Source organism: Heliconius melpomene, chromosome 13 (genome assembly GCF_056956725.1).
Source record: "Heliconius melpomene rosina isolate 202511_hmr_F chromosome 13, ASM5695672v1, whole genome shotgun sequence".
NCBI lineage: Eukaryota > Metazoa > Arthropoda > Insecta > Lepidoptera > Nymphalidae > Heliconius > Heliconius melpomene.
The window spans coordinates 15,599,696-15,656,718 of record NC_140401.1 but is presented as its reverse complement, the minus strand read 5'-3'; the positions used below and the strand labels follow the sequence as shown (position 1 = coordinate 15,656,718).

General features: G+C 32.2%; 8 protein-coding genes and 2 non-coding genes across 10 annotated transcripts; 5 read left to right on the top strand and 5 right to left on the bottom strand.

Annotated features, from left to right (window-relative positions):
- Positions 1–2,674: 2,674 nt before the first annotated feature.
- On the top strand, positions 2,675–13,541 carry Capa (cardio acceleratory peptide capability). The gene is made up of 5 exons (XM_085196365.1): positions 2,675–2,801; positions 4,972–5,046; positions 7,021–7,128; positions 9,731–9,934; positions 12,781–13,541. The coding sequence occupies exons 2-5, from the start codon at positions 4,980–4,982 to the stop codon at positions 12,870–12,872; spliced, it is 471 nt and encodes a 156-aa protein (XP_085052491.1). The 5' UTR covers positions 2,675–2,801; positions 4,972–4,979; the 3' UTR covers positions 12,873–13,541.
- On the top strand, positions 8,642–8,712 carry TRNAS-GCU (transfer RNA serine (anticodon GCU)). Its single transcript has one exon. It is a non-coding gene; the product is annotated as a tRNA-Ser (tRNA).
- A 4,015-nt stretch (positions 13,542–17,556) lies between the features above and the next one.
- Positions 17,557–19,525, bottom strand: LOC146533131 (uncharacterized). Its single transcript, XM_085196486.1, has 4 exons — positions 19,438–19,525; positions 18,984–19,046; positions 18,387–18,557; positions 17,557–17,852 (listed from the first exon to the last, which is right to left on the bottom strand). The coding sequence occupies exons 2-4, from the start codon at positions 19,042–19,044 to the stop codon at positions 17,635–17,637; spliced, it is 450 nt and encodes a 149-aa protein (XP_085052612.1). The 5' UTR covers positions 19,045–19,046; positions 19,438–19,525; the 3' UTR covers positions 17,557–17,634.
- Positions 19,526–20,926: 1,401 nt separating this feature from the next.
- On the bottom strand, positions 20,927–21,000 carry TRNAT-AGU (transfer RNA threonine (anticodon AGU)). The gene has a single exon. It is a non-coding gene; the product is annotated as a tRNA-Thr (tRNA).
- A 3,546-nt stretch (positions 21,001–24,546) lies between these two features.
- On the top strand, positions 24,547–29,545 carry LOC146533129 (pickpocket protein 28-like). Its single transcript, XM_085196665.1, has 9 exons — positions 24,547–24,741; positions 25,314–25,434; positions 25,710–25,882; positions 26,196–26,421; positions 26,613–26,880; positions 27,851–27,916; positions 28,425–28,620; positions 29,045–29,136; positions 29,333–29,545. The coding sequence occupies exons 1-9, from the start codon at positions 24,581–24,583 to the stop codon at positions 29,473–29,475; spliced, it is 1,446 nt and encodes a 481-aa protein (XP_085052791.1). The 5' UTR covers positions 24,547–24,580; the 3' UTR covers positions 29,476–29,545.
- Positions 29,546–30,251: 706 nt separating this feature from the next.
- LOC146533128 (uncharacterized) lies at positions 30,252–34,372 on the top strand. Its single transcript, XM_085196858.1, has 7 exons — positions 30,252–30,475; positions 31,016–31,223; positions 31,376–31,575; positions 31,787–31,880; positions 32,357–32,485; positions 32,909–33,132; positions 33,281–34,372. Exons 1-7 carry the CDS (start codon positions 30,297–30,299, stop codon positions 33,507–33,509), a joined length of 1,263 nt encoding a protein of 420 aa, XP_085052984.1. The 5' UTR covers positions 30,252–30,296; the 3' UTR covers positions 33,510–34,372.
- A 17-nt stretch (positions 34,373–34,389) lies between these two features.
- Positions 34,390–36,017, bottom strand: LOC146533127 (uncharacterized). The gene has a single exon (XM_085196860.1). The coding sequence runs from the start codon at positions 35,894–35,896 to the stop codon at positions 35,150–35,152; it is 747 nt and encodes a 248-aa protein (XP_085052986.1). The 5' UTR covers positions 35,897–36,017; the 3' UTR covers positions 34,390–35,149.
- Positions 36,018–36,667: 650 nt separating this feature from the next.
- On the bottom strand, positions 36,668–38,055 carry LOC146533126 (uncharacterized). The gene has a single exon (XM_085196861.1). The coding sequence runs from the start codon at positions 37,714–37,716 to the stop codon at positions 36,976–36,978; it is 741 nt and encodes a 246-aa protein (XP_085052987.1). The 5' UTR covers positions 37,717–38,055; the 3' UTR covers positions 36,668–36,975.
- A 467-nt stretch (positions 38,056–38,522) lies between these two features.
- On the top strand, positions 38,523–50,991 carry LOC146533125 (tetratricopeptide repeat protein 5-like). The gene is made up of 8 exons (XM_085196857.1): positions 38,523–38,703; positions 38,842–38,974; positions 39,554–39,777; positions 40,043–40,342; positions 41,253–41,438; positions 41,883–42,061; positions 42,330–42,474; positions 47,379–50,991. The coding sequence occupies exons 1-8, from the start codon at positions 38,635–38,637 to the stop codon at positions 47,496–47,498; spliced, it is 1,356 nt and encodes a 451-aa protein (XP_085052983.1). The 5' UTR covers positions 38,523–38,634; the 3' UTR covers positions 47,499–50,991.
- Positions 50,992–51,279: 288 nt separating this feature from the next.
- LOC146533124 (torso-like protein) lies at positions 51,280–55,581 on the bottom strand. Its single transcript, XM_085196859.1, has 5 exons — positions 55,283–55,581; positions 53,745–53,960; positions 52,615–52,909; positions 52,319–52,453; positions 51,280–51,940 (listed from the first exon to the last, which is right to left on the bottom strand). Exons 1-5 carry the CDS (start codon positions 55,387–55,389, stop codon positions 51,680–51,682), a joined length of 1,014 nt encoding a protein of 337 aa, XP_085052985.1. The 5' UTR covers positions 55,390–55,581; the 3' UTR covers positions 51,280–51,679.
- Positions 55,582–57,023: the final 1,442 nt, after the last annotated feature.

The following is a 57,023-nucleotide window of genomic DNA, read 5'->3' as shown; positions in this document are numbered from 1 at the left end:
CGCCTAAATATGTATAAATAATTTGGTGGAAAATAGACATTTGTAAACAAATTATCCTATCGGCACAAAGCAGTGAAAGGCTTTCATAGACAACCAGTACTAAGGATGTTATTTTTAAATTATAATAAAATATATAAACTTATACTTTTATGTGTTTCATTCCGGGAGCTGGAACGTAACGGAACGACATTAAAAACCCATGGTCGCCTGGAAGAGATCATTTTATGCATTGTATGTCTTAAAAATTATATGTAATGAAATATTAATTTTTCAGGGCTAAAGTAAAATTTCTGGAGTGGGCACGGACCAGCAACTTAATGAGAACATTAACATGTCTTAACACTGGGCCTCCTTTTGCTTATCCTACCATGTGACATGTGAAAAAAATACTTTTTTAGGGAATTCTGGAAATTCCTATGGGAACAAATTATTCCCAAACAACGTTGTGGGCAACGATTAAGAAGCAGTAGTAATAAATAAAATAGTAGTATAACCAAGAAGTACCTAAAAAAATGAATAAAAATTTATTCCAATAATACTAGTAGGGGTAAGAATACATCTTCCGTTTTTTTTATTTTTTTTTTATTTTAAAAACTACATCCACGGACGCATAGTTGCCCGTGCCTTTTTTTATTTTATGAAAGTTCTTTTAATGTGGCGTACTTAATTTTGGGACAATTTAAACTGTACTTATATCTAGAGCTTATACTAGAGGGGTTGGATGAGACCCCTACCGACAATTTTTTTTTTTTTTTTACATATATTATTATAGTACATTTCATATATAATTGTCTTTTGTATAATTATTTTATACATGTATATAGGTGTGGAATTTTAGATTTGGCCTGGCTTATGCAGAACGCCTTCCTTAAGTTTTTGGATCAGTGCCTCTATCACCCTATCGTCTCTTTGTACATCTTCCGTTAAGCGAACGGAAATATGCACTAATTAAGTTACGTAACTCTGCAAGATAAATCATTTGATATTTGATACAGGTAAAGTCATGTGACAAATATACATTGCTTATTTTTTTTTATTTCCGATCGGGAAATATGTTATTTTCATTTCTTAGCATTGTTAACAAGATGAAGCGCGACGTTGAGATCCGCCACTTAACACGTAACGTCTGTGGCTGGATAGAGCACATCAAAAAAAATACAAAAAACAACATTATACAAAAATATAAAATCTAAGTCTACAAGATAAGTAGACACACATGTTTGTTATGAAACAGGCAATCACGAAAATTTTCGTCATAATTAAAGGGCGATGTCTCGTCACGTAACAATCAGAAAATTTTCAACGAAATCATAAATAGTAAGAAATTCTATGAGATGTGACGGGCTAAAGACTAAAATAAATTAAAAGCAAAAAATCTTTTTTAGAAAAAGCTTTAATTTAAACGCTCTAAAAAGGAGAAAATAAAGCTTTTCTTTTCAATTTAAACTCATAACTCATATAGGTATGATCATAAAAACTTGTCGCGCTAATCAATATTTAATTAATTTGAAACATTAAAAATTAAATTAGTACTGGTTTATTTACACCAGTAACTCGTGCGACAGACGGCAGGCAACTGTCTTAATGGGAACGGACTGTCTTAACTAGGTTCCCTCTGGCTACTCTGCTATGTGTAAAAATACTAAATTTACATGTAAAGTGAACTCGAGCGGAGTGTCTTGACACTTACCTTACTATTAGTGGGATAAAGGTTTAAGCTGAAAAAGGATGTAACGTGAGAATAAAGTGATGTCTATATTCTACTCCATAAAATGTAAGAGATATAGAGATATTACACCTATCAAAAATATAATATGTATTTTTAAAATGTTTTTTTTATTAACAGCTAGAATTACGGAACTCAACCTTGCACCTTTGTCTATCTGAGTGATTAAAATAATTAATTCCAAATCGAACCTACAATTATTAAATTAATTGAATGAGCTAGTATTTAACATTAACTAATATATTTAAGTATTGAGTTTGGCGAGGCGAAAAAGATTGGCAAGACTTGGAACGAAATTAAACGAGAAGCTCAAGATCGTGCAAAATGGCGAAACTCTGTGGATGCCCTCTGCCCCAACTCGGGGACATAGGAATATAAGTCAATATATTTAAGTGATTGCAGCAAATTGGCTGTTAGGTCAACATCGGTCAGGTCCTGAAAACTGTGGATGTAAATGAATTATCTCTAAGCACAAGGACGTGATTCTCCACAGCACTATCCAGTGACTGTCAAGTCTTTTGTTAATGGACAAATATTAAAAAAGTTCATAGGAGCATAAATTACTCATCAGTTTTAACATAATATGTTAAAAGTGAAGAGGATATATTAATGACGAATGAAGGTTCATTTCTAATCTTGAGTACAAATTAATATTTATTTCTTACTCGTACGTACTTTGCAACTTTTTTAGAAACGTATAAAAACTTAAACGTAGCGGGAATTAAATTTGTTATACGTCCGTCTTGAACAGTTTCCAGAAAAGTGAAAAAATGTGGAATAACATTTAAAAATACATTATTTAATGTATTAAGGAAATCTCTTTAGTTTTTCAGTTTTTTTTAGATTACTAAAATCTGTACGAAAAACTAAAAAGACAAGAAAAGACAGAAACTAAAAAGAAAATTACTTATTGTTGTTGTAAGTATCTTCAAATAAATGGTAATAAGTTCAATATAATTTTTAGGGGATTTTTTGTCAAAACTTTGGGAAGCGCTAGGGCGCGGGCGTCACTTGCTATATAAAGTGAGGGTGCGAGGGAATTCCAGCATTCAGGCAACAGGTGGTGAACGCAAAGGTAAGCCTCACTGTATTCCTGTAAAAATATTATTTAAACAAAAACCAAAGAACTCTTATTTTTATTATATCGCGCAAATTCAATATTTTTTAACGTATTTTAAGGTTATTTAAAAAAAATAGTGTTCATTGTCTTACTATATCTAGAATCATTACAAGATTATTGTTTTATTTTTATTTGTTTATATAATTATTTTATCAAATGTTATTTTATCCATATATTAATAGTTTTTGTAGAAAGTAACAGTTTTTTTCTTAGTTTACGTAAAAATATCTAAAACATTTCAAATAGGAATTACTAATTAAATAAAATACATATTAATATATGTTTATACACTTAAAGTAAATTTCAAAATAAATGAGCGTATTGCATCAAAATAATATGTTATTACTATCCCGTTGTGTTATTATTTTATTTTATGTTGTATTCAAAATAAATGCTTAAATATTTAATATTAAATTTAACTTAACAATTGCATAATTTTAAAAATGAAAAAAAATTCGTACTAAAATTATTAAAAATAATGATTTAAAATTCGAAAATTGGCATTGATATCATGCCCATAAAATATATCTTCTGATTGCCGACTCATACATGGTCTAAACAAGCTAGGAAAAAAAATGTAATAATCAAACCCACAATATAAATTTATACCTAAAATCTACTGGGGCTCAGCGGATTTAAACAAAAATCTGTCTTTGCAAATATATTTCATTATACATTGGACGTTATCTCGGATTTTTCTCCATTTAATTTAACTAGTAGTCCCCGGGGCAAGTATTACCTTCCCGTCATATTAGCAATTCAGAAAAACAGACCATATTTAATCTGTCTGGACTCTTTATATAGAAAATTTAAAATGCACATTCATAAATAATTATATATTTATTTCAGATAAATTTTATGTTAATTAGGTTACTTTTATTATCTTAAAATATATTTATTTTTCATTTTCATGCAGTATCCCTCACATATTAGGGTAAGCAGAGAGTATTTAGTGTTAAGAATGTACTTGGACTTGAAGTGTACATGGAAACGGAACCCACAATTTTCAATGTTTTCAATGTTTTTTTCATACTTTTATTAAAAAATAATCTTCATACTTTTATATAGACACATATTTGTAATAATAAATATGTAAATTATATCATTCTGCTCCCTACTTTTTGTCCATTGTTTTTTTAAATAGATAAGGAAAATAGGTAATTGAATTTGTGTATGTCACGATCATGGTGCTAGCTAAGTGTGTAATCTTTACTATGAAAGCTGGTGAACGAATTCTTCTAGAAGATATTTAAAACGTAGTATAAAAATAAATAATATATAAAAAACATTTAGGTACCCACGTTTATTTACAGCAATTAGAGAATCTAATTCGTAAGTTCTATAGAAAATATAAACGTAAGTTAGTTGTCACAGATTAATTTAAGTTTATAACCGGAGGCCTAGTGCCACCCCACTTTCCCGCTGAACTCTTAAGGCGTTACGTGTTTAGTGGCGGAAGTTAACGCCACGCTTTAACTTGTTACTAGATCAAGATAATGAACTTATTAAGTGTTGCATTTCCATGGGTGAATAAAAAAATTATTTAGAAATGTTTAAGAAAAGCCTATGCCCTTACAGATTCTTATGTTTCTCATTCAACTTTTAATATTTTTTCTTTTCATAGTGTTTAATTGAAAAATGTTAAAATATAGAAATCAGCTTTAAGTAGAAAAGTAGGGGCAGTAGTTAAATATATAAACTGCTTCCTTAAGGGAGGATGTGGGGGGATTGCGGGGGTTGATAATTTCAATTATTGTCGGTTCAACAACTCAGTTCGTTCACAAAAATACCATTGAAATAAATATGGAATGAGACAAATTATATAATTTAAAACTGTTATATTTTTAATAAGGCTGACTTTTCGGTAGGTATTATTTTTATTTTTAGCGATGTGCCTAAGTCTTTTTGATTTTTAAATGTTACGAAATAAAAACACAATTAAAGTTTTTGTTTTTAGTTTTAAATATAAGTGATATTTAACATACAAATATTATTTTTTATGGTTTTTTTTTTAAATTTTGTAGACTCTACGTTATATAATAATACACGGTAACTTTATATGAACACAAATGACAAAAATCAAAAATAAATATATTAGGATCATTGAAAAATATTTTTTATTTAGCAGGTACAATGCAGTCGACAAACAGGCTTGTTCTCTCCATCTTATTGGTGTCTTCAGTCGCCGCTACAACGTATCGTGAGTTTATTTTACTTAATATTTATTACAATTAAAATTTAATTAATATTTTAAGTTACAATTGGAATAGTCTCTGTTTTTATTTTGTATATACTTATTTATTGAATTCTTCGTAAATATGACAACTCTAGATATAGGCGCCAAGACCGTCATAGTGCAATGACTCAAGTTAGATTGCAAACGCAACGGTTGTAGGATCGATTTCCACTCAGGGGAATGAATTATTATGTATCAATATTTTCTTCTCTAACTCTTCTTTAAGTTGAGCGGAAAATGGGAAACAGAGTGTCTTAACACTAGGTACTCAGGTTCCCTTTCCCTACGCTGCTATATGTGGGACTACCTCGTGTGACGAAACAAAGAACAAAGAAAACGGAATAAATAATCCCTAAATTGTTCCTAGAATATAACAGTAACATATTTTTTTGATATCTTAAAAATATTTCACGTTATTAGTATGAAGATAATGAAATCCGGGGATTATTTAAATTAACTAAAAATAAATAGCCATAGCTCTTAGCTGCAAACGCAATATTATCATATCATTACAGTTTTAGTTAAAGTTAACTTAAGCTGGATTCCTTGTGGATTATCATTTTTAAAGCTTTACGTCTTCTCTAATTTAAAGGTGGAAATATTGTGAATTTATTCTCTATTCTTTGTTTTTCTTTAGAAAATGTATCTATGTATTTTAGTATTAGATATATGAGCAAGACTAGGTATAAAGTAAATTAACTAAAACGAGATGTAAGAAAGTTTTGACTTTCTTATCTGTTTTTGTCTTTTTACCTCTGGGTAGCAGGGTACATAGAGGTAACCTAGTGTTAGTCTTGTATGCGGGTCCAGAAAATAGGAGAAGACATTAAAGATTTGATTTTTACTAAACTTAAAAACTGTTAATGAAAGTCTGTAATTTTCTCAAAAAATATATATGAATTTCTTTTTGATTAGAGGTTATAATTATAAATTCAAAGGGACTATAAGATATTTAACAAATGAATAAAGTTCGTCCAACTTAATAATTGACAACACTTCGCGCCAAAACTTTGTTTATTGAAGTGGTTGAAACTTTGCCATTTATAATGTTTAATGTTCTGCTCATACATGGAATATTAAATTGTTTTTGACTTTGTAAAATGTTTAATTTTACCGGTGATAGTTTTATTCAATTTTAAATACGGTGTATCTCATATTAGGTTCCCAGGTTCCCTCTGCCTACCCTGCTGTCTGCGGGATACAGCGTGAAGTTGATTTTTTAACTAAATATTATGGTCACAAAAACATCAATAATTTATAAAACTCTTAATAAAAACACTGTCTCCTTTAAACAACAAAATCGTAACAAACTTTTTCTTACATCTTATAACTTTTCAAAAACAAAAAAGTTACGGAAAAAATCAAACACAGCACTAACTTATATTGATATGGATAGGGTGTCGCATTCGTCTATTTGAGACTGTCGCCCCTTGACTGATTTGCATGCTGCTAGTGTATTCTTAGAAACTTGCTTTCTTTATTTGCGGGACAATATTATTGAGATTTTTACTATGAAAATAGAATAATATGTACTTGACCCTGTTCTAGTGAAATCGAAGGGTTTTTAGTTGTTTATGACGATTGTGGATATAGTTTAAAGTGTATGTCAAATTAACACTATCATGTAAATCTATTTTTACCATAAATAGTGTTATTTCTTATTTCCTTAACGGATTTACTGGCAGAAGAGCTTTGTTTCTCAGTCACTTATATAGCTTATCTCTTCCAAAATGTTTTCATAAAAAAATCAAATCAATTGAGGTAAAGCGCGGCGTTGAGTTCCCCGACTGTGTCTAAAGACTAAGTTCCCTCTGCCTATCTTATATATTTTTCTATATCTGTATATCTCATATATTTTTATGTGATAACTTAAAATATATTTAATTATAACATAAATCACCTAAGTAACAAATAATCTTATAATATTTTTTATTACAGACAGCGGCACAAAACTTCGACGCGACGGTGTTTTGAACCTGTACCCATTTCCGAGGGTAGGTCGCGCGTCACACCGTACTTGGCAAGTGCCGGTAAATGAATTATTAGGTAAGATTTTAATATTTATGCATTTATTATACACACTTTTACCTGTATTCCAAGATAGTGCCAAAGTACTGTATTCTCCATTCCCTGCCTGAATTCGAGCTGTTACCCATTGAGTCTTACCAGAGCAGAGAAGTAAAAGTAATTTAAATTTAATCATTTTCCAATGAGTAAGTATCGAACCTAAAACCATCATCTATGATATCTACGTCTCGAGATGTCACCTTGTTGTTTAAATTATATGAACTAACTGAAAATAAAGGTCCTTAAGTTAACAAATATTAAATTTTCTCAACTTCTCAGATGGATGTGATAATTCTTACTATCAAAAAATTGTTTTTGGGTTCGATAACCACTAGAGGAAGAGAAATATTTATTTACGTTTATAGTTCTATATCTTCGCTCTGGGGTCGAGGCAAAACGCGGCGTTGAGGCCAGCCACTCAACACGCAATTCCTTCAGAATTCGGCAGAAACTGGGGCACGGAGTATCTTAACACTAGGTTCCCTCTACCTATCCTGCTGTGTGCGGGATACAGCGTGAAGCTGATTTAATTTAATTTGATTTTTTTAAATATTGTAAGATATTATAAGGACATCTCTACAAATGTCATTTGAAGTTACAGCAAATATCTCGAAAACGAGATGAGACACTGTAAGAGTAACAGATGGTTATACAATTCTTCCCTATAACAATTTTTATTTCAATACTTTCATAATAATGATGGCATGTTTACGTAATGCTAATGATATACTACAAGCCTTGGAGGCTTACTTAACTCATATTATTTTTCCTTATTTCTTACCCCAATGATAGATAGACCGACTAATTTGAATATCCTATCCTATATCTTATAAAACAAGTTAAAAACTTAAGTCGAGTGTTTTTCGTAGAAGGTTTATATATAGTTTATTATTTGTAAATTCTTATATAAATTAACATAAATACGATAAATGTGTATAAAGTCCTACCCGTTGAGACACTTTGGCGCATGCGCTGCTTTAATGGTAAGTACTACATGAAAAAATGTACTGGAGTATTGTTCCTCTTAATAAGATCTACAAAAAAGTCCGCGAAAGCATATTCGTATCTTTTAAGAATAACGTGTAGTGATCATTTTTCTGTCTAAAAATAATAATTTCAATATATTTTTCCATAATGGTATTAATCCTTATCCTTTAAAATACTTTATTAATTTTCTACGTTAAACGAAGATAAAATTTGCTTTTTACAATATTTCGAAATTGCGAATAGTTTTACAGAAGAACGCATTTAATTGTTGACACATCCCGCCGTTGACACATCAGCTGTATGTTACTCAAGTTTTACTTATCCCTTACTCTCAGCATATAAATAAGTTTATTAGTTACGTTGGCCATTTAATGTAGACCAAAACTGTCTTTTACTGTTTTTCATTTTAATAAGTACTTTAGAAGTTGTTACAATATCAAAAAAATCCTTGCTGCGAAACGGCTCGCCACTCGCCATGCGTCCGCCGCGCCCGCCTACCTTACACGCATCGGTAGTTCAGTGGTAGAATGCCCGCCTGCTACGCGGGCGGCCCGGGTTCGATTCCCGGCCCATGCATTCTATTTAATTTTCCTCACAGACAGCCATCCATGCCAGCCATGCTTTTCATCAGGGACAGAATACCCCCTTTTCAGCATTAACCACAAGCTCGAAAAAAAAAAACCCGGCTGCCTCTATAGCAATGAAGATTTAGTTAGATGCGTTTGCATGTATTGGATAATTGGAGTTGAATGTATTATTTCAGCGCGATATATTTGGTTTCACATTTTTGTAGTAGTTATTAGTAGGTAGGTTTTTGTTTATAATTTCTTCCGTTTAAAAATAGTCATTTAACTATCTAAAATTAGTCATTTAAATATATTTTAATAAGTACTTGAAAAGATTAGTAGCACAGATTTAAAATTACGGTACCTACTAAAAAATCCTTGCTGTGTAAAACAATTGGAAAATCCTTATTGAAACTACAAAAATGCGGGTTGCATTAGGATTTCATTAATTTTCACATTATCTTAAGTGCTTTGCAAACATTACATTACATGAATAATCCAGTAGTTAAAGCGGGCGAAGCCGCAAGAGGGTCGCTAGTTTGATATATATCTAAATTCTATTTTATTGCTATTTTTTTATCTACCAATTATTAAAGTCGTTGACTAAGATGAATAAGAATACGAAATAAATTTACGAAAGAAAAATATACTTCTAAAAGATATAGTTGACAAAATTTTATTATTATGGAACCAAATAAAAAGAAATACTAGATAATATGGGTTGTTTATATATTTCTAATATAAATTTTATACTTTAGATATTCTTTTCCTACATATAAAAGATACACATCCTAATATATAGAGGTAGATCTCTATATATATAACTTTCCCTTCAGGCACTCACTGACAGACAACGAAACTACTGGACTTAGAGAATTAAAATTCGTAATTTTAAAATTTCATAGCATCTATAGCACATTAGGGGCTAGGTACGGAAGCACTAAGAGAGAAATTTCTTAAAATTCCTACTTTATAAAATCCACACTAACAAGTTTAACTAAAATTTTGATATAATATCTTTTAAACAGAGGAACCAATGAAGCGACAACTCTACGCTTTCCCGCGGGTCGGTAGAAGTGATTTACGATCTGAGCTTCAGCTCCAAGAGCTTTTGTTTGGGCGGCGTAACCCTTACGTGAAAAGAGAAGCGTATGACCCCCGGGCAGAGGCAGACACATTGGGAATGTGGTTTGGGCCAAGACTAGGCAGGGGCTTCAGGAGTGAAGAGGATGGTAAGAATTTAGATTAGTAAATATGTTATAGTCTCAAAATTCTATGTAAGTCTTATATGTATATCATGTTTTTCAATTCAATTAATACGTGTATATTGGAACATATTCGTCACTATAAAGATTTAGAATTTTATAATTTAATGAATTTCGTTTTGGTCCTGTTGACATTACTATATAAAAATCCTGTATATTTTTATCGACAAACTACCAACCACATATAAAAATATTGTCGCCATCTAATAGAGTATTCGTGTAACAACCTAATGAGTGCAAGTGGGCGTAAAAAATAAGATATATTCAATATCAAATTCTTGTATAGAGTAGTATTAGAAAATAGGAAAGGGTTTTTAATATAATTGGACATATTTTGCACGTTCGTGATAACAGTCTCGTTTAGTACAAGATAGCAATAATTTTCGAAACAATGCTTGCTAGATGCGGATCTAAATGCCTCAATTAGTCTTGTTACCAGAATGAAGGCAATGGGAATCGAACACGCAACTCTCGAATCGAACAATCGAACTCGAACGCAACAACAATCGGAAGTAGTGTATGTTTATAAAATACTTGAAACATAATTTTATATTTATAAATTTAAAGCATTCAGTAGCGGTCTATCAAATTAGTCTCCACTTCCGGCTGCAAAGGGAAAGCTCGGGCCTATGAAAGCTTCATAAATGCTAACAGGAAATTGTTTTCACTTCGTTAACTGCATTTTGATCGTACTATAGTATTATTTAAACATTATAAATATATTTTAAAATTAATATTGTTTAAGCAATTAAAGAGACCCATACTAAGAACCTTTCCTTCCGTTCCTCATTTTCCGCCGAATTCTCGAGGCATTGCGTGTTGAGTGCAGTTCGTTCCGCTAGTTTGTTACCAAAGCGAAGAAATAAAAATATTAAAAATTTCATTTCCTCGGGTGGGAATCGAACCTACAACCGTCGAGCTTAAAGTCACACGCTTATACCCCTGCGCTACAAAGGCGTCATGACAAATAAATGAAATAAAATCAAATAAAAATATAAAATTAGAAGTGACGGTCGTGCATTCATTCCTGAGTGGTGTAAATTGAAATGTGCATAGAAATAACTACTAAGCGTCAAACATGCATAGACTATAAACCAAAGGAATTAAAATTCATTGCGAAGACGTTACGACCTCCACCCTGTCTAAAGCTAGCAAAATAAATAATAAGGAGAGCTCGACTCGATTTATTATTTATTATCTTATTAACGTTTATTTCCGTTTAAGAATTAACAATATTATTTTTTATTTTTGCAAGTTAGTGTAATTCCAGTTTGTTTTGGACTATTAGGTTATATTTAGTTTGGTGGTAAAAATACCCAAGTCAAATTTAGCACTAGAATTTTATCCCGAGTGAACACAGAACTCGGCACCCATACAAATCTCCCGTTCTTTTGTCGTTTCATATATAATTTCATATTTTTTGTAGGATTATTTTTACTAACGTAAATATAGTACCTAAATTAAATTATTATATAAGCTAAATTCTAATTGGTTCTAAGGTGCCTACATTTTAATAATAATGACTTTGAGCCCTCTTGCTTTGATATAGTGTACTATTGTTGGCTTCACTTCGTTATCTAGCAAGAAGCCCACGTGGTATTAAATATGAATTTTAAGGACCTAGTGGCATGTAATAACCAACGCTACCTTGAATTTGTATACGATATATACGATTTATTTGTATAATTACCAAATTTTAATAGATTTAATAATTATACCTTATCTTTTAGTCTTTTTTCTTTATAGTTATAATATAATATGTTATGAGGTATGTTAAGAAATATGTTATAGAACGTATTATTTATTAAATTATATAAATTAGGCATCTAGATATGAACTGCAATACAAATTAAAAAAAAAATTTATAAAATATCATAAAAAAACAGCAATCCATCATATTTACTCCAAAAGAATTAAATAGGCAGAGAGAAAGTAATGTCAAAACACTCTGATCCCAAGTTCAAGTGAATAAACTCAACGCCGCCTACCAGGACACGAAAATGGAAATATTCTATTCTTGTGAATGGAAATCGAACCCACAATTATCACTCACATTCACGCTATCCCACGCTAAGATAGCTTCCAAAGTAAAAGCATCTAACAACAGTATATATTTTTTAAATATATCTTTATAATTCATTTTATACCAAATAATAATATTGAATCTACACCCCATAAAGCAGACAGGCGAGACAGCGTCAGTCAAAACGAAATTTACTGTAGAAAATTTGACAGCATTTACGCAGCCATTAAAACGTCATTTGAAACGGTGCTCTATAGGGAAATGCAAATTTTTGTATATTGATATAATGTGAAATATTATTGGAAATTACTTATTCTTTATTGAAATTTTTTTTTTATTGTTTAATGGAATTATTATTCTTTTAGTTTATTTTAAACTAGTTCTGCTCTACCTTGGTCTGCTTGGTCTACATCTTTAAGTTCAGAGATACGTGAAATTTATCCATATCAGCCAGAACAAAAATAATTTATGTATTAATTGAATGTATAAAATATATTATACAGGCTACGATTGTTCTCAATAATAATTAAGACCAGTCATGGGACTAAGCGCGATAGGTTCTGGGTTCGATTTTCATTGGAGAAAATTAAATATCTAATATTTTCAATTTCACAACACGTTTTTTGCAACACGTAATAACTCCAAAATTCGGCGGAAAGTGGGGAACAGAAGTGTCTTAAGACTAGGTTCCCAGGTTCCTTCCTCCTACTCTACTATGGATATAACGTGAAGCTAACAAAAATACCGTTTGGATGGTTAATTTAATATACTTATATGAATTTTTTTACAGATATTTCACAAAACGATAACGAAAGGAGCGAACCCGAGCAGCTAGACATCACGCAAGCAGAACGTGAAAAGAGGCAAGCCAAGGAAACATAATTATTCACCCCACCTTACCCATACCCACTATGGACCCTCAAATACATTAACTTTATAAAAAAAACCAAACATTGTGACAAAAATGATAAAACTTTAATATTAAGTTACTATAAATGATTCCTCGTAAGACCCTCGGACAGGTGATTGATTGGCTTTTACTTAGAAGTCAACCTTGTAATTGATTGCTGAAATATTGTTGTTAGTATTGTACGTTATATAGATACACCCGCCCAAATACTTGTTAAATTTATTGTATAAAGTAAAAAATTATGACATAGCCTTGAAATGAAATAAAAAAACCACAGATTAAATAAAAATTATATAAAACTTCTATTATAATTAAATCGGCAAATATATTTAAAATCGACTTATCAACTTGTACCTTAATGTAATTTAAAATTTATTAACACAAAGTAATTTCCAAAATTTTTAAGTCAATTTAGTGTAGATTAAAAAAAATATTTTCTTGTAATTGAATACCGCCGTTAAATATTTACTAATAGTATTATTATATAATAAGTTGTTTTAATGTGAGATTTATTTCTAGGCTGGGTGGGTTCTAGAATCCATGGAATAGTTCTCACATTAATTTATTATTAAATGCTACAATTCTATCGACTGTTTATTGTATACTGAGTAGCCTAATAAAGCTATGCAACGACATATTAATTTAGTGTTTTATTTCTAAAAAAGCTTTCCATGGTAGGTTCCATTTACATAATTAATGGAAAACATCAACTGTACTTTTAACTTATGTTTATTACATAAAAACAAAGGTTCCTCAAACCTTCTAAGTAATTATCTTTGGGTAGCGGAAATTTAAAAAAAAATCCCTACAGAAATGCTGAACAAAAATAAGTTGCACCAAGCATAAAAAAATTTCGACGTAACCCAATGAGAACGTATGGCTCAGTCGGTCAGAGCGCTTCGACGGTTTCCAAAGAAGCAGAGGTTCAAATCCCGCTACGTTCAAATTTTTATGTGTTTTGTAAAAATATAAATCTTTCTTAAGTGTGTAATAACACAATATATAATGTATAATTACACAATATATAATTTTAAATGAGCAATGTTAATGCATTGATGGATTTGAATGGATTACTGAGTATATTAAAAATATTATTAAAAAAAAATACACTATTAATTATATACTGTTAGATTTTTTTAGCTTCACGTTAAAGCCCGCATATAGCAGGGTAGGCAGAGAAAGCGTAGTGTCAAACACTCCATCCTCCACTCATCGTCCAATTTTCGAGACATTGCGTGTATGTTTTGTTTTTATACTAGAGACAATTGGTTCATTCCCTTCGAGTGGGATCAAATCCACAATCGTCGTGTTTACTGCGTCCACATTTGTAAGTTATAAATTAAATAACTATATTTGTTTAAATAACATAATAATACTAAATTATAACTTCGGGCTAGGTTATGCTACGTTGCTACATTCCATAGTTTATACAAAACAGCGTTCCCGCCGGAGTCCCCAAGCATTTACTGACCAGAACAACTTTAACTAAATTATTCTATGCTAAATTTGAATCAGGATGAAATTCCGTCAACTTCTAACTGCATTATATATTGTGTTATGGGAGGGAATGTTTGCCATGGCCTGAAGTGAGTAGTTTCCTTTCATGTTATAATAGTTGAGCATTATTTAGAAAAATCAATAGGACTATTTTTCGGAAGCTTAAATAAAAATAAGAAATAAATAATATTTTTTATAATAATAAAAGTAATAATATAAATTATAAGCAAAAAATCATTTTTAGAAAAAGCTTTTATTTAATCGCTTTAAAAAGGAGAAATTAAAATTTGTCTTTTAAATTTTAACTATCAACTCATAACCTCAGTGTACACAATTTATATGATCATAAAAGCTTGTCGCGCGATTTACTTGTGTAACTAAACTAGTGCTAATTTAATTATGTAAAATCTGCTAAGTTTAAATTTTTAGTTTCAATTTAATTAAATATTGATTAACGCGACAAGCTTTTATGATCATATAAATTGTGTACAATGAGGTTATGAGTTGATAGTTAAAATTTAAAAGACAAATTTTAATTTCTCCCTTTTAAAGCGTTTAAATAAAATCTTTTTCTAAAAATGATTTTTTGCTTATAATTTATTTTTTACTTTTTAGTTACCACTGGCTAGGTTTCTCACACTAGAGACATGTACCACGATTCCGCTTCTATGGTTAGGAATGCTGTTGGCGACACTAGACCCTTCCCGATTACAGTGGGGGTTCACCAGGGCTCGACTCTTAGTCCGTTCTTATTCAATGTAGTGCAGCCTCCATGGCTGATGATGTATGCCGACGACATAGCACTCATTGACGAGAACCGACTGAGGCTGGAACGTAAAGTGAACCTCTGGAAGGGTACGCTTGAGAACGGCGGTCTTAAACTAAATGTGTCGAAGACCAAGTACATGGCCTGCGGGAGCCCGGCCCGTTAAGTCAGAAAAGTTCAGGTACCTTGGATCCGTTATGCACGAGTCTGGAGGCATCGATCACGATGTCCATGGCCGGATAAGTGCTGCCTGGGCCAAATGGCGGTCTGTGACCGAAGAAAACTGCCAAGCTCAAGGGACTGATATACAAGAGCATCATATGACCGGTTCTTTTATACGGCAGCGAATGTTGGCCAGCACTATCTCGGCACACTCAGGAGCTTCACGTCACGGAAATGAAGATGCTGAGGTGGATGTGCGGCGTAACGCGGTCTGACCGCATACGCAACACATTCGTTCGAGGTAGTCTTGGGGTCCGTGATGAAGCGGATAAGCTCCAAGAGCGCCGCCTGAGATGGTTTGGCCACGTTACGCGCCGGTCTAAGAACTATGTCGGATGCAAGTGCCTTGTTATATCAGTTCCTGGAGTGAGACCTCCTGGACGCCCAAGGAAGCGCTGGTTGGATGTTGTGATGCCGGATATGAGAGCCAATGGTCTAACCACCGAGGACGCAAAAGACCGCGCAAAGTGGAGTAGGTTGAATAGGAAGGCAGACCCTGGCAATAGCCGGGATTAATGCCAGGAGGAAGAAGGTTTCTCACACTAGATGTCATATTATTTTTCTAATTATTCTCGGCAAGCCCTTTCATTTGATACCCGTATTGCAGATGTGCATAAATAATAACTATTCCGCCACCTTAGATGTTCCGCCATATTGGATTTAGAAAAACGTCACATTTTTCGAGTTACTCTCAACGAGCCCTTTCAATAGATATCTATATTGTAGAAGTAGACTAAAATTAACAATTCGGCTATCTTGGATAGTCCGCCATATTGGATTTAGAATGACGTCACATTATTTCCCAAGTTGCTTTCAAGAAGCCCTTTCATTTGATACCCGTAATGTACAAGTGCATCAAAAATAACTATTCTGTTACTTTGGATGGTTCGCCATATTGGATTTAGAATGACGTTACACTATTTTTCCAGTTACTCTCAACAAGCCCATTCATTTGATACCCATATTATAGAAGTTCATGAAATATAACTATTCCGCCATCCTGGATGGTCCGCCATACTGTATTTAGAATGAAGTCACAAACCTTATCGTGCATTTTCATCCAAACCAAACGTGTATACAAAATTTCAGCTCAATCGTACGAACATACCTTTCATTATATGAAAGCACAAAAAACTTGAATCGTGTCAATTCTATTGGATTTCAAGTGATGTCACATTATTTTTCTAATTGTTCTCGGCAAGATCTTTCATTTGATACCCATATTGCAGAAGTGCATAAATAATAACTATTCCGCCATCTTAGATGTTCCGCCATATTGGATTTAGTATAACGTCACATTATTTTTAGAGTTACGGTCAACGACCCATTTCATTTAATATCTATATTGTAGAAGTAGACCAAATAGATACTCGGCTATCTTCAATTTCCTCCATATGGGATTTAGAGTGACATCACATTATTTTTCGAGTTGCTCTCAACGAGTCCTTTCATTTGATACCCATATTGTAGAAGTACATTAAAAATAACAATTCCGCCATCTTGCATGGTCCGCCATATTACATTTAGAGTGACGTCACATATTTTATCGTGCATTGTCATCCAAAGTAAACGTGTATATAATAAAAATCAGCGTAACACCGTATCCTGCATTTTAAAAATAAATATTTTCCTAACCGATACTTGTTCCTTTTTTATCACTATTATCATAGTCATTAAATATTTATTATTTTCACGCAATGCTTCAAGGATTCGGCGGAAAATTGGGAACTGGAATATTTTATAGGTTCCCAAGTTCCCTTTACCTACCCTGCTATATGTGAGGTGAAAAAGCTCTTTTCCGCTTTAAATATTACCATACCAACAACTTGTTTAAATAAACAAAATGTAAACATAGAGCCGTGTGCGCGGACCCCAAAAAGAGATTTCCTGACCGCTGATATTGCTAGCAATTTGAAGGCTTACCCCACAGACCTAGTTCAAACAAGTTACTGAAATGTTTACAATTTACACTGTAATACCTGGTACCTGATCATTTCCCGCAATACGGGATATTTAACGGGATTAAACGAAGTTCCGTGTAGGCGACGTCACGCTTATACGCGGTAACGGTCGAATAAAAAAATATGTTTTTCTCACAAACGTGGGTGAAGTGTCAATACACTCTAATAATGTCGATCGGTCATATATTGGTATATAAATAAAAAATAGAATTATAACAATTACATATCTATATTATTAGAAAAGTTTTTATTATTACATAGCTTAAGCATATAAAGTAAAAACAAAAGTTAGCGCCAGTAATAGAGGCATAGAGCTAAAGCTAGAAAGAGGACCGTGGCAGTCGAGGGGTCAACAGTGTCCCCGCTGTTGCAGAGGTCGTTGAAGCATTGACAGACAGTGCCCAGGTGGTCGCTGTTATCATCTTTGTAGCAATCTGCTTTCTCGCTGCGCACCCAGCCGCAACCACGTGTCACCCTCACTTCGGACTCTCGGTGGGGATGAAATACTGAAAGGGTATAAATAATATATGTAATGACTTTTTAGCTTTACTTGATTTTTATGTATTAAAAGAATCATGTCAATCAAATGGCATTTGCAATTTTGGATTGAGAGAAAAGAACTGTCAAGAAATATCGACATATAAGTCTCATATTCTATGCTCTCTCCTTATGTTTACAAGATAAAAATGATCTTCACGTGTTTACACAAAAGTATTACTTTTTTCTTATTTTTGTATTGGTTGGTAGTCTTGTATATGGAAAATATGAAAATAAATATTCCACGGGAATTTTTTCAATCCATTTGATCGACTGCGACAAAGCTCAAAAGGAGGGTTATGTTTGTAGCGCGTATGTATGTATGTCCGTTCCTTTGTTTCCTCGTAACTATTAAACTAGTCAATCGATTTTAATAAAATATATGTCGTTGGATTTGTATTGATGACGCAAGTAATACTTTAATTTAGTTTATACAACCAAATTTCCTGTTGTTGTCACATAATTAGACTTTATATTATGTAATTAAGTTATATTAAACTCACTTGTCTGTACAATTTTCCTGCAGAAGAAATTGTATGAAATGGCATTAGGTATAGCAGTATTGCAATCCACTATCGGTATGATGCGCGAGCGCACCTCCTCATCGTATACATTGACGTCCAGGCAGGCACTGTTGTTAGCACTGTTGCAGTAGTAGCAGTTTATACTGGTAGCTGAAAATTGTGAAGCAATTATTAAATTTGTTTTTGTTTGGTTAAACGCGAAAATCTCGGAAACTACAGGTTCAAATTGAAAAGTTCTAGTTGTATTGTATTGAAGATCAATTTATAGAGGTGTAGGCTATTACGTTACGTTTCCTTGTGACCCACTATACTTATCAGTAAGTGGTGATATCTAATTTTCATAATACTTTTAATATTTTTAACTAAATATGTTTTTGAGTAATTTGATTGCAGTAAAGTAACAAACTGCTATATTACTATACTACTATTATGACTCTATAATATCTGATATCTATCTTTCTAATATAAGATTAATTTCTTTAAATTTATTTATTGCAAAACACCTCGAAAAAACTAAATACAACACATATATAGACATATTATGTATTTGAGAACAAAAACTATTCAAATACTCACATTTGTATACCAGTGAGAGAAATATTGCTAGGCAGCAGAATATTTGATTTAGCGAAGTCATATCTGAAAAAGATAATAAAAGAAAAAAAAGGAAATTAAAAAAAAAGATCTCTTAATTATTCCTTATTAATCCTTGCACGTTTATAATATCTCTTAACTACTTAGTACATTATTCTTAGATAATAATTTATACACATTAATCTCATAGGATATTTATTTAATTTGAATTTAAAACAAAAAATAAAAGTATACTAAAGATTAATTATTATCGTAACAATTATTATGTAACACATTTAATATCTATTGAAGTAGAAGAAGTATTAGAAACTTAACAAAATGTATATATTTTTTTATTATTTTCAAAATATTGTTGAAACACTTAAACGTTACATCCAATTATGTTTTACTAATATATATTTAATTTTCACTAAATTAAGTTAAAAATAAACTTTACCAATAATTAAATTGTAAGGACAATCGCTCTGAACGGCGTAATTTGTATCTACTGGTCAGCAGTACATGAGTGATATCGTAAGTTATGCTGTTAGAATATACTGGCACGGTGAGGTCTTGATACTTGGTGTTTTCTTATAAACTACTTTTGTAGTTATTTTAATTTTTCTATGTTAAACTAAACTACTTTTAACACGAATTCCAAGTGTTAAGATGCACTTGGAATTCATGATCCCATACTCCAATTTAAAAATTATTAGAAAGCCACATTGAGGTTTAGGTGCGATTTTTCAAAAGGAAATCTTAAAAAGAGGCCAGTCGTGAAAGTGTACTGTAAACGCGACTGCTTTTGGATACGATTCCCACTCGAGGAAATGAAATATTTATTGACATTTATATTTTAATTTCTACGTTCTAGTATCGAATCGAAGCGTGGCGTTGAGCTCCACCACTCAACAAGCAATGTCTCTACATTGCATTCGGCGGAAAATAGAGAAAGGAGTGTTTTAACACTAGGTTCCCTCTGATTACACTGCTGTGTGCGGGATACAGCATGATAAATTAAATTAAAAAAACTGATAGAACAATACTAATGTCAAGACACTAAATCTACCAGACAGGAGAAATGATAATAATTCAGTCTTCCGAGTGAGAATCGAATCCGAACGCTTACATGAAGACGAAATACAAGAAAAAATTGGTTATACATATAAATTTTATTAATTATTATCAATTATTAATTAGTTTTAATAAACCATATAGTACAAATCTCAAGAGACCTAAATTACCAATAGAACTCCCTTATCAGTTGTTTGCGACCTATAACGACCTCACTTCGATTGAATATACATAATTATGTATCTTAATAAAATTACATACATTTACATAACTATATTATACTAATTATTTTAGTTTAACTAACTTATTTACTACTATATTACAAATTTGTAAAATTTATTGATATTGGTTTTTACGCAATTTTAGCTTTTTTTTATGAACTAAAAGCAGATAATGTGTTTCCCGCAATTACCCTAAGATATAAAGAAAAACTTATACTTCGAATAGATAATTGGTATTTCAAATCACACAATCATCATGATTCTCTTTTTGTTCAAATTGTTAAAAATTCTTGAAATTTCTCATTTTCATATTGTCTATTAAACATGCATTTTTTTATGCCTTATTTTTTTATTTTGATTATATTATAAAATGTAAATAGATTAACAAATTAGCAACAGCAAGTGTGCTCTTAATATGCTGCTATCTAAAGATAATAATCCAGTTCCTGCAACACGATCGCTTTCACTTCATACGGCTTCGGAATTGTATAGAACTTGCAAATTTTGATACTTTGTACTATTATTGGGTAAAAAAAACTAAAAAAAAAAGCATACACAAAAACGACAACCATTTTAAAGATTTTATTAATGTCATCTAGGCATAGGCTTATTGAATAAAAATGAAAATATATTTATTCAAAAAACAACTCAAGGCCCCGGCGAGATTCGAACTCGCGATCTCCTGTTTACTAGACAGGCGCTTTAACCAACTAAGCCACGGCGCCGATGGTCATATTGTGTGAAAAATTGACTCTTAACCATGTTTGCTGGTCACTTACTTATATGGTTACTATTGCTACGCTAGCGGATTCGCCCGCGTGGACAACGCGATTATGGATCTCCCGTTATTTCCCGTTTTGGGGGGTAATAGCACAAAAATACAATTTTTAATAATTAAATTTGTTTTTAAATGCTTTATATTCTCAATTTCAATTTAAAATATGCAAATATTAAAGCAGTCGTGGAACAGCGACATCTCATATATGGACCGTTTATTTTGAGAGTGGTGTAAGTCCATTTTCTTTTGTGTCGAGAAAATTAAAGGTTAGCATATTTGTTGATTTAAAAATATAGGCAAATCATATGAGGTCTGGCATTGTTTCTATTGTTTTATCAACATTTAATTTGTTTATATAAATTTGTTTTTGGCTAATTAGACTACGATAACACATATTTATGTGCTGTAAATGGACTTACACCACTTTCAAAATTAGACAATTGTAAAAATCGTTTAATTTCAATTTTGAAAAATCAAATATCGCGAAAAATATACTTCATTTTAATATAATTTTGTTTACAAATACGCATAACAACACATAAAATTTTATTTTAGACGTAAATTACATTGTCATTCAAAGAATTTACTTATTCTCTGCATGTGGTAGTGTTTCAAAATATGCATGATGCACCGGAGGTATATAGGATAGGTGCTGCTTCATGTCTTTATATTTTTCGTACGTAATGGGTCTGGCATTTTAGAATTATTCACATAATATCACACGTAATCCTATAAATATTATAAGTCTGAAAGTTTGTAAGTTTTTTTTTTGGGTAAAGGTATCGCCAAAAGTACGTAATACATTGGCTTCAAATTTAATAGAGCTAGAGTATGAATTGGAATAGTACATAAGCTACATTGTATTTAAAAATTCAACTCCTAAATAATATAAAACTAGGAAAATATTAATAAGATTGCGGATTTTTCTGCAAAAACATGGCACTACTGTTGTTTTTGTTGTTTTTTTAATTCGGCAAAATACGGGCAAAGATACAGAGTCATACAGCCTTGTCGTATTTATTTTCTTCTCACAGGTTATGCGCTGTACATTTTCTAACACATTTCTCTATTTTTTTAATATCTATCTTTTAACTTACGTGTAGTGGAAACACGGAGGGGAAACAATGCAAATCGTCCACGGGTGAAATCGCGGGACACAGCTAGTATAAAATAAATGAAAAATAAAAAAAAAAACACTGCTCGGCATCCATCTCCTATGCCACCTACCTCTGTCAATTGGACTTACACCACTTTCATAATCGATGATTATGCAATTTCATTTACCGACCGATTTTAAGTTGTACAAAACATGGGATTTTTTTAATAAATTAAACACGGACTAGTTATATATAAAAAAATTACATTAAATTAAGCATGAATAACGTGATAACTCAATTTTCTTAAAAAATGGACTTACACCACTTTCAAAATAAACGGTCCATATGTGTGATCTGACTATAAGCGAGATAATTGTGGGTTCGACTTCCACTCAGGAGAATGAATAATTATTCATGAAGACAAAGAGCGGCAGTATTTTCCGCTAGTTAAAACGCAAGTGAGTGGATAACAGAGTGTCTTAACACTAGGTTCTATCTGTCTAACCTGCTATATGAGGAAACAGCGTAAAGCTACAAAATCATAAAGTAGATTTGTTGATTGTGTATTATTCCTATTATAGATATGAGACTACCCAATTTAAAATACCTAAACCAGCCGTCGAATCCCCAACAATATTCGACTAATACATTTCCAGATAACTGCATCGCTTCGATCGTTATGGTCAGTAGTCAGCAGTTAGTACAAAAACACTCCCCATAGACTAATTCTATAGAATAATTACTCTTGTTGGTCATTTACAGTCAACACTGCTGGTGTCTAATGACGTTAATAACTACACGGTGCTAAGTAACCACAATACTTTTAAGTGCATTCAACAAATGTAAAACGAATTGCTCATAAATAAGGAAACGTATAGTATTTTAGTTTGGTTTTCCTTGCGGTCTTAAAAAAGATAATTTTTTTTCGTCACGCTCAAACCATAACTTTAAATAGTGCTTGATATACTAAGATATATAAGACGTTATTCTAAAAATAAAATATAACTTTATTTTGTCCACGTATGAAATAAGTCAAAAAAATTAGTCATACCAATTAATTTATTTTCATATTCATTCATTCATTCGTAGATCAGGGACTAATGTAATATTAAAAATGCTACTAATAATTACATATTTTTCTGATCTGATTAAACAAAGTCTAATAACCATTAGAAAAAATTCTAATTTAGCTGAAATCGAAAAGCAGTAGTCTTCCATTATATAAATCTATTATTATAAATATCTACTAATTATCAATATTTTTTATATATAATATATTTTTCTAAACAAACAAACTTACAAGCTATACTCACATCTTTACGGTGTATTTGTATGTTTATTACATTCGCTCCTCTTAGTATCACTTCGAACTTAACATTCAGTTACAAAGCTCAAGCAGTCAACGTTGTACGCCAACGAAATAACTTTCACTAAAAGAAACTAAAACTTTGACAATGTCGAAATTGAGAAACAAAAACAAAAGGAAAATCCATTTCATTGGTAAAAGTAAAAATAATTTTCAGGATCAATATTTTCGAGATTACTATTTGAAAGATTTCAAATATATCGGTCCAGAAGTTTTGGGCGAGAAAAAGAACAACGACTCATTTAGATCTAAGGGTTGTACATTGTTCGTGAAGATGTGGTTACGGGAAGTATTGAAGGGATTCAAACAATTCCTCTACGAAGGTTCCCTGCACGGTGTGAAGTGAGTTAGATTCATTAAACGCGACCGAGCGTTAATGTTCACGCGTGACGTACTTGATTGGGAACAATCGTTTGATACTATTTATGTAATCGAAGCAACTATGTATATTAATATTAGTAAATTCTTGTCTAATTTCCGAAATTTGTTTTAAAGTGACTATTATTATTTGTATATAAGGGGGGACCAAAATAGTATTTGAATGGGAGGGATGACCTAGCTTATAATTTTGTTTAGTTTCAATTATGCCTAACTTAATTTATGTAGGAGGTCCAAATCTACATCATACGTCAATCTAGTTTAACAATGCCCAACATTTGATCGACGACTTTGCGTCTCATGTGTCTCGTTTCTGACTAGAAACACAGAAAAAAAAGAAAAGTTTTAAAGCATGTCATATATAAAGTTAACCCATGTATACTACTAGCGACCTATACGCGGCTTTGCCTGCTTATATTTATTGTTATATTATACAAAATCTTTACATATTATTCTAATGTATAACTTATATTATTGAAGTTTTCATCTTAATCTGCTATGTAGTTCTTGTATGAAAGTAGAACAAACTTCCATGGTGACAAAACTTCACATTTATAATATTAGTAAGATATTATTTAAATTAAACATTATTGGAATAATTCTAGTACATCTTCGAGCCGACCTTCAGTCACAAGGAACGTATAACCTGGATTATCATCGTGGTAATCAGCATCAGCATCTGTGCTATGAACATCATTCAGCTATTTTGCAAATGGACCTCCACACCCTTCGTCAATGTGATCGACTCACTGCCAACTCCGATATGGGCTGTGCCCTTTCCAAGTGTAGTGTTATGTCCACATCTACATGTAAAATTGTCTTATAAAAATGTGACTCAACTGATTGGGTGAGATTATAAATAGTTTTACAGTTCGTAAAGCTTTCAGGCTGGTTTTCAACGCTCAAAAAGTAATTTAATAATGTAAAATATCTTAAGCAAGACGGACTTCTTTTAAGTAAAATTAAACCTATTTTACATTTTACATTTCCACCAAGACTTTTGTAGTTAGAGAATTTTGAGAAATGTTAGTGAATTTTTACAAAAAGAGAGGGCAGTTCTAGTTTTGAAGTGGTTCCGCGCGGTCGTGTATGTATTGAAGATTAAAATGTAAAACTCTTAATTTCATTCATAATATCACTTTCTTTGAATCTGTTTTTAACCGACTTCTGTAAAAAAAGGAGATTATCAATTAATTCTACTGTATTTTTTTAATCGTTAAAGTGTCCCTATACATGTATAACGCGTTTGAAGACAACCTTCACCAGTTAAGGAGTATCTAGGCAGTGCCCTATAGAACGCGATAGCGGTGGATTCGTGATTCAAGTTCAAAACAATCATACAATGTTTATTTTCACTACATTTGCTCCTTCAGAACAAAAAAAAGATATTATAATAAAGATTACTATTATCCATTTCAGGAAAGAGCGTTTTTTTGCATCCTTGGTGTGTCCTCAAATGAACGCAGAAGATGATAACTTTGTAAGAGCACGTCGATTGAATGCGATGGAAAATGAAAAGTTACAAACTTTTATTTTGGAGGTACATTGGCATTTATGATTAACAACAAAAAAAGTACATTTTACATACCCGATGTGATGTGTTTCTTCATAAGCTAGTACCTATATATTATATTGTTCTTCTTCTACCTGATATTTTTATGGCCTTCAAGATCCTCTGTGGTTAGGTAGTTCAGTAGTTCTCCTGCATCACAACATACAACCATCGCCCCCTGGTAAAACCCAAAATAATAAACACAATGAATAGCAAATAGAATATTGTTTCCACAGACGAATATTGCTATTTCTAATTAACAGGGATCCCCAGCATGTGCAGATTTGGTCGAAATGTGTTACTGGCGCTCAGGGTACGACGCTGGCCAAAATACGGCGAAATGGCTCAGAAAGGATTGCTGTGATAAGCTTTTAAAACCTATTTTCACTGATTATGGACTCTGCTATACTTTTAACAGCCTACCTTTGAATGGAATGTAACGTATAATTGCTATGTTTTTTATTTTTCTTACTAAACTGTACTAAAGATTACCAAATGTAACCAGGCCACCACCTTACAGGGTGTATCTCATGAACCGTGATAGTTAGTTATTAGTTATATACTCCCATACAACAGACATGAATTTTTATCGTTTTTAATATTCTGACTCGCACTTGGCCTGTTTTTTTCTTAATAGCGTTATGCTAGTAATATTAGTTTTCAGCCATAAAGAAAAACATCTACGTGCATGCAAATACTGTTCTATTCTTATAAAAAAGAAGTTTTTAATTAAAAAAATAAATTTTAAGGACAAACGAAACTGTACCCTGGCAAGAAAAATTCAACAATCTTACATCGTACGAGACTCTGGACTGGGATTTGGACAAGGGGTACCCAAAAGTATTTCCCCCAAAGTCGGGAACCCTACCATTTAGAGTCATGGCATCGGGTGAAGTAAATGGACTAGGAATTGAACTATATTTAAACACTTCTGACCATCAGTATGATTGCGATGGTCATAATGTGGGATTTAATGTACGTAAATAACATTATAATATTTTAATATATAGATATTGGCCTATAGGGTGGTGTGGTCTATTGGTTTATTATTAGCTGCTCTTGCTAATTGCGGTGTAGATTCGATTCTCAATTAGAAAAGATATTTTTGCTTTGATGACCTATCGTTCTAGATATGAGCGTCAATTGGCCTATATATTTTTTTTCAGATATTAATAAGTTCACCAACTGACCACGTCTATACTAGCACTATTCTACGACTGCCCATGGATCGTATGACTACTATCGAGGTGTCAGCTATCACATATAAAACTGATACGTCTTTACGAGCGCTATCTCCAGATCAACGCCAATGTTTCTTTCAAAACGAAAGGAAGTTACATTTTTATGAATCTTACACAGACAGCAATTGCAAATTGGACTTAAGAATACGGGAGACAATGGAAGAGTGCAAATGTGTACCTTATAACTGGCCTAGTAAGTATGAGATCAAAATTGATACTCAGAGACGTCAATTAAATTGTAACTGTCAATAATGAATATCTAGGTTTGTGTTTTGCTTTGTACGTTTCTAATTATTGAATATTAGTTGAATTATTATTTAATTTTATATGTAATTGATTATTTGATATTTTTGAGTTGCGGACGGTATGCGTCAGTTAGTATTATCGATATTCAACTAACGATAGACAACTATCGATATTCTATCGATATTCTATCGATAGTTGTCCGATAGTAGGACTATCGATATTTAAATCGATAGTATCGATATTTTCGATAGTATAGATAGTATCGATACTATTGAATTTCTAGGAAACGATAGTATCGATAGTATCGAACTATCGATTATTGTGAACTATCGATCGCATGCTAAGCTACAATAGTATCTTTCTCTTCACCAAAATATGAAAAAACAAAAGAAATGTAACAAAAATGTTTCTTGTTCTTTTCATTTCGTCTTGTAGCTTAAGAATCATATTCAATGCTTAAGAATCATATTCAATACTATCGCGAATTAGCATACAATCGATAGTCAAAAACAATCGATAGTATCGATACTATCGAAAATATCGATACTGTCGATTGTCCTATCGATCGCATAGGCTTTTTTAGATTAAAACTATCGATTGCGAAACAATCGATAGTTTCAGCATCTAGTATAAGGATACTTCGTTCGCCGAAAATAAATTAACATAATTAATTTACCGGCGAGATGAACATCATTTATTTTCCAAGTGGAAATCGAACCTAAATCCATCGTTTGCAACGCCCTCAGATTGCGCCACGAGGGTATCAAATAACAATGTCATATTATAAACTTTTATTACTCTACTACAGTGAAACTGATGAATGAATTTTTAAGCACATATAGAGTGCTTACTTACTAAACTGAAACGTAAACTTTCCACTGTCTTAAATTCTCTTATATATTCTTATTTTTTTTTAGGAAAACACATCTGGAGTCCCATTTGTTCAACAAAATTAGATTTCCAATGTGTCTCTAAAGTAAAAGGTAAAGTACTAAGTTGTAATGTCTATTACCAATATAAATAAAATATTCTGTTAAAATAAAAAAAAGGAAAATTGGTTTGTTGCTCCTTAGTTTGAAAAACACTTAGATCTAGAAAATAAATAACAATTAAATATTTATATTATGTCCTCATTAACCATCGAATACTATTTAAATGAGAGAATATTATTGAAATGAGAGAATGGGGAATGGAGTGTCTTACCACCAGGTAGGGACCTGACCTGCCTACCCTTCTATGTGCGGGATATAGCGTGAAGCTGATTAAATGAGATAAAGGTATAAGCACAATTCGACTGTACATACTTTTTTATGTTTGTTACCTCAGAACTATTGACTGGGCTATTCTTTTTTTTATTTCAAAGCTAGTAAGTACTTCCCGTGTGGTTCCATTTAATTCGATCCATTTATGATAATATTACTATAGGAAATATTATATTCCTATAGGAAAGGATACATTTCAGTGGAAGTAAATTGTTAATAAACATTACAGAAAGAGTCGGTGAACAGCTCATATACGCTTACTACGCGGACAGTGAGGAGCAGAGGCAGCCGCACCAGCACCCCACATCCTGCTACCCTGCGTGCAACGACGTCTTGTACTCCTCACAAGTGTATTACTCAGATTTGGTAAAAGATCCAGGAAATGGGAATTCGGATTTTGGAAATAATAATACGTTAGTTAATAAGTTTTCCAAATATATTTTTTTCAGCTTCTCACTGCATCCCGTATGTAGATGGGTAGTAAGAGGTAGCCTAATATTTTTATATAGATATTTTTGTCTTTTAGATATAGGTATTAGCTCGAAAAATGTTAAGTGGTATCTAGTTGTTTTTAAGTTTCTTTCCTATTTAATTACGTTTAAAAAAAAATACTTCACGTTGTATCCCGCACACAGCAGAGTAGGCAGAGGGAACCTAGTGATAAGATATTCCGTTCCCCACTTTCTACCGAATTCTGCAGACATTGCGTGTTGAGTGACAGAACTCAAGAACCGTTTAAAAAAAGTATTTCCATACATTTTTAACGTTTTCATTTATTAATAATTTCTCAGTTATAGATATAATAATATTAATCGTACTTAATAGATAAAATTTTCCTCACTTTTTTAGGGGAGAGCGAACTCATATTAATGTGCACTTCTATAACGACATGTTCCTGGGCCAACATCGCCACGCGCAATACGACGACTACTACTTTGCAGGTAACAAAAAATATAAGATAATGAAGCGCCGTCTGCCCACTCCCACTCGGGGAAAAACTTTTTTTAGAAGACGGCGTTAAGTTCCGCCGCGTTTTCAGGATAGGATGTATACAGGATAATATTATATTTTTTAAAATGATAATGTTATTAGTACATAAAACGAATAATTATTATATTAATATAACAAACATTTCAGGTGCGATCGGGGGTCTCCTCAGCCTGTTTTTGGGCTTCAGTATAATAAGTGTTGCAGAATTAGTTTACTTCGTTGTCTTAAAGCCTATTCATATTGCTTTTAAAGAAATTTATTATGAAAACCAATTATTTATAAAGAAATAAAACTGTACTTCTAGACTTCATAATAATATAATACGAGTATGTCGGTAGATATAGTTTTCATATAATTCTCATTTCTGTCTAAGGTACTTACTGCTTATTTCATTTTAATACATCTATAAGTAATTATTAAATTATTATAATACTTAAATGTCATAAAATTGTATACAAAACTTTTAATGTGTTTTTATTTGTTAAAGTATGTTTTTATTTGGAATAATCGACTAGCATTTTCACCGCTAGTGTTCTGTTCTATTTTTTCAATAGGTATGGTTTTCCAAACGTACCAGTAATCATCACTAGAGTTATAAAAACAGAGCTTGTATTTGTTGATTAATATTTTGGCAATATCTAACATTTTATTTAGATATCCTTAATACTTTGGAAATAAATAACCAAAAAATTGAAAACTAAACAAATGTTCACTTATTCCCCCTGGTAGTAAATTTAATATAGCGTACTATTTATCATTACATTTTTTATCTATATTTTATTCGATTAGTATGGAACAGTTAAATCATAAGGAGAACCGGGAGAACAGAGTCACTACTCTCTTCTTTATGACGTCGAAATGGAATAGATAAGGACAGGCAGCTAAATAGAAAAATATATTCACATTTTTCTAGGTGAGAACAAATTATACATAAGTATTTTATTTTCCCTATACACATTACTCCAGATTATGCAATAAGCGTAATGTAACTTTTGTGTATTAACCTTCATACTGTGTCTACTTGAAGCAAACTGTCATAATTTCATCACCAAACTTGTCAAATAATGGATATTTATTTAATATTCCGTAGTTTTAATTAAATTAAGGCACCATGTTCTGCGAAGATGCATGCCTTGGAATTTCGAGTGGGCTAGATAAAATACGTAATATCAATGATTCCCTAAACGCAGATGTCGTAGAACAAGTAAACGAATCTCAAGAATTGGCTATGATAAGCACTTTCCTCAAAGAATCCAATGAATATCAGTACAAGAAGTGTTTAGAAGACAGGTAATGATGCAGTTTAAAGAAACTGGCAAACTCCTATTGGTAATATTGAGTTTGTTGGTTTCTTTCTATCATAACTATAAAATAAAAATAAGATAATAAAATAAAGTGTCTGTAATGTCTGATTTAATCAAAGATATATTAATCGTATAGGGATTTCCACAAAGGTTTCCATAACCCAAGAGAAGGAGCTATAAATGTGTATTAGGATTATTAGGATTATCTTATAAAAAAACCCATGTTATATTTTTAGATAATATTATGGAAACGCAAACATAGTCAATATTGTTTCATTTTTTTTGCTTCGGCACGTATCCCGCATATAAGGGAAGACAGAGGAAACCTAACTCCGTTCTCAAAAAGACATTTCGTTCCCCATTTTTCGCTGAATTATCGAGGCTTTACGTGTTGAGTGGCAGAACTCTACAGCGAGGAAATGAAAATATAAAATATTACATCACGTTTACAAGTACTAGTAGGTATAGTCGCACGCTGGTGCCCCTGCGCCAGTACCACCTCTTCCATGATTTGTTAAATTCACAGAATATCTGACGTGACATCTTGGAGATGGGTTTTAGAAGATTTGTCTAAGCGTTTGACAGAATCCACTGATGGCTTAAAATATGAACAAAATGCATTACAAGTTATTATTCAAAGAGTGAAAGATGAAATACATAATCACTCTCGAGAGGGAACCCGACCCGGCGCCATGTGCCCCTTGATAGATGCTCTGGAAAATGCTATAATAGATGTAAGAGACCTATCTCAATAGGTTGCTAGTTTAAATCCTATATGGATGAATTTTAGAACATGTTAATTCAATTAACAAAATATGAGACAAAAAAATATAACATTATTAAACTAATAACATTACTAATTTAATTAACTTTTTTTTTATTTAAGGAACTAAACTTTCTTAAAGAGCAAAAAAAGAACTTTGAAAGATTGATTTTGGAATTAGAAAAACAAACGCTAAGAACACAGAAAGTCAAGAATAGAATAGAAGCTGATATAGCTCTTAAGTCACAAGCCTTACAAATAGAAGAGACGTGTGCAAACAAGAATTATGAAAACGCTGTAGTTGACGAACTCAAAAAAAAGAAGTAAATCTGTTTTTCTATTTTATATCTTTTTATTTTTTCTTACAAAGTATAAAGCTGATGCAGCGGTATAGCTAAAAAAAGAAAAAATCTTTTCACGCCACCATCAGAATAATTTCCCAAGTTGCTTAGTTATTGAAAGGATATACGGATTTCATATAAATGAACATCATATTACCTCAAATTATAATAAAACATATTTTTTACTTTACAGAGGCTTTCCCATGTCCCGTTGGGTAAAGCGATGTGCAGCTCTAAAAAGAAGTGGTTTAAAAGCGCTCTGTAATGGTTTAACGACAAGGCAACAGGTAGATAAACTTATATTCCTTCTGAATAGGTGTTCTTCCCTTTTAAAGAAAATAAGGAAAAATCATGTTCATTCTTAATGCCTTAATGATTATCATCATCATAGTCATTCGGAGGCCACCGTGGCGCAACCTGACTTGACTATATGTCTGTATACACGACTATATAACACGTTGTGGGTTCGATTTCCATTCAGGAGAATGAATTATTTTCATTTACTCGCTGGTAACAAAACAAAGCGCGGTCTTGAGATCTGCCATTCAACATGAAATATCTCAAAATTTAACAGAAGTGGGAAACGCAGCGTCTCAACATTAGGATTCGTCTACCTTGTATAGAAACGTGAGATCTTACCACCCAACTTTCAATAGAAAATATATCTAAATTAATTGAAAGTGAAATTAATAGCTTCTTTTAGGCCAAAAACTTAAGCTGTACCACCCTTAATTATTTATATATTTTATCAATTTATTTTTAGGTACGAGGAGCTCGAGTGCAATTATCAATATCAGCACAAGCGCATGGAGCCAGGATTGATGCAATGCTTCGAAGGCGTCTGCATACAAATATGTTTAAGATTCAAGATTTGAAATGGCAGAGAGAAGAGGTGATAATCATATTTTTATCTCGATTCTATTGAAAAATACTCTGTTCCTCATATTTCGTTCCTATATCCTGCCTTTACTTAGCAATATAAAGAGTATAAAGAAGGAATATTTTGTTCTAATTCCGTTCTTTAAGGTTGGAACCTTTTTAATTTAAATTCAAATTCAAAATATTCTTTATTCAAATAAACTTATAATAAGCACTTTTGAATCGTCGAATGAACATATGAACAAAAAGCTACCATCGGTTCGGAAGGCAGTTCTGCTGAGAAGAGCCGGCAAGCCTCAACAGTTGCTCTTTTCAAAATCAATGGTACAATCTATTACATTAACTGGCAGCTAGATTTTAGATACCTAATAACTATTTAGCGTACAATAAGACTGACCCATTACTTAATTGAGTGTAACTTTACAAACACTCACAGGCACTACGAGATTATACGTCCTTAGAACAAGAATTGCTATTAGCAGAGAAGACACTAATTGAAGTAATGGATCAAGAACGTGTAGCTGAGGCCAGGTTCAATGACCGCGCCCAACGGCCCAGCCAGGAGTTGGCGAAAGATGACGTAAATCGCAAATTAAGACAAGAACAAACTCAGCTCAAAACATTTGGCAGGCAAATACGGAATAATATTAAGAGAATTAGGTAGATTTAAAATTATGTTATTAATATATATAATAAAAATTGATTCATTCATTTAGTGAAATTAATACCACTTATTCAATATAAGTAAGTAATTCACAAATAAGTACCAATATCCTAATTCACTTAATATAAATTATGATTTTTTTAGCCATCTACAGAACAGTTTGAGTGACGCCATATCCCAAATAGATTGTTATGTAGAAGATTTGACCCAAGTAATAAATTTGGATGAAAAAAGAATTCGTAATAGAGAGGGCGAAGTTCCTAACGAAAATGTGACGGAGATGGAGAAGTCTTCACCTAGCAGATCTCCTGACAATAATTCTCTTTCTGTAATAAAAGAAGAGGATGAAGATGATTATCCATTTAACTATTGAATCTCTATGTTAACTGAATCTCTTAAATAGAAAATAAATTACTTTTTTTAGATAAAATATAAAAAATATTTTTAAAGATTTGCGGTAATGATAATAATATTTAACTATTCTAACAGGCCTTCGTGTTCCAGGGGGACAAGCGTGAGACTGTAAAAGCGGTGGTTGTGGGTTCGATTCTCAGTCGGGGGAATGTAATATTTAATATTTTCATGTCGTCGGTTTGGTTGTTGTGCCACTCAACACTCAACACTCAACGCTCTATACTTACTTACCTCAAGAATTCAGCGGTGTCTTACGTTCGCAGCACCAGTTACATGCATACGCACGTAACACTAGGTGGCCCAGGATCCTGCCATACTCATTTACAGCAAGAAGTTAAGAAAATAATAATATGCAGCTATATTTTTCACAATGCAAAATATTTTGAAGAATGTTTTAATACACATACTACATGTTAAAAATTTTCTTTCTACAAAATTATATTGTCATTATTATTTACGAGGCTTATATAGCGAGTTTTATTGTACTGTATGATATGAAAATTATAGTAATAGGGTATATTTGTAAAAAAGGTGATCATGCTTATATAACAGGCTAATTGACACCAGTTACGCTGCTGTGTTTATGATTTAAATTTTTCAAGTATTTCAGTTTTTTTTAAATAATCCAATCTTTCTAAAATATCTGAAACATCTGCTGGACATACTTTCCACTGGAATTTGAGACTTGCCAGAACTGAAGAAATGAAAATAATTTAAATATATACATTTCTTATTCAGTTTACAGCCAGTTTCACTGCACTATGAAACCATCAATTATAAAATATATTATCATTAAGCGAAAAACTTAAAATTTTTAAAATGTAAATTAAAGGCTGATACATTTTTTATAATTTATTGCAGAATGAAACAATCTAAACATGAAATTAGGGAATTGTGACGATTGAATGATAATATAATTCACAAAGCTAAATGTTTAATTACACTCAAATATATGATTTTCTTTAACAATATTTCATAATTTTGAATAAAAAATTATTGAACACATTGTAACTTAAATTTCTAATTAAAATAAATATTTAAACATTTTATGTAACTCACTCTATGGAATAAATTATACATGTTTTTAAAATCTAGTGTATATTTATTTTTATTGAAATGTATATTTCAGATATTTCAATTTAACAACAAGCATTAAACTCTGATACACCAATGTTAGTAAGGAATGTTTTTGAATGTGATATAATTTGTTCTATAAAGAAATTTATACAATATTTATGACTATATTTAATATGAATATTATATATGTAGAAATATAATATAGATTTAAACTATCTACTCCACATCTTATAAACAATGTAACATTATATGTCAATTTGTCCTAATATAATAATTAGACAAATCAAAGACCTTTTTATTGTTAGTTTTACAATGTACAGTTTACAAAATAGAGATTTTAGACAATACAAGTTATATTCTTAACACAACATTTAATAATATTATAATTATTTCCTAAATTAAGCATAAACATAGGAAATAAAAATTAAAAAAAATCCTAAGGCAGACACATCTTGCATATAGAAAATATAATTAAAGCCTGATAGAGATTTAAATAAGCTGTATCTAAATTTGCTAGTTGCATTAACTAAATTTATTTAAGTGTGCATCACTATTGACATGTTCCTCAATACTTTGCATATTGCAGGGAATTTCCTTTTGGCATTTATTGCAATATGCATTTTTCTCATCTTCTAATCTGAGAAAATCTTGAACTGAAACATCCTGAGCTGAAATGAGATCTATGAGGTCCATAAACCAATCTATGTGAGATTGAGATTCATCAATGTGTTGCAAAATGCCCCTTGCAGAATTAATGACATATTCACCACATACTTTGCACCACGCTTCTTCATCGTCATCACCAGCAAATATTCCGTTGATTGGCCTCAGTTTAGCAGCGACGTTATTTCGATGTGTCATTTGGTTTACATGGTCTTCAATATTTTGTAGAGTGCAATACATTTTGAATTGACACGCTTCACAGTTTATTTCGTCGCTTTCGCAAGCCAAGTATGCGTGGACATTAATAAATTCGCCCTCTATCAAGTCGTCGATGGCCGCAATCCAGTTCGCATGATCTTCGGTTTCGATGTGAGAAGCAATCGAGTCTTCTTCTCCGAAATGTAAATCACAAGGCCTACAATATAACTGTTCATTATCGTACATCAGACCGTGTTCAGCCATTATATCTATGTATTCTTTATGTTTAGTTCCGTTTATATGCTCTTCAATACATTTGTTTGCTTTCGGAATAAAAACTCCGCAAAATACACAACGCATTCGCGTTTTTGAGTTAGCCACTACCCCATATAAGAGACCTGTCTTCATTTTTAGCTTTTATTCTCCCTATGAACTTTTATTATGTTTCACAACTTATAATTTCGTTTTCGTAATTTCTGGCAAAAAAATTGTTTGAAGTTTGAATGATTTAACTTGAGAAGTGACATTGACATCTACTTGGAAATTCCAAGTAATTGTCAATGTCAGATATTGTAAAAACAGAAATGCCTATGAATGAGTAAATTTAAACTAAGTACTTCATAAAAAATAAATTATTTAAATTAAAAATAAGTCTAATGTGATGTAGAAAGTTATTATAAAAATTATACACGTTTTTTCGTAATAACGTTCGTTCGGTGGACATGAACCTTAAATATTTTACAGGTAATTTATTATTTCTATAAAAATTATAAATAGATACTACTATGTTATTATTGGTTGGAATTTGAAATTCAGACAATTTGCTGTGCTCCTGCGCAATGATGGCCTCTCTACCTATTTTTTTTCCGGGTTTATTCCGTACATAGCAAGGTAGGCCGAGAAAATCTGGGAACCTAGTGTTAATACACTGCGTTCCCATTAAGACGCTTCCGTTTCCACTTTCTACCGAATTCTGCAAACATTCAAGTGTTGAGTAGCGGTTCTCAACGTTGGGCTTGTGCCCCCTCTCCGTTAGCCTCTACAGATTTTCTATTATTTTCAATTACTTTTACATTTTGGAGGACAGTTATGGCACAGGAGCACAAGAATATGATTTTATTTACACACAATGCCCAGTCTTATATTTCAGTACCTAAAAAGGTTAAAGAAAATAACTAGTTTTATTGCATAAATATTATAATTGTAAATAAATGTTGACTCCAGTATTATAAAACTTAAACTACATTTATACACCAATTATATTTTATAGTAGAAAGTAATGTTAAGTATTATAGTAAACAAAGATTGACATTGTTAATAATAGTAGTATTCCTAAATACATATATTGTCTTGTTACCAGAGCGAAGAGACAGAGACAGTTCATATTCTCTATCCCGCATCTGTTGCATTTATAGCGTGTTGCTCCACCACAATGGTGTCATTAGTCCCATTAATAGTTTCTATTATATAGGTACATAGGTTAGAGCTTAATGATTGTGTCTTTTTCCTTTAATATGCCGTTCAAGATTATCTACATTGCAAGCGACTACAGTCTCACATTTTGTACAATTTGCCGTATGCTCATTTGGGTTTGCCAAATAATTATCAATTTCTATATTCTGGCCCTCAATTAATCTCAATATTTTTGTTAGTCTTTTCTTATGTTCTGTATTGGAATCAACATGTTCAAAAATTGTTTCAATATAGTTTTCAAAATACACTTGGCATATTTTACACCACAAATTATCATCACACCCTTCAACAGAAAAAATTGCATTAAAAGGTTGAACAGCCATAGATCGAGCTTTTCTGTGTTTTAAAGATTTTACATGTTCCATGAGTGATTCTAAAGTAAAAGGTACAACATTATTGCATATTATACAATTCATTTGAGATATATTATCTTTAGATATGTTGTGTTTGGGTAATTCTATAAATAATCCATCATTTTTAATCATTTCAGTGATTAAATTCATTAACTTTCCATGTTCAGAACTTTGTATGTGATCCATCAAATCATCTAATTGTGTTTTACAAATTGAACAGAATGCTCTATTGTCTTGTATATTTATATTGTTTTGAAGCATAATTCTGAGCATATAATAATTCTGGTGTTTTGTTGTATCTAAATGCGGTTCAATCATATTATCATAAGGTACATGTATTTGACAAAGCTCACACATAGTTTTTCCATCTTCTGTAATTATAATATCTTCATAGTAGGCCATAGCTCTGATATTTAGTTTTCGTATAATATGTCTCCAGGTCTCAGACAGTATTATACTGTATTTGTTTCTTTCTAATAATTAATTACTTTTTTTATCAAAATTAAGCACAGTTACTTTCACGTTCGTACACACAACTTATCAGTGACTGATATAATATAAACAATATCAATTCCTTATCTAATTTAATTGTAATTAATGTTTCTAATATTTACTGCGATCAGTGTTTTAATACATTTTACTAAATTATATTTCTATAGAACTCTAGGAAATTGGAAACTGATATATGGAAAATTGGGGAAATCCTTTTTTAGTGTCAGTACTAAGTAGTGATATGTTGCCACATTTCCAATAAAAAAAAGAATAAAATAAATAATATTTTTTAATGAAATTATTGATAGACCTAAACATCTTATGCTTTCAAAAAACTTGGATTAATTGTATTTTCTTAATTGTGTCTTCTTAACTACATTACGTTACCTTATGGCTCTTAACAGTAACAACTCTAAATATAGCTTAGAATGTACTTTTTAACAAAAAAATATTTAATTTATAAAAAAAACTTTAATAAAATCCATTGCAATGTTTTTATTATAGATAATTTTAATTGGTGTGGTAGTAATAGTTTTAAATTATATTTAGCATACATGAAAGGATTTTTTTGTATATCTACTATGATTTTAAAAATATCTACACACACATATTAGTGTTAAGTTCTTCTATTCGTATTTTATTACAAAGTGGACAATCTTTTTTGTTTCCCCCGTTTAAGAACGCTTTTACTACTCGGAAATAAAATTGACAATTGTTAATGTCAAAGTGACATTTCTCTCAGAGGCTTTGGGACGAAAATGTTATTGTTTGTTCCTAAAATATATTCGGCACTAATAAATAATTACTAGGCTATTAATAAACACCACCATGTCGGCTGACACAGAAGATCAAGAAGGAGTATTAGAAAATGTATCAGAAACTATCGAAAATTTAAAGGTCAGTAAGCTCCGACCACTCACTTCAACTTCATTGAATTTATAAATTGAACTTTTAAACTATTACTACTTAGCGCTTAGAGCTCTCGGAGATATAAATACTTACATGTATCACTAACGGATGTATATTTTTATACAGAAAGAACTTTGGGATCTCTACTTATATCGAGATTTGTATTTTGAAAACCATTCCCTGGAAAAGGCGTCTGAAAAGAATAAATGTGTTGACGAAAGAAAAGATGTCTTAATCGAAAAATTTGAAAGCATCGACGGTAAGGTTTCTCTTGATTCTCTCTTGTTTCTTTTAAATAAATATTAATATCATTATAAAGATATGTATCATAAATAATATTTTTTCCACAATTTTTATTTCATAACTCATCTCACTTTATTTAGTCTTCAGATTCTCTTAGCATGGTTATTAGTAAAATCTGTTCTCTGATTGCACCAACTGCTAAGTAGCTGCATGTCTATCCTTCTAACTTGTCAAGAACAAATTTACATTCAGTTCTTTTGTTCAATGCAACTATAAATTTTTAAGGTTACTTGTTGGATTCTGATGGGCAATTTGACCAAAATATGCTTGAATTCTATTGTAGCATAAAGTTGATAGCCTTAATCTTATATCAGGTTGATCCAATACAAACTTATTAATTCTAAACCTCCTCTAATTTTTTTAGTATCTATGTTTTTTCCATCTGCTACCTCAATCATGATCAATCAAAATTAATATATAGATCCTAGGTTTACATATTAAAAAAAAATCAAATCAAATTAGTTTCATTCTGCATCCTTTTCATATATTTTAAAATTCTATAGTAGTCTATATGTCTCAAATATTTTAATTGCAGTGGACTCACAAATACCAATTTCACTAAGGGCAGAATATCTGTACTTGAAAGGTAGGTGTTACAATGTGAGTCCTACATATGATTCTCGAGCAACTCAATGTCTTAGTAAGGCAGTTAAATTGAACCCACACTTAGTAGCTGCATGGAATGAATTGGGTGAATGCTATTTGAAGAATCTAAATGTGAAAGAAGCAAAGGCCAGTTTTGAGGGAGCACTGAAACATGTAAGTGTTAAAAAATATTTTGTTTTTTTTTTGTATGTAAACTCTAAGTAACATTAGTTTAGTTTTCTTAATGTAATGAACATTATGTGTTTTTAAGTTTTTGTATACTATTTTTTTTCATTTCCTACTTTATGCCTTTTGTAATTTTTGTATTTCTTTAATTTAAATCCGTTCCGTAGTTATTGTGTGAAAATGGAACAAACATCCATCCATCCTCACTAACTTTCAAATTTATAATTTTAGTAATATTTAAAAAACTTTATAGGAACGCAACCGGCTATCACTAAGGTGTCTCTCAATAATATTGCGCCACGAGATAGGCGATCAAAAACGAAGTGAATCGACAGCAGCAATATTAAAAAGTGTTGAACTAGCAAAAGAAGCAGTCGCTCAAGATATCAAAGATGGCATATCTTGGACTGTATTGGGAAATGCGTATTTATGTCAATATTTCATGGTGTCGCAGGACCCAGCTACGTTAAAGTTATGTTTGAGTGCATATAAACAAGCGTGGACAGATCCCATAGCGAAAGGCCAGCCGGATTTATATTATAATAAAGGAGTTGTAAGTATACATGTTTGATAGTTTTTCAAGTATTCAATACTCAATAACATGTTGTGTTGTATTTGTCGTTTGACTTTGACTTTGCATGTTTAGTCGCAGAAATTAATACCGCTCTTTGTCTTGTCACCAAAATGAGGAAATGAAAATAATTCATGCTCCGAATGGGAACCAACTCCACAACCATAAAAATTACAGTCAAACTGTGCTATTGCACCCATCAAATATATAAATTTATATATATAAAAATCACCATATATGTGAAGGAAACAAAACATATTTATATCTGGTCTACATACTAAGTATTGATTTTCTGCACATGATGCATTTTTAAAGCATATTGCAAATCAATACCAAGGCAAAGTGGAAACCTTTGAATTATATATTAGCAAATGTCCTACAAAATATATTTGGTAAAGGTTTAGTCTGGTTTATGTAAAATTTTCTTGAATGTGCTCATTATTTTATGGTAGCTTTTTGTTGACATGTACATTCGACGATTCAAAAGTGCTTATAAAGTTTATTTGAATAAGGAATATTTTGAATTTGAATTTTGAATTTGAATTAAAAGAAACTGATCTTTGCTTCTTTCACATTCAGATTCACCCAATTAAATTCAAGCAGCTGCTAAGTGTGGGTTCAATTTAACTGCATCACTTATCGTCATATTGCTCGCGAGTCATACATAATTTCAAAATTAATAAAGTACCTAATTTGTTTTTTGAATTATTTTAAACGTAACAAGATAAAGACAACACAAAGATAAAGGTCGGCGTTAAGTTTCGCGAAATTAATAGATAGTCGCGTTTCAACACCCAACCAAATAGGGGCGGTACGTAGACAATGATTATCTTCGCATTAGATTTTCTAAAGTAAAGACTAACTATTTTTTTTATTTCTTATTTTATTCCAGGCATTAAAATATGAAGAGTTTTATTCGGAAGCGTTAGACATGTTCGACCACGCGTGTCGCCTAGACCCCGCGTGGACGCCGCCGCGCGCGGAACGAACAGATCTCGCACATTTCTTAGAAGAAGCCACCAAGTTAGTACGAACTAGAGGGAAGTTGAAAGCTAAGAGACTGAATAATATGATACAGGTAGGTTTTACTTTGGTTTTAAGAGGTTGTCGCGGCGCAGGGGAACAAGGATCCATCCTTGTTGGCCGCGACGGTTGTGGGTTTGATCACCTCGGGGAATGAATTATTATTAATCAATATTTTAATTTCTTTGCTCTGGCACCAATGGGAAAGACCGCCACACAACACGCTAAATTCTCGAACGTCGTCTCGAACGTCTCGAAAAATTTGGCGGAAAGTGAGTAATGGAGTGTCTTAACACTAGGTTCCCTCTGCCTACTCTGCTATGTGCGGGATACAACGTGAAGCTGATTAGATTATACTTATCTTAGTATGAATTTTGGTTTTTTAATTAGTTACATTTCCTTGTTCTGTTATAATTGTTTTAATGTTTTAATTGTAATTCAACTAAATACCTAAAATTAATACAATCAATACTCATATTTAACATGTTTCTTATTTCAGTCAATAGACCCAAAAATGCTAGGCGAGTACGGGCCGGGCACGTTTCATACATTTGGGACGCGTAAAGACGTGAGTCTAGAGCATGTGCCCATTGGCTCGTTGGCAGAAGGACCTAATGAAGGGAAAGTTATCTTGGGCAGGGTCGTCGGTTCAATACACAATGAGAATGCTGTACCTTTGTGAGTATTTGAATAGAATAAAATAGATACTTTATCACATCCAATTAAAAAATATAAATAACATGGAAAATTATAAAATTCGAAAATTAATTATTTATTTTTATTATATTTATTAATATTTTAATTTTTATTAATATTTTATTATATTATATTTATTAATTGTTTAATTGCTTCAAGCTTCAATATCAAAATGTTTACAATCTTGAAACATTTTCCGACTATAATTGACTGATGAAAAATACAAATATTTGATACATATATATTCCAGCATGTTCGCGATAGTGGACGCGAGTCTATCGTGCGTGTGCGTGACGGTGTACAACTGGGCGGGCGGGCGCGGCGTCATCATCGGCGACGCCGTGGCGCTGCCCGAGCCAGCGCTGCGCACGCGCGCCTCCACCACACCCCTCGCGGTATGTTCCGGTCATTCATTCTTAGTCATTTCGATTATTAAAATCAATCTATACTAAAAGTTAACATTTATATTCATATTTCTTCTAACCTTTTAACTAAAAAAATAGTGCTCAGAAACGTTAATTAGATGTTAATTGACGTTAAGATAAATCCACCAAGGTTTTTGTAGATTGTTGTCAGTAGATGATTTAAGTTTGTGTGTAGTGTATTTAAATAATGATTACAATATGTTCGACGAATCGTGGGCGCCATTAACTTATTATAGGCTGGAAGAAATTGCCTAATATAAGTAGATCATAATAGATAAAACTAAGAGTGGTGTCAACAGATAAACAAACTTTTTTTTTTTTTTTTTTTTTTTGAGGTATATTTGCAATCAGTTCTTTACTTTTAGCAAATGTGTGCCATGTTGCTGGCTTTTAAAGGCGTGACTCCAATGAGCCATCTACCTAATACAATTCTTTTATTACTATTTATGTTATATAGATTATTAATTTTATATAGATATTTATATTAATAGAGTATATCATTTCTTTTTAGTCTTTTGGCATAACTTCGCTTTACAAGGGCAGATGCGAGGTCATTGGGATGTCTTTCCAGTCGGTGTCTATATTTACAATTATATTTTATTATTTCATCCGCGACAGTGTCCATCTTGAGGTTCTCATGGATTTCCTTGTTGGTAACAAACCACGGTACTTGGCTGATTGTTCGCAGTATGGAGTTTTGTACTCTCTGGATTATTGTGATATTGGATTTACAAGCACTTCCCCAGAGTTGAATTCCATAGAGCCAAACAGGCTTCAGTACAACATTGTATATAAGAAGCTTGTTGTCAAGGCTCAATTTGCTGTTACGCCCTAGTATCCAATGAAGGTTTTTGTAACGGATATTAAGTTCGCACCTCTTAGTTTCGATGTGATTCCTCCACGTGAGGCGACGATCAAGATGGAGACCCAAGTACCTGACACTGTCTTGATGTGAGAGTGTAGTATTTTCCAATTTTACTGGTGGACAGTTTCCTTTTTTTAGAGTGAAAGTGACCTGAATGGATTTGCTTGCACTTGCTTTTATCCTCCAGCTATCAAGCCATGTTGTGATTTTATCCAGGCATCCCTGTAGAATCTGAGATGCAATAACTGGGTCTTCGTGACTGACTAGTACGGCAGTATCGTCAGCAAATGTTGCCGTTGTGACTCCTTCAGTTTGCGGAAGGTCTGAGGTATATAGTATGTACAGTATCGGTCCCAAAACTGACCCCTGGGGTACACCAGCTTTTATTTGGAAGAAGGATGATTTTGCATCCGCTTCTTTCACTTGAAACATCCTGTCTTCAAGGTAAGACTTGAGTATGGTATAGTACTGATGGGGCAAGTTACTCTTCAGTTTAAACAGAAGACCCTTATGCCAAACCTTGTCAAAGGCCTGCTGAATATCGAGGAATACAGAGGAACAGTACTGTTTTTCCTCGAGGCTTTTTCGGATTTTATCACATACTCTGTGCACTTGTTCAGTGGTGGAGTGCTCTAGCCTGAAACCAAATTGATGGTCGGGTATCACCTTTGCATCGCTAAGAATAGGCAGTATTCTATGCATCAGTAGCTTTTCCAGAACTTTTGAGAGAATGGGGAGCAGACTTATAGGCCGATAAGATGAAACCTCATTAGGATCTTTACCAGTCTTATAGATCATAATGATTTGGGAGAACTTCCAGGCCAAAGGAAAATACTGGACCCGCAGCACAGCATTAAACAGAGATGTTATAAATAAAACAGCTTTTCGTGGTAACCGTTTCAGTATTTCCTTTGTGATAAGGTCATATCCAGGTGCTTTCTTATCTTTAAGATTGGTTATCACTCTCCATACTTCTGGCACTGTAAAGGGACGAGGTGGTGGTGACATTTGGAAGTCTTGCAGAAGCACTTCATCTATATATGGTTCATTTCCAGCGCTTCCTCCTGGATTTGGGGAAAATACCTGATCCAGGTGTTCAGCATAAGCATCCACTTTTTCCTGAGGTGTACGTGCCCATCCCGACACAGTTTTTAGCGGGAATTTCGTACTTTGTGCCTTGCTATAATTTTTAGTGAATTTCCATAGGGAGTATTTGTTTGACGCAGAGGGTGATAATGATTCCAGCTGAAGTTCTAGAGTATCATCGTGCCACCTCTGCAACATCTCTTTCAGGTCTAAAGCAGCTGTGTTGAATAAGGTCTTGTCTGCCTCCAGTCCACTCTGATGCCAAATCCTCCTCAACCTACGTTTATTTAGTAGCGCATGTTTAATAGCCAGTGGGTAATTTGAATGCCTGTTGTCCGGTTTAGGTTCAGGAGTATTGATCCAACAAGCTGTTTGTATAAGTTCTGTTATATAAAGAGTTGCATCTTCGATGTTATCTGGAGTTTTTAGGGGGATGTTTAACTCGATATTGTCCTCCATATAATCCTTGAAAGATTCCCAGTCAGTCTGTCGGCTGGTTAACTTTTCCTTTTCCTCAAGTTCTATAAGGAATGAACTCATTGTTAGGAGAACAGGAGTGTGGTCAGACGAACTATCATAGCATGACTCTGGTTTCAAGTAGTGTTTAGACAGGCCTTTTGTAATGAAGAAATCAAGAAGGTCTGGTTTTCTTTTGGGGTCTGTGGGCCAGTATGTAGGCTCGCCGGCAGATAATACCAATAAGTTATTATTGTCCGTGCTTAATTTAAGTTGTCGTCCTTTAGTCGTGGTAAGTCTGGAGCCCCATTGAACGTGCTTTGTGTTCCAGTCCCCTCCTGCCACAAAACGATTTCCAAGACGTTTGAAGTAGTCTGTCCACATGTCCTCTTTTATGTTGTGTCTCGGGGGACAATATGCTGCAGAGAAGTTAATGTGACCTTTGCCATCTTCCACTGAAATAGTTGCGGCTTGTATATGGGGCGTCTTGTATTTTGAGATTAAATGGTGTTTAACATTATTTTTTACAATGACTGCTGCTCCACCACGCGCTTGATTATCTGCATCAGGATGATTAGTCATATAGCACTCGCAGTCCTTAAATTTTAAGTTTGTATTACTGTTGGCATGTGTTTCAGATACGAGAAGTACATCAATTTTATGTTCCACCATTAGTAATTCAACTTCCAGTTTGTGAGCTGTTAATCCATTAACGTTCCAGGTAGCTACTCTGTAAGTATTCATTTTGTAAGCCGGTCGACGAGCCTGACTATGAGTTCCATTAGGGTACTCATTTGTTGTAGGATTTGCTCAAACTTATCGTTTTGTTTTCTGAGAATTTCTTCGATATTGGGAGTAACGTGGTGCTGTTGTGTGTATTCATATGTACTATCCGTTTGTGTCTTATTTGTTTTACAGATATTTGCGTACGTCTCTGTTGTAGATTTTATTCTTCTGATGGGGTCAATATTTGTGGGTGTTACTTCATCGGTTTTAGGTTTCTCAGTTCTGAACTGCTCTTTTGGCAGTGGTTTCTGATGTCTAAGCCTCTTATTAAGAATTTCTCTGTAAACATCGCAACCCTTATAGTTTGCAGGATGGGGGCCATTACAGAGGGCGCATGTCGCAGGTGTATTTCGGTCCTTTTTAGGGCACTGAGAAGTCTTGTGTGACTGTCCACATTTTACACACCTGTAAGGACGCATACAATAATTCTTTGAATGCCCGTATTGTTGGCAGCGTTGGCATTGCACGACTGTTGTTTTCTTCCTGGGTTCTTCTATCACAACAGCCTGGTGATAAATGTATTTCAATTCCTTTATTGCCTTATTTCTAGGTCCAGGTAAAAGGTTGACAAAGAATGTAGAAGTAGGCTTTTTGTCAGGACCAAATTTGACATTTATTATTTCACCAGACACTACATTACCTGTGTTTTTTTCTATGTCAGACTTTATTTCTTCAAGTGGTGTCGAGTGATGGAGATTTCGTATGACCACTCTGTAGCACCTTTGATCATTTGACCATCTTTTCGGTTGAATGTGTGTCCTATTAAACCATTCTCTCTAATTGTTGACAATATTTCCTTATAGATGTTAATTTCAGTGCAGTGTATTCTCAGCTGATTTTTATTCACAATCTTGTAAGTGTATTCTTCTCCTTTTGCTACAGCACCAAGCAATTCAGTCAGTTTGTTAATATCGTCAACACCGTATAGGATGATTGGTGGTGGTTTAGACGGCCGTTTCTCTTGTGGTTCTGCACTCTCAACTTGGTCTACGGGTAGTGTATTGAATCTATTGCTTGTATATAGCTTATCAGGAGAAGGTGTTGGAGAAGATTTTTTTCGTTTCTTATTTCGATTGACAGGTACCCTTTGCCATGCTGGCGGTCGAGTTTCAGGCTGTAAAGGTATTGCAGTTTCAAGTGCACTATGGTTGACGGTGAGATCTGTGTCAAGATGATTACCTAGTGAGTGACTTCTAGGTCTTGTAAATAGAGACGGGTGGAACGCCTGTTGCACCATCTTACGTTTTCCAGTAGTATTTTCTTTCACAGGAGCCTGGTCACCTACTCCAGTGGAGACTTCGGTAGCAGATTTCACACTCTCCGGCCCGGGTACCAGAGAGCGCCGGGGGTTAGCCGGATCGCATGACATCACATTATCATTAGCATTCGACATTTCCATAGTTAAAAGGCGGGAGAATACTTGTGACACTTACCCAGGGTGTCAGAGCCACTCTTTTAGAGGGGATTTAATCCCTCATGGTTTGTGGAAACCAGGGTCAGGTTAGTTACCGCCGCCTGTGACTCGGCGTGTCGCTCGTTTAGCACCACCCAGGGGATACGTGTAGGGTGTTCCTAGAAATAGGTGGAGAGTCCTACGGACGCGAGCAACTTTCATCCCCCAACAGTAGATAAACAAACTAACAAACAAAATAACAATTCTCTCTCTCTCATCCAACAACAGCAATACTCATTCAAATCGATACGCATCAACTCTCCGCTGTGCCTCCTCGTGAACGGCAAGCGCGTGTCGCGCGCGCAGTTCGCGAGCACGCGCGTATCCAGCACCTACGAGATACACTGACGACGGCGCCTTTAGTGTTAGTGCTCAGAGACGTTGGCTAAAACTTAATTGATGTTAAATTGATGGTTTATTTGTAGTTAATGTCAGCTTATAATTCCTTACAATCTGCAGTAGATTGTTAGTACTCAGAAACATTGATTAGATGCTAATTGACGTTAAACTGGCGGTTTTGTGAAGTTAATGCCAGTTAATCATTGGTGATTTTAATTTATGAGCGTGGTGGTTTTTGAACTATTGTATAAGAGTGAAAGTTCTTAGTAGGTAATTTAGATGGCGCATATTTGAATTTTACAGTTTTTCTTACTTTTTATTATTTTATTCCTAAGTCAAGTCATGATACATTGATGGTACTGTAGTGTTAGTTACATTTCTTTGATTCTATAAATGTCTACTATTTTTAGTGAAATATAATTGGTTTGCAATTGCATAATAGTCTCAAATATAGTGTAATTTCGGCATACACACATGTGAATGATGGGCTTTTTAAAATAAATACTTACTTATAGTTATAGTGTAACAATTCTAATTGTTTAAACAAGAAATAATGATAAGGTATTTAACGAATACTTGTCCTTGTTAAATTTTACGATAGCTCTATAATATTGTATGTGTTGAATGATGAATAATCTCTTTTTTGAAATATATTAACTTCTATTAATATATCTAATATTATGAAATTAGAATTAAAATTACTTGATGTTTTACAATTTAAGATTAATAAGTAAGGCTTATTGGAAATACCTATTGCAAATTTAATAATGAAAGTGTAGTTACTTATAACAATTATAAGCAATAAGGAGCCGTCGTGGCGCAGCGGCATAAAGGTGTGACTGTAATGCGACAGTCGTGGGTTCGATTTCCACTTGAGGAAGTGAAATATTTATTTAAGTTTATATTTGCATTTCTTCGCTCTAGTATCGAGGCAAAGCACCAAGCAGAGTTCTACCCCTCAACACGCAATGCCTCCAGAATTGGGCAGAACTTACATTCCCTAACCTAGTTACATCTTACATGGCAAATATCAACTTCCCAAGTCCAATAGTGTCATCTATGGTTTGTCTATGGGTAATTTAATAACAGAAGAGTTTTATATATATACTTATTAGACTTGCAATATGTATGTATATTAATAAAAATTGTTGGACTGACTGAAATTTGATACGAAATTGGCCTAATGTATTGATGTAAAACAATTGAATTGTTCTAAAGGTATATAAATATTTTAACTTATATATATAGATATATATACTATATACTTGAATGTATTTTTATAAGTACTGTATTAATATTAATGTGTGTTTGCTTAATAATTTGTCATAAAAAAATGTTTTTTTAAATAATTATATTTTGCTATGTCTCTAGAGTTTCCACATTTTAAAGTATATTTAAATTAAAAAAGTATTAAAAAATTATATTTAAATTTTATAAAAACTTTGAGTTAATATCTAATTTGTTCAACATAACTTTTAATATCATTCATACATATGTAATTTTTGGCGTACTTTTGCAGTGTGGTCGACGAGTCGTGGTCGCCCTGAAGCCAGCTGTAGGAGGCCGATTTGTTTTTAGGGTTTTTCTTACTATTGCTTAGCTTCGCGCTTCAGAGTGGCCAGGTCTCAACACTACGTACATTTAGAACAACATAAAAAAATCTAGATTTATAAGGCAATTCTCCTATAATAAATAAGACTAGTAAATATACCCACACCTGTAACACTGTTTGTCAGTTTATAAATTTGTGTATTTTTTTATGTATGACGGGGACAGGGTGCACTGGGAACGTATATGAATGAAATATATACTGTATAATAAAAAATAATATACTGAAATTGCTAATATTTACTGTATGATACATACATCTCTACTAAATTTCTACAAAACTTATATACTAGTGGGATAAAAAAATATATAATCTTCAACTCCCAATTTATAATTATGTTCATAAGTTAGACTTATAATGTTTAATTTGTGTGTGAAATAGTCTAAGGGGCCATCCATAAATTACGTCAAACTTTGAGGAGGGAGGAGGTTGAAGAAGTTTGCCATTATGGGGGGAAGGGTACAAAATAATATACAAATATAATTTCGAAACTACTGTTTTAATTAGTTTTGTTAACCTAACGCTGAAGCTCACACATAGCAGGTTAGGCAGAGGGAGAGGGGGAACCTAATGTTCAGATTTTACCAAATTCTTGAGGCTTAAGTTACGTCCACTAAATATGTGTCTCCTAAATGTTAGGTACATTACGTATACGTATATACATTATACTCCTAAAAGTGACAAGGACGGGGGAAGGGTCAATAGATGACGAAATTTCTGTGACGTAATTTATATATGGTCCACTATATAATAAAAAAAACCGCAGGCGGTATCTTTCGTCCTATGAAAAGTAATATAGTTTATCAAAATTATATTTTATTATTACTTAGTACCTACTAAGACTGTGCTTTCTAATGATGTGCTAACGTCGAATATTCTTTTATTTTATTTGAATACGTTGATAATTCATTCAATTAGGAAAAGGTAATATTTTTACATACAATATTTAAACTACATAAATCACGATAGTTTTTATTGAACAAACAATTGTACTTTTTCAGTTAACATACCATACATAAACCTTCAACAGGCAGAACTAATAATATTTTTATCATTTATGTATTGTCCTACTATATGATAATGTTTATCTGATTAATGATAAATTAAAGTAATATATTATTGTAAGTAAAAAAATACACTTGTTTCTGTTAACAAATTGTTTTCTTTTGCTTGTTCAAGGATTATAATATCATTGGTACGGTAGAAAAACGTTTCTCTGTTATTAAGGGTTGAAATAAGAATAAGATACAATTGACTTATCAACTTATTCAAGCTGTACCTATATGGTATTAACTTTAAGTCAATAATTATAATGATCTCACATTATTAATACTAATTCTAAAATTATTATTATTTTAATTATAATTGGATTTGTGTTGAACGAGAACTTGAATGGAATTGATTTTAAATATTGACTCTTGTAACATATCGATAGTACATAGTTGCAGTAAAATTATGTTATAACTAAAAAGTCTATCATAATTTTTAAATAACATCTAAAAATCTAAAATATTAATTAATGAAAAAAAAGAATTGGCGCCATGTCATTTGTTACTACAGAGTACAGATTCAATCCGTACCAGACGTACCGATGATAAGTTGACTTGTTTAAAATTTCAGCAGTTTGGTTTGGGCAGTGTAACCGATCGATTTATTTACTTTAAATAAAGCAAGTGCTAAAAATATATCTCCGAGAGGGAATCGAACCCACAACCGTTGTGATTCCAGTCGGGCATGAATACTCACGCCTGGTACGGAAAATATGTGATTGGAATAACAATAATGAAATAAGTATAATAATCTGTGTAACATTTTCTATACTATGCACTTTTGTAACCATGATTAATTTGTAAACAATGCACTTTTAAAACTATGAATAAATAAATTGAGTAACTTAGTTTTTTATTTATTTAACACCTATTACGTTAAGTTTAAAAAAATATGATTTCATTTGACATTTTTTTTCAATTAAGAAGTTGCTTTCTTGCTATTTATTGCCTTTTAGTATCTTTTAGTATGTCTTTGGATACAAGGAAAGCACAAATTCTTACTTTTCATGAACTTATCAGGATCTTTAGTATAAAAAAATATAGTAAATAATATAATTTTTTTAATTAATATTGTGACATAATATATACAAATCTGCAATAAATACTATAAGTTTTCGTAAAAAGAATGTACTTAAAATAAAAACTCTTCTCACTTACATAATTTTATTTAAAAAAATACTGGTTTTTATAAAAATGAGGTGAATTATTTGGTATAAAATTTGTACTTATAATAGTAAAAAGTAAATAAATTTTCGAACAAAATAAAACAACTATTGGAAAATAGACATCTTAATTTTTTACATTTAAGTATGGCTGTTTATCTCTAAATTTATGAATTATGTTATAGTAGTTAAACGGTAAAATATTTTGGCAAAAGTTTGTGACTGTAAACGCAACTGGCTGTGGGTTCGATCCTCACTCGAGAAATTGAAATATTAATTTAAATTTACATTTTCAATTCTTTGCTCTGGTGTCGACGCAACGTCTCAGAGTGCAACTATTATGTTATTATTAAAATACAAATATCTAAGCTAAGCATTAACTTCCCATAATTTTAAATCGTTTTCAATTATTTCCGCATATTTATCCCTTTTATATTTATCTTTGAATAACGGTCGTAGAATTTTTAATCCCAAACCTAATAAAGCTCCGTTATCTAACATTCCGTTTAGCTTAAAAGCTAGAATTGAATTGTAATGTAATCGTAGTAGACTTGGTCTTGAATATAAGTACTGGCTGTCTCTAAGATTGTTTCTTGCCCATTCTTCTATTGTTTTATTACCGCTCGCGATCTAAAAAAAAAAATATTTAAACATGTGTGGCAAAGCACAATGACGCGATCTAAGTAAATAGGTCCACAAAACAAGAAAAGTCAGCTTTAGTTTTTTTCAGCATAGTACTACTAACTTCCCTCTGGTCTTCCCGACAGAGCAAATTTAATGTTAAGAAGACACTCCATTCGTTTTTAGTAGCGGAACTCAATACCTAGCTGTTTCTTTTTTTCACATCAAGAAAATTAAAATTATTCGTTCCAACGAGCAGAAATTTGGTTGTGTGTGTGTGTCAGTAGTTTCACAATTCATCCCCACAACTGTGTGTGTCAGTAGTTTTCAATTGCTGGTAGATATTTTTCTTATTATCATCATAATTTGTTATAACAACGTACTTACTCTTATGTCTCCGACTTGCTTCAAGAAGTACGAAGAAAAGTAAAATCGTAAGTTATCAGAATTGACCTTTCGTCTTTCTCTTAATCGAATGTAACTTTTCAGAAGATTGTAGCCGGTCCTTTTGTATTTAAACACCTGTAATAAATGAATTTGAATATTGGTTTTAGACTTCAAATTCATATTTTTCCACTTTTTTCTTGAATTTGTGAAATTAACCAAATTATACGGATATGAAAAAAAATCTACAAATTTAAAATATAAACAGATACACATATTTTAGCTCTACTTCAAATTACCTGATAAATAAAATTCCCTGTAACATAAGAATCTATGTAGTGCGTCCCATAACTCTTCATGAATCGTCTTACAGAAGTGCTGTCGCTGGCGTTCAGCTGGTCTATCTTCCTTTGGACGTATGGTTTTATATTTATATCTTTTGTGGCGTCCATTTTCACAGATTTGTGAACTTTGGATAGCTTGACGAGAACATAGCAGCAATTATCTGGTTGGAAATCGAACTCTATACCAAAAGTCCTCATAATTTCATCGTGTATCCAGTCTCCTAAGAACGCCTTCCATGGTTTTTCTGTACTGAAAGTAATATTTTTTGTGGAGAAATAAATAATGTTAATTATGTATGTAATATTTTTTAAAGTAGGTACTTATTTATTGAGTGATACTTATATTTCACTTGTTCTCCAAGTTTTGTATTATCGCAGTTATTTTATAGTTTTTATATATTGAAAACACAAATTAATTGGAAAAAAATATATTTAACAGAATACACCGAAGGCAAAAATAGCATTTTTGAAACACCTTCAATATAGAAAATAAAAGCCTAAATAAAAAAAAAAACATATTTAGTAGAAGTGAGTCATTGCAAAAAATCCCAACGACTTAGTGTTTATAGGTGTCATTCATAATATATAATTGAGACGGAACTCGTATAATCCATTACGCAGTATTTTAATTAAAGAAACAGACATGAGGCTATATTGTAAGAAGAATTTAATAAAGTGAGTTGGCACTGGCTTACTATGAGGAAAGAACTAGTCTTAAAGTTTAAACCTACAGCCTTGGTATGGCGGAGAGACCTTTGTGTCAAGATATTCCGTTCTCTATTGCTTAAGCAAATTGAATTATAACAGTATACATAGCGTGTTGGGTGGCGGAACTTAACGCCACACCTTTTGTTATCAGAGCGGGGAAGTGACAACTCAACGCTGTGCTTTCCCTTGTTACTAGAGCAAAGAAATGTTAATATTAAATATCTCACTCTCCCGAGGTGGGAATCAAACCCGCAACCGTCGCATTTGTAGTCACACACTTGTACTTCTGTGAACTGCTTATATTATTATATAAGGAATGCACAGGAATATAGTCCTGTACTAATTATAAAAAAGAAATTTATGAAATTCGTTATTACCCTTCTATATTGAAGTTCTGGAAATACGTAGTGAGGAGGTCTTCAAAACTTTCACAAAGCAATATGTTCATGTCGACCATAGAGTCGCCGGGAGCTTCTTTGCTGGACACATTTTCGAACACTTTTATATTCTTCTCTCTAAACGGCTCTACAGTTTCTGTGACATCTTCATAGTCAGCTGATACAACTTGAGTTACTTGTGACAAGTCGCCGTAGCTTTAAATGAAGAAATAGTAATAATTTTAATACGAGATTATAATAGAAAAAATGTCAGCTTCGCGCTGTGTCCCGCATGTAGCAGGGTAGGCTGAGAGAGCCTAGTGTTAAAACACTCTGTTGAGCATTTTCCGCTGAATTGTGGTCTGCGTTTACTCGCTGTCGCGTTTACACGCTTGTGCTCCTGCGATACTACAGGCTTCTAATTAATTTAATAAATGCAAAACTACTGGCATACCAACAAGTAATGTTATGAAGCTCTAATTGTTTACCGATGTTGTCATACAGGTTTGAATGGAAATAGAAAATGGTTTCTTATTGATTATTAGTACTTAATTATAAGCTTTAACAGAAATAACAGTTTCGATTTCACAAGGTAAATTTTATTAAATATCTAATATTTCGTTTTAAACATGTTCAGTATAATTAGAACGGTCCATTTAATCGTACTTTTACAAAATATCTTTAAACTTTAACAAAAACGAATCCTTAAACTTATTATAATAAGCTGACAATAATAGAAGGATCGGCAATTCGATTCCTACGCCTATGTTATGTACGACTCTATATATCAGACTTTCCAAGTATTTTGAAAGTGTCCTTATATTTACATTTTAATCGCCAGAGACTATCTAGTGTTAAGACACTCTGTTTTCCATTTTGCCAGACATTGTCACACAGAAATGGAAATTTCTCCATTCCAGTCCATTAGGTACTCCCAATAGAGATTGTACCCATAACCACAACCAATGCGTATACGGTCAGACGCTGCCACTGTATCACGATGGTCAAGCCTTTTGAATATTATTTAATAATAGACTATCTAAGCATACATCCCATATATATATATATATATATATATGGGATGTATGCTTAGATAGTCTATTATTAAATAATATTCAAAAGGCTGGAAAAATAAATATAAAAATAATATAAAAAAATGGAATACGATTTCTCTTGCTTGGCAATTTGAAACTTTGCTTAGAGCTTTCTTATGCGTACTCTTGTTGTATTAAATTTCTTCATATATATATATATATATATATATATATATATATATATATGAAGAAATTTAATACAACAAGAGTACGCATAAGAAAGCTCTAAGCAAAGTTTCAAATTGCCAAGCAAGAGAAATCGTATTCCATCTAGAAAAAAATGATCACTTCACATTTAAAAAAACAAAATATTATTTACTTTATTAATTATAACGCAGAAACCCGAAAACTGTTATCAAAACATAAAATGGTGATAATTTATCTATGAATCAAAACAAGCCAGTACCATCCAGTCCATGTATTATGAAATAATTTAAAACTTACTTCGCAAACACATCAATAGCATTTCCTATATTTAAATTATAACCCAAGTCTTCTTCGCTATCACAAAGTCCACAACAGAAGAAAATGGCTAGAAACAATAAAAACATGTTAATTTCGTTCGTAAAGGTATATCCAGACCGCTCGTGGTTAAAACGCGTTCGCCGCGCGGATGCGGCGTTGTAACTGAGATTTTTTCACAATTCGCTAATGTACTGTAAACAAGAGGATGAACTTGACCCCACAGATTAATTAGGGACAACAGCAACACTAGGGTTAGGGTATGTAGAAATATTTTTGGGTGGGGACCTGGACTTCAGCTTAGAACATACCTTTAAAATTTCTGGAGTTAGCACAAGATTACTCTTGTCCCTCTACTTATTAAAATATCATAACTTCAAAGATAAGAAACTTATTTAGAGTTTCAAAAATTTCTTAAGGCAGGTTTACTATTTTTTTTTCTTAATATCAGGAATATTAAGAAAAAAAAATCCCTCTACATTTAAAGAAATATATCTAATAATATTTTATAAATAATTGATACCATCTTTTTTCCATTATTTCATATAAAATGTGATCGATATTAAAATAGTTGTTATATAAAAAATGGTTATAATAGGTCACAAATGTATGTAGCGATAATGACGACCAATTAATTGTCAATCGATAGATAGTATTGATCTATAAACTTTAATGGAATTGTTAATTTATTTTACATTTATTCAAGAAATTTCATTGGTAATTCTATTATAACATATTAAATTTATTTTCGTTTTATATGGAGGTTTAAATTTAAGATAAATTTGTCATCAGTCGTACATAGAGAGAGATAATTAATAAAAAAAATATTATTGTAATTATGTTGAGTTCATGGCTTAATAGCTCTTCCGCGTATAAAGGAAATGTTTAAAAGTTATATGTAATGTATATGATATATCACAAAATGTTATTTTATCAGTGAAAAAAAAAACATAGAGTTTTGAGTTTCGCACATTATTTGGCAATGAAACAATAATTAATAAATTATGAATAAAAAGCTCTCAATATTATTTTTAAGGGTTCCGTACCCAAAGGGATCCTATTACTAAATCTTCGCTCGTTAGATAGTTGAAATTTTCACAGATGATGCATTTCTGTTGCTGCTATAACAACAAACTGCTATACTAAAAAACAGAAAAACTAAGGAACTCCCTAACAATAAATTTGATTTTTTTTGCCGTTTTAAAGATAATGGTATGGAATTCTTCGTGCGTGAGTTACACTCACTTAATACTTTTCACGAACGTCTTTAATACAATAGGTAAATAAATGTTTTTGTCCGTATAGTTCATTTTGTATTTTTTAGTTTATTACTACCACTTTAAGTAAACAAAAATATTTAATTCATAAAATAAATGAATTACAAACGACTATAACTTAAAAACCGTCCGACATGATAAATGAGAATTCACGCGAAAAGTTCGCCGGGTTATCAGTGTCCAGTGAACGTGTCGGTATATTAACTGAGGGACCTTGATTTTTGAAGTTATGTCCACGACTTACTTTGCCTAAATAGGGCGACATTAAATAGTCTTATGACATATTTCATATAATCAATAAATGCTTACGTAAGTATTGTGTGGATAGTTGGTTTGTGCTAAATGTAAAAGAATATATTTAAAAAAGTAGTCTTTTTATAGTTATAAATGTACTTAAGCGATGATTGTGGGTTCAATAACCATTGGAGTGGTGTTTATAAATACAA

Bases quoted from the DNA above. Each gene is read 5' to 3' on its own strand.
- Capa (XM_085196365.1), top strand. From the start codon at position 4,980: ATGCAGTCGACAAACAGGCTTGTTCTCTCCATCTTATTGGTGTCTTCA. The intron at 7,129-9,730 runs GTAAGATTTTAA...TCTTTTAAACAG, and splicing joins GCCGGTAAATGAATTATTAG to AGGAACCAATGAAGCGACAA. The intron at 9,935-12,780 runs GTAAGAATTTAG...ATTTTTTTACAG, and splicing joins CTTCAGGAGTGAAGAGGATG to ATATTTCACAAAACGATAAC.
- LOC146533131 (XM_085196486.1), bottom strand. From the start codon at position 19,044: ATGACTTCGCTAAATCAAATATTCTGCTGCCTAGCAATATTTCTCTCA. The intron at 18,558-18,983 runs GTGAGTATTTGA...CACAATTTTCAG, and splicing joins TCTCTCACTGGTATACAAAT to CTACCAGTATAAACTGCTAC. The intron at 17,853-18,386 runs GTGAGTTTAATA...ATACCCTTTCAG, and splicing joins CAGGAAAATTGTACAGACAA to TATTTCATCCCCACCGAGAG.
- LOC146533129 (XM_085196665.1), top strand. From the start codon at position 24,581: ATGAACATCATTCAGCTATTTTGCAAATGGACCTCCACACCCTTCGTC. The intron at 28,621-29,044 runs GTTTTCCAAATA...TCACTTTTTTAG, and splicing joins AATAATACGTTAGTTAATAA to GGGAGAGCGAACTCATATTA. The intron at 29,137-29,332 runs GTAACAAAAAAT...CAAACATTTCAG, and splicing joins CGACGACTACTACTTTGCAG to GTGCGATCGGGGGTCTCCTC.
- LOC146533128 (XM_085196858.1), top strand. From the start codon at position 30,297: ATGTTCTGCGAAGATGCATGCCTTGGAATTTCGAGTGGGCTAGATAAA. The intron at 31,881-32,356 runs GTAGATAAACTT...ATTTATTTTTAG, and splicing joins GTTTAACGACAAGGCAACAG to GTACGAGGAGCTCGAGTGCA. The intron at 32,486-32,908 runs GTGATAATCATA...AAACACTCACAG, and splicing joins TGAAATGGCAGAGAGAAGAG to GCACTACGAGATTATACGTC.
- LOC146533127 (XM_085196860.1), bottom strand. From the start codon at position 35,896: ATGAAGACAGGTCTCTTATATGGGGTAGTGGCTAACTCAAAAACGCGA.
- LOC146533126 (XM_085196861.1), bottom strand. From the start codon at position 37,716: ATGGCCTACTATGAAGATATTATAATTACAGAAGATGGAAAAACTATG.
- LOC146533125 (XM_085196857.1), top strand. From the start codon at position 38,635: ATGTCGGCTGACACAGAAGATCAAGAAGGAGTATTAGAAAATGTATCA. The intron at 41,439-41,882 runs GTAGGTTTTACT...TTCTTATTTCAG, and splicing joins GACTGAATAATATGATACAG to TCAATAGACCCAAAAATGCT. The intron at 42,475-47,378 runs GTATGTTCCGGT...ATCCAACAACAG, and splicing joins CCTCCACCACACCCCTCGCG to CAATACTCATTCAAATCGAT.
- LOC146533124 (XM_085196859.1), bottom strand. From the start codon at position 55,389: ATGTTTTTATTGTTTCTAGCCATTTTCTTCTGTTGTGGACTTTGTGAT. The intron at 53,961-55,282 runs GTAAGTTTTAAA...CTTCATTTAAAG, and splicing joins GCTATTGATGTGTTTGCGAA to CTACGGCGACTTGTCACAAG. The intron at 51,941-52,318 runs GTAAGTACGTTG...TTTTTTTTTTAG, and splicing joins AGCAAGTCGGAGACATAAGA to ATCGCGAGCGGTAATAAAAC.